General features: G+C 41.1%; 1 protein-coding gene and 1 non-coding gene across 4 annotated transcripts; both read right to left on the minus strand.

Annotated features, from left to right (window-relative positions):
• Positions 1-23,523: 23,523 nt before the first annotated feature.
• Positions 23,524-59,890, minus strand: banp (BTG3 associated nuclear protein). Of its 3 annotated transcripts, XM_070830237.1 has the most exons (14): positions 59,726-59,890; positions 58,681-58,729; positions 57,394-57,472; positions 56,938-57,047; positions 56,615-56,814; positions 56,330-56,419; positions 55,931-56,103; positions 54,346-54,585; positions 52,219-52,377; positions 49,639-49,760; positions 48,307-48,378; positions 46,215-46,259; positions 30,415-30,555; positions 23,524-24,583 (listed from the first exon to the last, which is right to left on the minus strand). In XM_070830237.1, exons 3-14 carry the CDS (start codon positions 57,461-57,463, stop codon positions 24,467-24,469), a joined length of 1,539 nt encoding a protein of 512 aa, XP_070686338.1. In that variant the 5' UTR covers positions 57,464-57,472; positions 58,681-58,729; positions 59,726-59,890; the 3' UTR covers positions 23,524-24,466. The 3 variants fall into 3 exon arrangements, with proteins under 3 accessions (XP_070686338.1, XP_070686339.1, XP_070686337.1); XM_070830238.1 differs by lacking the exon at positions 58,681-58,729 and having other exon boundaries at positions 49,639-49,754; XM_070830236.1 differs by lacking the exon at positions 58,681-58,729 and having other exon boundaries at positions 59,726-59,889.
• A 405-nt stretch (positions 59,891-60,295) lies between these two features.
• Positions 60,296-60,368, minus strand: trnar-acg (transfer RNA arginine (anticodon ACG)). Its single transcript has one exon. It is a non-coding gene; the product is annotated as a tRNA-Arg (tRNA).
• Between the last annotated feature and the right edge of the window lie 580 nt (positions 60,369-60,948).

Here is a 60,948-nt window from a genome sequence, read left to right on the forward strand (position 1 = left end):
TTGTGTTTCAGCATCTTCTTTAATCAGGGGCAGACAAATTCCAATCACTGGCCTGTAAAACCCTCCCTCAGGACGGATTTGTGTTAATTTGTAATTTCAGTGTATGCAACAGTGTAGATAAATGCAACAGTCATTGCATAAGTGTCAAAACAAGCAAAAAATAAAACAGACAATAGACAAAAAAAATGGATAAATAAAACTAAATATCTTCTGTGGCCAGGCCTTAAGATCAAATATCATTCCACTGATAATTATTAGCAACTTTAGCCAAATAAAAATGTGAGTGTAGCTACAGTGAAATGCAAAGTAGACATCATTAATAAATCATAAGATTCTTGACAACCGTTGAGAGAAACCAGTACGGATGGATAAAACAACATTTGTGTGAGCCCTCAAGTGTGTGTCTGTGTATCTGCATCTGTGTAATAATGACAGTATGTATACCTGTTATCCAGTGCCAGTGCTGTGATGGGGTTTTGATGGCGCCCCAGGGGAACTGGCCCCCGCCAGAACTCACAAAGCAAAACACATAAATAACAACAAGAATAATTACCATCAGTATCCCCAGTTTGCTGCAAATCAGCAACCACACCAAGCACAGCGGGGAGACGTGGGATCTGGAGATCTTGGAGCAAATCAAATCAACACTGTCTTTCCTTGGAAGGTCCCAGGGCTTTTGTTATCTGCCTTCAAACCAGCATGACTCATCATGTGTGTGTTATGGATGTTATTGTTGGCTGAGGGGAAGGTTCTTCACATGCTCCAGAAGTACAGTGGAGACAAATGCTTTTTATATCATTGTATCCCCATCCATCTTACATTTATGAGCAGCATTTGTGTTGATCATTTCATAATAGCTTGAGAAGGTGGAGCCCTCTCATTCCCCCTACTCAAGGCGCTTTACGTCCGCCATAAAGGGATGAAGCCACTGCTCGAGATCCTTTACTCCTTCCCGCCTACCAAACACACACAAAGAATGCCACTAGCTGTCAATCATTTTAACTGACCTGGCCTCTCATATCCCATAAACTCAAGCATCAGTGATTGTCAGTCGCCAGGTCTATAAAGCCTGGTGTTTACCCCGTCTAGACAGACTGGGGGACTGGCAGCCATGGGCATCTGAGTAGTATATTGCACCCAGTTTAACCACAGATGAGAGCTCCACTGTCATTTAACACCATAAATCAGCCCCGTGCACATAAACAGCCTATAAGGTTTGGGGTGTTGAGAAACCAATTTGAGGAGTAATCTGAAAACAAAGTATAAGAAGCTCTGCGGAGGAATTCCCTTTTGATCAAACACATTAGCGCACTTGATTCCTCAGGCAAAACTGTGCAATGCAATAAATCATCGAGCTGAAGCTGCAGTATAGTTTCTGCAGTTCCCATACTATGTGAGTTGATATGTTGGGTTGTTTTTCCAGCTTTATGGATAACATGAGACCAGGCAGAATGGTCTTGGAGCTGAAGGTGAACTGAAACACTGGATTTATTCTGTGCCGCTCCACACTAACAAACACCACACTAAGGTGAACACAGCTACATTTTCACGCAGTTATCTAGGCAAATAATAATAGTTCTTGCTGTGGGTAAAGCGCTCTCCTCTCCGAAAAAAACAAATATTATTTCCCCCCTTTAACTGGCCAAGCACTGACAGAGACATACTGTACTAGGCCTCTCCTCAGTGTTTCCAGCTGAAACCTCACTCAGACCTCAATTTAACATGGCTTGCAGTGATGCCTGGAAAGAATTATGCCACCACACATATTATCATATTAATTACCACAGTGTATTTTCGCTCACCAGGAGGAGAAAAAGAATCACAAAATAAAGAATTACAAAAATGAAAATGCTGTCTAACCAGAGGAATTTGTTTGTGTAGAAGTTAAGAGGCAAAAAAAAAGTAAGGAAACAGTCTTAAACAGTGAGAAAATATTTTTCAAAACGCCACATTTTGCTTTAGAAAAAAAAAAAAACTAATTACAGCATCAAGATTGAACATCTGCTAGATGATGGATTAACACGCTGAGCTAAGTTGGTGCTTTTCAAGAACACCAGACTTGTCATACTAAATATAGGGCTGTGACTGTATATTTGGGATTCTGCAAATGTAGATAAAGGCACCGGGAGGGGGATTAACCCTCTACACAGCTGTGACAAGTCCACTAAACAGCGTGGCTGCTGTTGCTGTGATGTGGACCGATAGCGTCTATCCCGACTACAGCCGCTGCCATATCACTGGAAGGAAGTGGACCTGTTATTGTTATGACCTCAAAGGCTTTGGGTGGTCCACATCCAGACACACAAACACACACATATGAAGAGCGAGAGACAAGAGACAGCAGGCGTACGCAAATATAACTGAAACACTTTGAACACAAGCTCTCCGAATGCATGCCATTTTCTATGCGAGCACACACACATCGCTGCTTGCATTGACCTAGATGGGAAAGCAGAGCATTCACCCACGCTTTCATATACAAGTTTAACTTCTGGAATGCATTTTCTCACGTAACCAATGCAAACTATTGACAATAAAAGCATCTGCACGGGCAAACATATCCAATGATGTCTCTTGTTGTCATAGACACTACATACACTTAACAGCACGTCTGTAAACACATGCACACACATGCACGTGGACAGAGATATGCATCCACAGTAGTCTGTCAGTGGATGATGTGAGCTGATGCTGGCAGAGATTCATCATGACTGGAGTACAACACAGACCTGTCCAAACAACAACATGTTCCTCCTCGCCCAAGATAAGCAGGATGGAGCTAATCTCCAGACAAAAGACAGAAAGCCGAGCCCATTAGCGCAACAAACCTGAGACAACACCTAGGTGCTGCCCATAGAAAGTCTTTCTTCAGCCTTTGGTTACTTTTCCCTTCAAGATCTTAGCTCTAAGTGAGACCTATTAGTAGCTTGGCAAAGTGTGGGTGGTAGCATTTCACTGATACTATCAAAGCTGTTTGGTTATAGAGTTCACATTGCTCCATTTAAAATACAATCCATCAGCAACCAGCTGAGTGAAACATTACTGTATCCAGTTACCAGGAGTGAAACTCTGGTCGAGAGAGTACACAGGTCGCACACATGCAGACGGGAAAACACTCCCCCACCCTCAGACAGACTGAAGGAAACAGCTCATATTGGCTTTAACAAACCTTTACAGCAGTCCCGCTCCCATTTTATCATGCCCATGCACACATGTAACACACACAAATACGCATACACATAGACAAATAGTGGCAATCAGTGAGTGGATGTCAGCCCCCAGACAGGAACTGCTCCCAGCATTCATAACGTAGCTCATAAATCACTGAATACATTGGGGTAATGATCCATTGAGAAAGAGAGGAGAAACGTGCCGCCACAATAAGGCGCCCCTTTTAAAAACCACACCGCAGTGCTCAAAACGCCTCCTGTCAGGCAGTGCTATCATTAACACAATCATCATTGTGCACAGCTTTGACAAAACCAAAAACCAACACACAGAAGCAACACACAGAGATACCAGACTGGACAAAGTTTGTAATACTTGCAGTGACTCAGTGGACCTCTGTGTGTCATAGCATGACACCTTTAACTGTCTTGTTGCCATTTGTAGCTTGGTTATCAAGATATCGACTGAAAATCTAAGAAAAAGTTTGGCCTCCTTCTTCTCAGATTTTCAGGAGGAAGATACATTTCTGTTATTAGATAGTATGCCAAAGGAAACATATATTTTTTCAATATAAATATGACCTGAAAGTGTGGTTAAAATAACGAAGTAATAGATGGTTGGAGACTGGAGTTAAATTATCCATACGATCTTCCTTCTCTCAAACTCAGTGAAAAAACTCTGCCATCTGTTTAGCCTGATAAAGCTCACCATTAAAGGGCCTTTAACTGTTTCCCTTAGTTTATCGTTAAGGATATTTCCACAGTGAACAACAGACTCCAAAAAGTTCCAAAATGCATCAAAATTCATTTCAGGGGAAAAACTTACTTTTAGACTATTTCTTCAGGACTTGGCTTGACATTACTGCACAACTTCTGTTTTCTAGGGAAACCTAGGGAAATCTAGGGAAAATAATTGCTTAAAATGCTTTACATTCAGCTGGGTACTGTTAATACTGTGTTCTGAGACCTCGAGGCCCGAAGGAAGCAGGTTACAAAACTGATCTGAAACCTGGTGTTCATATTCTGTGGATTTCCTCCATGTTAATTTCATCAATTATGTATTTACCTGCAATCTGCGGGCTATCTGTTTTTCTCAGGATAAGCGGCGCACATCCTACCTGGTAGCAATTTAGAGATTCAGACTGATTAGCATGCACACAGTTATTTGAGGGGTTAATCATAAAATCAGATTCAAGGGTGAAGTTCAACAAGGGATCAGTTACCCATAGAGCAAACATTGATTGTGTCCAGATACTTAATACAGCGGCAATACATCACAGCTTTGCAAACATGTATGCCAGCCAAAAATATACAATATTACCTGTAAGTTGAGCATCAGTCTGTTTATATAAACAATTTCACATCACCATTACTATACCACTGCCCCCTAGTGGCTGGCCCTGGCAGCACAGACCACCACTGTTGATTATCCTGTACTGCTTTCCTCCAGTGGCTCCTCAGCTTAACAGTTTCTACTGTATAGAGCGCTCAGGAGAGCTGTGGGGCTGCGCTAACACTGTGTGAAGCTGCCTGCTGGTAAAATCCAGCAAGAGCTTCACAAAAACCTCCAAGGCTCATTCTGGGCAACATGAAGTCCAACAGCAGAGTAAAAATGGAGTTCGCTTGCATTCTTTAACCAAAATTATCAGCATTAAAGAGTAAGTGGAGAAAGATTCGCAGGTATGGTGCTTTGACAGTATTCCCATTGAGGGGGCATGACTGGTGACGGTACTGTGAGAAACATTATGTTCCCATCATAGGGTGAAAATTCATCTTTCCAATTAGGCTCAAGTCAGCTTCTGTTCAACAAAACTTATAGTCTCTGCTCGTTCTAAGCTCTCTCAAAATGTGTCCTCTCTCCTTAGCTTCAGGTGTGATGATTTGTAATAAACTGTGGTGATCATATACACCATGTAATACAACATAATGTAGACTAGATATATACATTTTCTAACATTTTACCCTTAAACTGATATGTTTTGGATTTGAAAATGCTTCCAATGCATACATTGAGACATAAACTTTGTGCATTCATTGACAATTTAGAGAAACTTTGAGTGTAGTTACAGCCTTGTGACATCACAAATGCATGAGGTTGGTCCAAAGGTTCAACCTCTGAATATTCAGAACATTCAGGTGAAATTTCAAAAATGAGTATGTGTCTCTACATGCAGTAGCGAGCAAAACGTGCTGTGAACTAGCCAAGGGCATTAAATGTCTTATTGCTCTTACAGTACATAAGCAGCAAGGGACTCTATAACGTTCAGCCTACTATTTAAAGCGACAGACGTTCGAGTTGGAAGTCAACCAAACGTCTCATGACTCGATCTGATGATAGAATCTGGCACTTATTAGCTACAAAGCTAGACAGCCTCAAGTCAATGTTACTGTTCTTCTTAGTCACCCTTTGTGAGCATTATTTTACCAATTTTAGGGGAATTTTAAGTGGATTGTACTGGCTTGACAGCTCAAGGCTTTGAAGACAGCCAAGGGTAATTTGAACTGCATGTATTCAGCCACAAGGCAGTCAACAGAATTTAAATGATCACTGGCATCAGTGGACTTTGAGAAGTTTCTATTGACATTTTAAAATGTTTTGGCATAGTTTCCGATGTGACTCATCCCTCATTACTGAGACTTATTTCTCCCCATACAGTTATTATTGCCATGCAATAATTACTGGTCATATCTACATGCTTAAATAATTCTGCACTTACTGTTTGAGTTTCTGTAGGAGTTGTATCGCTTTCTGCAGCTGCTCTCTGCCGACTGGTCACACTCTCCTATTAGGGACAAGAGTAGAAAGAAAACAGCCATTTGCTACATCGTTTATGAAAGATTTACACCTCAATGGCTCAGTAGAGCACTTAATGCGTTTGATACATAAAAAAGACAAGAGTGCAGCACAAGGGCAGAGGGAGGATACACACATACATCTGGATAAAAGAAACGCACACAACTGGAGGGCATCAAGGAAATTACCAATAAATAATCACTTAAAAGATCCTGACAAAGCCAATCTCCCAATCCCCATGTCCCTTCCCACTCCATGAGAGAGCTGGCCATAAAACAGAAAGATTGCTTCAGAGCAAGTGCCTCTTGGACACATTTCAAAAGTCAAATGAAAACCCTCAATATCTCTGGCAAGACAAACAATGCACCAGTGCAAAATAATACTAATCAATCAGGAAAATGACAACAGAACAGCCCGGCCCATCCATTGCAGCGGTAAGAAAGACTGGGCTCACTGTTAAGTCACTAAAAGGCTCATGTGTGGACATATTAGATGCACAGAAACAGCTAATGAATACAATTTCAATATCAAGTCAAAAGATCTGAATATTTTGGAGTGATCCATAGAGCAATGACAAAGACACTGTGTCAATCAAACCGAAGAGCTCCGCGAAGTGTGATGGAGCCACACAGTGGCTGAAACTGATGACTGTCACTGTTTGTTCTGAATCAACGCCCTCTATTAATTGAGGGGGGGGGCCTTCTTAAGAATGCTGTTTTCATTATACACGCATTTACTTCAAGACAATAACATATTCAATAGAGCAATAAAAAGCAATATGATAACAGATGCCAGTGTTTTATAGCGCCCTAAAACAGCGAAATATTTGGGGAATAAAAGACATCAGAATTCTGAGATTTGGATCATATCAATCCAGCTGTCAACACGGGTACACTAAGGTACTTGTGAGAGCATGCAACGTCCTTTGAATCTAGCTCGAGTTGAGGAACATAAAAATATGCCGTCCTCCTCGCCTCCAGCCAGGAGTGACGTATTAATGGAAATGATGTTACAGAACAGCTAGGAACCCCATGTTAATTCCAACTGAACTCAGCCCAGCTGGAGAGTGATAATCTGTGATTTATCTCCGGCTGCCTTTGACAAAAGAGTCAAAAACAAGAAGAAATTAAACCAAGTCTTGAAAGGAAAGTTCAAAACTTTTACAAAAATGTTCAATGGTAAACCTCAATCTCAATCACGTGATGTGGCTTGTGGTAATTAGTGTGCTGTTTTTTTATTTTATTTTGGGGACTTCATTAAAATGGATTCACCACTGGCTCAACATGCAGCATGATTCTGAGCTGCATCATGTTTTAGTCAAAAAGCAAATTAAGCTTAAGGTTAAAAAGTCAAGGCCAGCATGTCTATACAGCCCAACTGAGAATAGCAAACACATCACTTCTTCCTAAAGAATATCATCTGCTTGCACTTTTCTTACATATGGTGACTGGTTTTCTAGGAGAGGGATCCCCTCTGTGGACTGAGTAATTTTGAAATATCTGTGCAGTGAAAACGAGGACACTACCCAGACAGACGATGCTCATGTTTATGGGAGGACTCTAGGACATCTCCGTTTCTCAAGCTCTCTGACAAAGAGAGCTGCGATTTTAGAATACAACAGCCACATATGGAAGACATTGTGGGCAATTACAGTACAGTAGTTGAGACACTTATACAAGCTATGCAATATGTACACAGGAAAAGCCACAGCGTGCATCTAGGCCTATAAGAAGGCAGGGGGGGGAATGAATACTGGCAAACATGGGTTAGGGTAAAACATGCCTCTCTGTGCCAATAGCCAGAACTGATTACAGAGACACAGGAGACACATAAAATAGATCACTAACAGGTGCAGATGAGGACACAGTAAAGATGTTACAAACTTGTTGCAAAGGACTACATGGCTGATACGAGTTTCACTGATGAGTGTGGTGGATGGAAAGTGTCACAGGTGAGTGGTTAATTACTGGTTAATTAGCTTCGTAGACACACGGTCATGTATGATCTTTAGTCCACAGCATGTTTGTGCATTGAAACAAACAGGCTCTGTTTGTTTATAACCCCTGCGGTCTTGCCGTCTAAATATTCAAAGAGGCAAATGGGTCCCCCTCCACAAAATGAGAGCTTTCCAGTCAGACCCTCGAGCCACACTGATTGAAACTAAATTCATAATGACAAGACAACTGCATATGCCACAGTACAAAACACTATCCTTTATAGACTGTGTTCTGAAAAAGCATTATCTTGTTTCATGCACATGGTTTGAATCAAGGTGGATTGGCTGTGCTCAGTCTATAGTAGTGGAAAGCTGTTATTTTCAAAGGCCCAAGGGCCTCCCTTTTTCAGGGTCCATGTACTGCACAATGCAACGTTCCCTGACCAAACATAGGGATGTATCTCTGGAACAGAGAGAATAGATTAGGTTCAGTACAAACACTGGCTGCACATGAGGATGCACTGCTGCTCTGTAGCACCATGCCAGTGCAGAAAAGTGACGCTCAAGCCAAAGAACAGCTGCCAAAGCCTGTGTAACACTTGGTTCTTATCAAACCTTTGCGAGCATCATTCTCAGGTTACCATGAACTGTGGAGGCAGAAAAATGTAGTCCTGAAAGTTTTTCACACCAAAGAAACCAAATATCTTTAGCCTCCTTCAGTCAGTTTGGGTGATGGTGTTCACACGCTTGTCTTGGCTGGCTGGGTAATTGCTAAGAATTGTTATCTGAGAATGGAGCTGTTCACTGAGCGGAAAGTTCTCTGAGCAATTTCTTCTGCAATCAAACATATATGTGATATTCTCAAGGTTAACTATGTAACCCAACAAAATAGTAACAGGCAAAACAAAAACGCTGGGCCAACAAATGTTTTGAATTATGAGAGAGAAAATGATTACAACAAAGGAGAGTACTGATTGTGGATTATAGCTTGGGCATGCAAAGTTTCTTTGCACCTCTCTGATACTTACCATCAACCCATGTAGAATTACCCATGTACACATGATAAACAAGAAGAAAATGTCCAACTTGCTCAAGGATCTGATTCAAAACAGTCAGCAACGTCTTGGGGAAAAGAAAAACAAAACAAAAAAACATACTCCTCTATCCAAATAAAAAGGATGCTACAAATCAAAATATGGCGATTCAAATTGATCTCCCTTGTAGGCCTCTCCTTGTCCTCCAAAGTTTAGGGGCTCCTTCACCACTGACGCCTCTGGCTTCCCACCACCACCAGGACAGCTAGCCAGAAAGACGAGCCGAATAAATTGCCAAACAGTTCGTCTGTCATTTAATCATACTGCGAGCCGTCGTCAGTGGAAAATGGTGGTGAGGCTGTTTTTGTGTGTTCAAGAACGCCCGCAGCTGTTTTCCCCATCTTCCCCGTGCTTTTCCCGACACAGATCATTTGGGCAGATGTTCACTCCACCTGGGGTAGAACTGACAACCAAAGCTCCACTGAGCTCATTATGGATACACTGTATGAAACACATCCTGTCTTTAAGACCTATCAGGTGAAGGGCTTTTCTGAATCCACTTGAAAAACATCATACCATCAAACGCGTCCTAATCGCAGGGTAATCCAGCTCTCCCAGAGGCTAAACAGAAATATACACACTGCTAAATGGAAACACACATACTTACAATACCTCTAGTATGTATGCGGTGGATGTTTACATATGCATGTGGTGATCTAGCTGGAGGCATCTGTTCCATGCATCACCATGATCCAAAATTCTTTCATCAGTACCAACGGAGCCCAAGGACGTGTCTGGCCAAATCCCCTTCTTTCCTAAGTCTGCCCTGCATGCCCCTCGATCCTCAGCTAACAATCCTGGTATTATCCTACCACCCACCCACCTCTTCATCAGTGGGCTTCTGTGTCCCTTCCACTGATGCGTCCAGGGGGACTCTATGACCGTCTAAGCCCATTATGGGGGCTCCTGAACCCTCCACACACACCCACAGATACTACAGCCCTGTGTGGGCCTGTGGAGCCTGGGGTCTGACATGTGGAAACAATCACAGCAGAGAGAGATGAAATGATATATAGAACTAATAGAGAGATGGATCAGTAATGACCGAGATCTAATGTCTAATCAAAATACATTCAAACAGCATAAGCAATGACTTCATAGGTCTGGGTGCATGTCTCAGAGCGGAGGCCCTGGTCAGTAATGACCTGGATCAGATATCTTACCATAATACATAGAAGAGTTTCTCCATTATAAAAATTTGACTACTGAAACTACTGTTCACACAGAAACTTCAAACACTAAAATTATATATATATATATATATATATATATATATATATATATATATATATATACACACATATACATACATATACATACATATATATATACATACATATATATATACATATATATACACACACACACACACACACACACACATATATATATATACATACACATATATATATATATATATATATATATATATATATATATATATATATATATATATATATATATATATATACACATACATACACATATATATATATGTGTGTGTGTGTGTGTGTGTGTGTGTGTGTGTGTGTGTGTGTGTGTGTGTGCGTGTGTGTGCGTGTACATAAAACAAAATAAAGCATGTGAAATGGGCTGAATAGGAAAATGGAATAAGATGCCTAAATATCAAATGTGTCCTTTTTCTAGCCACTAAACCATTTGTACCACCTGAGCTCCTCTCAGTAAAATCACAATGTGTGAACAAGGCCAACAGGCCCACTCTCATGTCTGGCCTACTCTTCACAATGACTCTTTGGTAGGAGTCGTTTTCAGCTGAGTCAAATGCTCAAATTACAGATCATTATACTGAAGTACACAGGGTTGGGTTGTGATGGCTGGGTACATTTCTTCTTTGATTCCAGTTGGAAAATACCCAAAGTTTTTAAGCTCTTTGTTTTCTTCTCATTCTTCTCATTCCTCTTCACAGTAATATTGTTATTAAATAATAATATATTATTAATATATTATTATGAAAAATTAGTGATAATTTTTGCTGCTTGAAATTGTCAAAGGTTAAAGGGAAACGTTACATTTTCAGAAATAAACTTTTGCTATCTTGCCAAGAGTTGAACGAGAAAATCCATACTAGGCTTGTGTCTGTAGGACAAATAGGGCACTACACTCAGCAGGTGATTAGGCCAAGAAATAGTCCAGTGCACAAACTAAACTAAGCTAAGTTAAGTTAAACTAATCTAACCCACCACGAGCTGTAGCTTCATATTTAAGGGGCAGACATGAAAGTGTTGGTCTTCCCATTTAACTCTTGGCAAGACAGCAAATAAGCTTATTTCACAAAATATTGAACTATTCCTTTAAACATAAACAGACTGATATGAGATTGATTCAGGTGAATCTGCATTGAACAAGCAGATTTGCAGACCTAGATAGATAGTGCATGATGTCTGTCAAGCTTTAAAGCCCTCAGAGATCTTTTACAGTTGCCTCTACTACGACCAATCTCTCAGTTACTGATATCCATTCATTCAATAAATAATTGAATAAAAATGACTGTATTTTGCTTTACTTCTACGCCATGTCTGCAGTTCATAGAGTAATAAGCCATGGAATCTCTGTGCTAAGATCAGAAATCCATAAACCCACAATAGAAGAAACAAAAATGGATGTGCAGCAGAAAACCAAAAAGTTGGTCGTATTTCAGATAAATCATTTTCATTATTATTATGAAAATCATCCTTCTGGCCAAGAACCAAGGCCGATGCACAGTTTGAGAGAATACTTAATCCTAGTGATTTACACTGTAGTCAATGCGCATTTGGAAAATTACTCGGTAATGAATCGTTCAATATCCACTTTCCTTCAGTCTGCCTAACATATTTCTTCTTTAGTGATTTTTTACATTTCCCACATGGCAAACCACAGAGGGGGTGTGAACTTGTTAACTTGCATATGCGTGGGTGAAGAAAGGCATTCGGGATAGCATAGTAACAGTGACAGAGTGAGTCATTTCAACTGAGAGATAAAGCAGATATTGTGAACACAAAGGAGAGCAGAGAACATTATTAAATCTGAGAATTTCAGGTTTTGAACAGCCTCTAATCTCAACACTATTACTACAGGTGAAAATATATCTTGAAACAATGCCTTCTGTTTTTAGATTACTTATTTAGATTAGTTATTTCTCTCAAACCACACTGGCAACATGATGTGTACTAACTGATTTTCTTAAGCGTTCTTACTCAAACTTTGCAGTCTTTGGCGAAAAGGTATCTGCATACAAGCTTGTGCTTAACTGCACATCAATGTCTCCATCAGAGCAGTGGGGGCTCCTGGCACATTGAGTACACTGAGAATATCTATTATTTATACAATGTGTTTAATATTCATAAATAATAGATAAGTGGTTGTTTTATCTAGTGACAGAGGAAACTCTGTACGTGCTTTTACATCATACATCCTTAGTTTTCATTGTGAAAGACCCCCAAGTTATCCACAACCACAGTCTGCATATTGTCTCACTGAGTTAATCTGAGAGACACTTTGAGGTCAAAACGGTTGTTTACGGTATATATTTTGTATATTTCCCCATAATAATGTTTCTAAAGTACACCACTCTTCCTTATCTGTGCATTAGCACTGTAATGACATCCTTCCTTTTGACACTTTGTTTCCATCTGCTTATAGTATGCACCACTCCCTCATGAGCAGCCCAACACTATGAATAGCTGCAAACAGCTGTGAAAACACAACATCTTTTAGTTCAGCAGAAACTTCCGTGGAAACACCTTGACATCACATCATATAATCTGCGCTTTGCCATTTATGCACAGGGTTCAGAAATAATACACCAGATCAGACAACAGAATGTGTGATTACCAGTGGTCAATTTGTGTACAGTTTTAAAAAGGTGCTCCGAGGTGGACAAAGTATTGAGCTTTGTTTATATTCACACACAACACTGTAGCGTGGGCCTACAGCCTACAGCTCCTCAATGCAGAGGATGCATTGATCTAAAAAAATTAGCATGCTAATATTTACAGTAGAAATAACAGACAGACACAAACATTGTGAATAGCAAAACTAAATATTGTCTACAAATACCGTAAATCGTTTGAAATAAAAACAGAACTATATACAAAAAAGCAGCTGTCCCTGTGGTTACCCAATGAAACGTCAAAAAAGGTGTTTGTAGAGACTAACTTGTTTGACTAGTCTACTTCAAATGCTTGCATCTTGAAATGAAAAGCGCAGCGTGTGCTTACTTATGAAAAATTTTGAGGTGCACAAACAAGAGCCACCAGCTTACTGAGCCTTCATGGTCAATGCAAGACAGGCGATGACGTCAATTTTGGAGCGTGCACCCCCACAGGGATCATTGCATTGGGAATGTATCTGGCTGCATTCTGTATATAAACAACTGGCTTTTTGTTAAATCCTGCCCACAAAGGTAAATTATCCAATCGTAGCTTAGCAACTCTAGCTGGGAGCAGCAGGCCTCCTACACATAAAAGCAGTGTGTATTGGTCTATAGTAAGAGCAACACTCCAGACAAAGAGTTTAATGGGCGTATGGTCATTTTAAAATCCAAAACACATTTGCTCTTCCATTAGCAGTAAATGTTAAAATGTCTATCTATCAATCTTATTAAGCAAAGTATGTATTGTATTCCCCTAAATCAAGGGGAATACATACAACATAAACTACATCATGCTGTGGGATTACAGGTTACATTACACACACACAGAAATCCTTATATCAGAGTAATGTTAGCGACTCTGTCCTACTTTTTTGTTCAAACGCATTAGTTGGTAGTTAGTCCTCATCCTCAAAACCCTTTCTCTTGTAAAAGTGAGAAACACAGTTTGAATATACGAATAATATAGTATAACTCTAACGTCTGAATTTAATGACTTATTTATTTATGGCACTGTACTGTAAGTAGGTCCACTCTGCAATACAAGCTGCTCTTCTTTACATGTCGTGTACTTGGCTCATGGACTGGGAGGATGTGGCTTCAGCCTCAGTCATTCAGCATGATATCATGTGTGTGGAAATCAGGAGCATATTTAAGACACATTTACAGAGATCTTGTTTTAAAAACGGTCAGATGGATACATTAAAAAGTTGAAGTTGTTAACCAACTCAAATAGTTAGCTAATGAGATAACTACATATCTAGCTTATTGCTACTAAATCTGCTGGTAACAATCATCATTTGTGGCTAGAAATGAGAGCCTGCTTTAGTGCACTTCTGTCCAAAATTATGGATTACTAACAATTTTGAGTGAGTGGATAAACCAAAATGAACTTTTTAAACCACTTATGTTCGAGCAGTCACATATCAATTCAACTGTAACGCTCAAATACGAAGCAGTTGTCTTTTTCTCTGCCTCCCAAATGTAAATTCAAAATGACACACAGAGGAGTAATGTAGACAGCCAATACTTCCAACACACACACACACACACACACACTCACTCCAGTGCACATACACACATTCTCAGGAATCCAATGTCATGTTTCTGTCAATGTATCTTCAGGTAGCACTCTCCGCATAACAAACTAGGAATGTTTCTGAGCCAAAAGACAAAGAGCGAGCCAGCTCAGTAATCTTCGCCCCTCATTCATCTCCCGTACACATTTGCTGCCATCTCTTTGACAACAATCGATCCGTACACAACATCAATAACAGCTTTGTGACCCACTTTTTATAAATTACTTCGGCAATTACAGCCTGATAAAATAATTTACCACCTTCTGATTCCACCTCGGGTTATATCCATCTAACTCTTATGGCAGGTTGTTAATCACTGTTAATCACGGCGTTGTTCAGGAGCAGAGAAGAAGAGGAGACGATAAGTGATGAGGGATAGACCGTGCTCTATATGGTACCACATATGGAAATATGGGTTGATAAGGATATTGGTCTTATATATGAGGTTCAACTGACAGGATTTTTGGTAATTCTATTATAACTAAAGCTTCAGCTCCAGTGCGGGTAGAAATAAATATTGTTGAAAATCTCTGACATGATAAATCAACATGATTCAAAATAAATCTGGCTTGTGTTGTTAGAAGATTAAATTCAAAGCATTTTAATGTAGTTTTGCAGGTTAACGACATCCCGCCAGTAAGTGGAAACAAGAATGGTAGTAAAATATTTATGGAGGGGATATTTTAGAGGTTTGTCATGTCAAGAAAGGAGAAAGTGCTTGAACCCATATTTCTACAAAGAGATTAAATAAAGTCTGGTTAGCTTGCTCTCCATCTTGGTTAGAAAATAACACACACAAAAACAGGAAATCTTAAATGTGACCTTTAAGAATGTGTGTGTGTGTGTGTGTGTGTGTGTGTGTGTGTGTGTGTGTGTTTGTGTCTCCTCCTCTACCCACTGATCATGTGATCGAGTCGAGCTGAACCAGATGGTGGAGAATTAGTCTAAAAAATTAAAGCTCTCTCTTGAGTCACACACACACACACACACACACACACAACAGTATCACTTTTTGCCATTTACTGCAGAGCTTTAACACTGCAATAATACTCTACATTGCCAGACTAATCTTTGAAAATTAAAATTGTATTATCTTTATAGTTCACAAATATACAATCCAATCAGGGCCGGGCTTGCACTCTGTTTCTACTGGAGCTCATAAACCTCTCTCCCTAATCCTACGCTGACTTTTGCCATCACAACAAACTGGCTGATTTTGAGGAGTCTGTGTTAGGTTTTGTGAGGTCACTCGGTGCTCCTTCTGGATTTTTTACTAATCCTTCAAGTTTACATGTGATTTCTCCTTAGGCCTTCAGAGGGCCACTGCCAGCCACACTCACTTCATCATGTTACTCAGCAGTGACAACACGGCCTTTGGGTGTTTCCTGATCTTGTCTCTTACTCTCCAATTGCACTAAACTATTGCTGAGCCAAGACACAGCTGGGTACAACAACATTCACCTCATTTTCCTGGGCTGAGTATACTGTTGGGCTGTGCAGTGCAGGCAGGGCGGATCCTAGAAATGAAAAGGTTCTTGTTCAGCGCTGATTGCAGAGATAATTGTCAGAGCTGGAAGGCAATGAAGCCCCCTTCCCTCCACTCTATTGCTCCACTCTCCTTTCTTCACTTGCATCATAACCATGGCACAACACTGACCCACTGTCCATCTTAGAGGACTGGACCCTGATTGGACCTGAGCACCGACAGCTCAGCCAAAAAGACAGCCTGAGCTGAGAGGTTCACATCACATCCTCCTCCCTGTGTTTCCTGTGGTTTCAAGCTAAAACAGTGCATGTGATTTGTTTCAGTGTGAAAAGATTTAATGAGGATCTGCTTCTAGTTTTCTGTTCTCTCAGTTTGTTCCAATTTCTGGAGGTCATTAAGGAAAACAAAGAAAACGACATGACATGCCGGTCTGCAGAAGAGGCAAGAAGGTGGTGAAAGGCGGATGGTATGTGTTGACCCTGACCCATAAGTCAAAGAAACCCACTTCTGTGACTGACTACAACTTTAAAGTAATCACGCTGAGCAAATCTCCATATTGCTACATGCCACCAACTGACATTAACCCACACAAAACCGTTACCTTGTTACCAAAGCTGTCACATTTGATGTTTAAACATCCTATGACAAGTACATGAGCACTGTACTCCAGGACAGATCACGTGGGTGTGGAGACGGGATTTTTTTTCAAATGTACAGGAAAAGATGAACATAGTAATTAGCATGAGCAATGAGAGTCACTACAGCCAAGCTGACCAAAACCCCCATCAACAGAAAATCAGAGGGAAAAAAAAAATTGCTGGTGTTGACTGAAGTGATCTCTGTGTAAAACACAAAAGCAGTCGATGCTGTTTATCAAACATTTTGTTAAAGCATAAAAAGCAGGATTTCAAATTATCTTAAATGATTCTTATAATGGTGCTTTAGACGGCACTTAAATCAATATATCATCTCTAACCATCCACAGGTGCAAAGAAAGCTGAAAAGCCTCCGTTAAACAATAGCTCCCATGAGCCTTTTTTTCCAACACGGCAGTCATCATAACAGTTTTTCCTTTAGGATGGTGTCAGACAGCAGGTTATTACTGCAGCAGGCAGGAGTCCCGGATCTACAGCCACAATTTGCATCCAATCCACCCCAACCACCTGTGCCATACACTACAGTTAGCAATGTGGTAGCTTTTAAATAAGGCACCATCCCTTCCTTCCTGAATGAAGTAACCTGCATGACATACTACGGGTGTTTTACACAGCAGACATGTTGGCACACTAAATCAGGAACAGGACAGGTGTAACTGATAATGTTAAAAACAACTGCATTCATTTTAAGTGAGCCAAGTTCAAGGGTCCTGGTATTGTGCGTGCTGGCTCACTGTCACGGTAAACTGGGACACTTGATGAAACTGAGCCATCGTTAATGAAATTTGTTCCACCTGTGCTTTTCCTTCTGTGACAAGTCAAAATGTGTGCCATGTAAAAGGTCATTTGAGCAGGTTATGTTCTGAGGATGTCTTGTCAGTATGACTTTGAACAAGGGTTTTAATGTCACTTGTGCTTTTTAAAAATAAGAAATATACTCACACACTCCTGTTAGAGGCAGGTGGATTTGGGTTTTCAGCCTTCTAACTAAAGTATCCCCTGGTTACTTTACTGAAGACTCTGTCCAACCTATTTCTGCGGTAAAGATGCAACCATTCTTTGGTAATTTGTTTCCTCTGTGGCAGCAAATCACTTCACACAAGCACATCATTTCACTAGGTTAAACTGGCCTCACTGGAGACCCCACTGTAGATAGACAGAAAGGGAAATGTGCTAGCTTAGCAACTTTAAGGCTACAAACAACCCACAATGCAACACTTTCTTAAAGACATATGATCCCTCTTTAACACAAAAGCCAGTACTCGCGCCTTTAAAATGAACATCTGGTGTTGGGAAAGACAAAAGCCTGCACCTTATAATATATAGTATGACCCCACTTTTTCACACATAATTTTCAGACAGACACGCTGTATCAGGCCAATGCAGTACATGAACAATATAACCAGGATTCCCTCTTGTGAGATTCCTCCAATTAATCTTTTTTTTTTCTCTCGTTCTTCCTCCCATCTCCTCTCTCACTTTCCACTCCATATTTTCACATGGGATAAAATACAGTTGGCTTAAAAGGTCCACAGATTTGTGTAAATATGTGAAAATTAATTACAATATCAATTGATTATATTTATGATGAACCAAGGAAAATGACCTTCTGATTGAGGGACGACCCACTCTACCACTGAGCCACAGCCGCAAGGACTATCTCATTCATTTAGCAGAGAATAATCATCGTCAATTGGCTGTTCTGAAAGCTTGTCTGAGCTAAACATCTGTTGATTGTTATGGGAACATCTGTTGTCACTGGTATACATGCAGGTTTTGCAATGGCTGGTGGGCCTTCGGTAATTCTTTAGTCCCGCTGAAACTTGAAATCCTGTTATAGATCATTAGCTGTCCTCCTCCTCTTCCCTATCTCCTAGTGTAACTCTTTCACCCCATTAAAATCGGTCTTAATCCATCTTTCCACCCAAAGATCCTATTGCTCACTCACCCGCCCACTGCAATGTCAGAAAAAAAGTATTTATCTCTTCCTAACATTTAGCTTGAGTCATACATACTGAATCAGTCCAATGATCACATTGATCTCTTTATATCTTGGCTTTCTCTGAATATGAAAACTTATTATCCTTCTATGCTGCTGTCATTTATCCAGCCTGTCTAGCCAGAGACATGTTGAAAGACAGAACAGGGATTTTCTGTCTCTTGTCCTCTTATGACTTTGGTGGTGGACTGTCTCTCGTGCAGACTGGGATTAGGTGAGCCAGCAAATGGCTTTGCCTGAGACTTTGACTGCGACTTTGACTGCGCTTATAGTACAGGGCACAACCCCAGAATCAGACAAGGAGACTTTCTACTGGCGTTGAATTCAAGGAGCTCACTTAATGAAGCCTCATAAACACTCAAAAAACGCAGTGCAACACATGCGCCTCTCCTCTGCATACACACAAACACACTGTAAGTTAATATGAGTCAGCCAGTCAGCCCCAGAGTGACAGACTAATGCATGAATATAACCAGAGATGGTGGGATGCAGTGTCAGACACTGGTGTTCAACACATCCAGAAACCTCAGAGTCCCTGTTTTCCTGGGCTGACTTCCTGGTATGCTCCGAGATATCAACCATTTTTGGCTCCAGATAAAGCCTTGTACCCTATGCCACATCTAGCAAAATCATTTTCATAACCATAACAGAGATAAGAGGAGGTAAATCAAACACAGCCTCTTTCAGAGCACTTACATTTCTGCTCAATGAAAAGAAAATTGCCGTTTCTTTTCATCACGTTAGGGCTTTCTGGCGTTAATAAACGAGCAGTCGTTCTCCCATGGACCCAAATCCGGCCTGGGTCCAAACTAGACGACCTCTCTAAGTCCCTAATGTCTGTGAAAACAAAGGACCATTCTGGCATGTTAAAACTCACAGAGTGTGAACAAAAATACAGTGCAGGATGCAGTCATTTCCATCTCTGACCTATATTGTATGTCTCTCAAACTGAAATTATCTTTGCCCTGATGCATATTTCCACAGACGTTATCAAACTGGATTTTTCAGCAAGTTGCCATTTACCAAACGCATTCCGTGAGAAGAAAAGAGAAATAACTGAGGCAGTGGATGCACAGTGTCAGGTACTGTGCGCCAGGTATTGACAACAAGGTTGGCGTACCTGCTGCAAATGCAGCTTACTGTTCATTATTAACCAGAAAGGTATTGTACTGTCTGAAAAGTCTTCCAAGGAATCTGACTATAAGAGGCAGTGCTGATCCTAATAAGGTTCCCACATCTTACAGCAAACAGTACACTCTCAGTAACTTGTAATGAAATTTGCTCATGATGGGATTAAAATGTGTCACAGTGTCTTTCTCAAACAGACCACAGTGCTCATTGCATAAATACCTCTGGTTGAGACATTTCTGCCAGTAAGATCTTATGGTATGGCACTGTGACTCATGAAACAAGCATGGCCTCCAAGTTATCCAAGACATCATTTCTTGTAAACCTCCCATATTAGCACACACACCAAACAGTGATAATAACTCCTTTGAATGAATCATATCATGTCCAGTTTAGTTTATACCTCATAACCCAAAAGGAGGACTACCATCAATGAGACCGCATGGGTTGTAGACCAAAATAGGAGACTATTATGGTTCAAAGTCTAATTTTTCTGCCCATAGCGTATTGCTTATTTGATATAACGTGTAATTTTATGGACTAAATACCCTTTTTTGAATAAATGCTTCCTCTATGTGGTTAAAGGTCTTTTGCATGCTTCACCTGCTTCTTTCTTCACAATAAGACGCTTGGTAAGCAGTCAGCTGAGGCACAAGTGAGCCACAGTGCTGCGAAAAGCCCACCATAACATTTGGCCTGAGCTGCTTTGGCTTTAAACATGCATACCAGCGGTCAAGTGCAAGCAGACGTCACAAAGTGAGCCGCAGAGGAACGGACCAGAAAGCTCCGCGTGAGCCCGTCAAAAGCGGTTACCGCCTCACGTCATCACGTCTTTAAGTTCACCGACGTACAGCGTATTTCTACTAACAACAGAGGCTGATAGAAAATGTCCAACCTACCTTCGACGCCGAAATTACAAGTATTCAATCGGAGGTCCGAGCCGTGAACACATGCAGTTTGTTTTTAACAACCTTGTTGACCAGGAAGCATTTAGTGGCCGTTGTCTGGATGAGTTTGTACCCCTCCTCCTTCTCACATCTGCTCCCCAAACCGAAGGAGTATCTTTGTACCTCCCATCTCCGCAGCTTCACTTGTTTGCTCCGCTCACCCACTTCTCACAGTTTTTACTGCCTTGCATGAAGGCATTCCCTGCTGGATCCCACTTAGTTATCAGATTTTTGAGAAAAAAAAAAACAAAAGCATGGAGGATTTCCTGTGTTCAGGCCCGCTGTTTCCAGGTGACACTCCTCAGCATCCAGCGCCAGTTGATGCAGGTTAATATATAAGACACCAGACTAATACTAACATGTATTTGTCATTGCCAACCAAGAGTGAAATAATGTGACAAGACACAATTCAGAGAAATCACAACAGCACTTACATGTAATGTTTTCAATGAGAAAGTCCTGCAAATAAGTCGAGCTTGATAAACTTGTGTTGTCTGCATTATTAATTAAATGAATGTAACTGTGATCACCTTTAACGAAGAGGACTAGTTGATGCGTTCAGGGGATAACAAGTTGTGAGTACCAGTTCTTTTGCTTTGCTAGTAGTAGTAGCCTACTGTCATTTTCTATTATTTAGCAATTAAAAGTTATAATACTGCAATATATTTACATCTGTGTACTCCTCGACTACAGTACACAGTATTTACATCTATGCACTTCTACCACTGGTAACAAAGAATTGACATGTTTAGTTTTCTGTTTTCATTTTTGTGGAGTTAGCACATTGACAACTGACACGTAAAAATCACAAATAAAAACAGATGTAACCACAAAAATAGCAGGTGTGTTCGGTTAAGCTGCACAGTAAAAAGAGATCTTTAGTCAAATTCCCCAAATCAGTATCCTCTAGACTTCTTTAAATAATAAATCCTGATTCAAGATGAAACTTTGCATCTTTATTGAAATATTGATATCTGTAGTTTTCATTTCAGTGGATTTGTTCCTCCTTCCATTCTTAAGAGGGCTTCTTGGACGACCCTCCTTTAGCATCTTTGTATTATTTGTACTAGAAAAATTAGTTTACTCTGGCTGTGGAAACTTACAAAATAATACTAATACATCAGCAAAGCAAAACAATTAAATAATGATGGAGATCTTTTTCACAACTTCCTTTTGAGTAATTAAAATGGAAGTTAAATCATGTTGCCATTTGATTTTAGAACAGAACCACACATACATCCAGAAACCCCATAATTTAATGTCTTTAAAGCTAAATACTAGATGGCACTAAATGCTAGATGGTTCTATAGGCAAAGTTTGCATGTCTTGCCTTTGACCTTTTGGAATATTCAGTAAGTGAAAAATGTGTATACACTGTAAACTGTGACACCGCTGCTCTGGTGTAATCTGTCCACTGGCGTGGGACAGACAAATCGTGGCTGTCAGGAGCTTTGTTTCCCCAAGATTAGTAATTGGTGATTTATGATCCTTGAGACACGTTGTGTTTGGACATTTACACATCCTGAGATAACTCCTCCAGTCTTGTAAATACTTCGAACAGGGGAAGATGTGCAGCCAAAGCAAAAGCCGTGAGAGTAGTCGAGGTTGGTACGTCTCTGATGTTGTAGATGCCAGCAGAGCCGCCATCACTGCTGGAGAACACAGAGCTGCTGAGAGAAGGTAGGCAAAGATACAACGCCTGGTCTCTGTCCGTCACTCCACTCCTTCTCCCCAAACATGCACTCTGCTTCCAAACAATCTCATCTCTCCATCTATCATTCATTTCTGTTTTCAGCAGGTTATCTTAGGGGCAGCCTGAGAGTGGGACCGTCGCCATGGTAACCAGTCCAGCTCCTGGATGGAGCCCAGGGTCGTAAAAGTGAAGAGAAAAAGGCTGCTAGGAGCAAGGTCTGTTCCCTTCCAAGTTCAAGATTTAATGGAGGGTTCACCGGGGGGAGACAGTTATCCAGGCCAGCGTTTGAACTCAGCTACGTCAAGGAGAGATGGTCCCACCAGTCTATCCCCCTACATCTTAACGCAGCGTAGGGTAGAAAAGAATATATCGACTTTAACACGGCTTCCAAACGGAGGAGGAGGAAAACACAAGCTGAGTTGGAAGAGAGCAATATGTAGGAGAGCCGCTGGGGGGGGGGGGAGAACAGGATGAAGAGACAGGGTAAAGGGGGTCAGAGACAGCTACAACAGACTAAAAGGAAACAAAAGGAAGCAGCCAAGACCATGAATGTTGTTTTATCAAGTTCATTTTGTCGCCTGGTTCTTTCCCCGACTCCAAAGTACACGATTACATCACACCGAGCATGAGAAACTTCCCCAACTGAGCACACAGCCTCAGAGTGTCCTGCTTATCTCTTTTATTGCTGAATGCAGAGATGTTCATCATGAGTATGGCATCACTCCAACACAGCACAACAACGCATTCCTTCTCCGTGTCTGCACTGACAGAAAAACATAACCATGAAATGTAATTGCAGCTCAGAAGCTGTTATAATGAGGCCAACATATTAATTACAGCCTTTTCACAAAATCCCTGCTGTGACCAAGTAAGAGCTTATTTTTTTCAGTTTTTCTCAGGATTGCTGACAATACAGTAGCCAAATCCTATGGTTATTGAAGTTGACATGACATATTTACTTCACAAAAAGTAAATAAATGAGCTCAACATGAAACAAGACCTCAAAACCAAACTATCATTTCACGCTCTCTTCAATTGTCTATTCTGTAGTATATGAAGGCAAAGCCATGTCTTGGAAATCTTTGAAGCCATTTCGATGACCACGGCTGATGGAAATAAAGACACAAAAAAAAAAGAAAGAAATCAAAATAAAAACACATTTTTATGGCAACCACAAGCATGTTTTATTCACATAAATGTATCTTTCACAAAGACAAAACTGAGGGAAATAAACAACTTACATGTTTCCTTGGTTTTCTACAAGAAACTTGCACTGTCTACCACTGGCATCATCTCTTCTATTTCATGGTCTTCTACCTCCAAAATCAAACCTCCCCAAAAGTTTAGGCAAGTTACAATTAGATAAATCAAACAAACAAAGAAAGCTGTGCGACTGTAGCAATATGAAAACAAGCTGACCGAAGTAAAGGAAGGCAGGGCACACAGCCGGGAGACATGGTATGGACTGAATCATTGAGAGTGACGGGAAACCAAATTAATCACAACCGAGGGTAGCCGTCCTCGGCTAAATCTACTTTCCACTGCAGTCCACCGTGACAAGAAATGACGAGTAAAGGAGCACAGCACTGGTTGTTTGAGGTGGGATTCAGGGATTTTACAAACCCTCATGGGGGTTTTCAGGGTTAGCCAAGCAGCTTAACTCCAAATAACTCCACTATTTTCCAAAGTTGATGTAAACAAAGCGTGTGTGCTGATGAAGTGGCAGGATGATGGTCTGCACAAGCAGCATCGTCGCTGGATAGACAATAATCCCACTGTGTATTCTGCGGTGGGCCAGGTCCTTCTGGTGATGAAAACACCAGAAAGACCACAGTTGATTTTTGGAGTATCATGATCTTTTCAAGTGCTATGTGAACATTTCCACACTGAGACATCTGGTTGGCAATGAATGGAGCAGTTTGCAGGGGAAAACAAGAAAACTGCAAAACGGTTCTTCCCTGTGTTTCATCAGTGACCTTCAGTGTTTGTGAAAAAGGCTTTTCTGACTTGATCGCCTGTCAGACTGCGTTCATTTGTTGCCCTCTGATTTTGCACTGGGACTCCGGCCATGCTATAGAGCAGAGTTCTGGGCTGCGTTGAACCAGACAGGGGGTCTCAGGTGGCCACAGAGGTGACAATCTGCACCACCTCGCCGTTCTCTCCCTGGATGGCACCCTGGATGGCCTCTTTCACCTCCATGTCCGCCTGCAGGGCTGGGGCCAACTCAGCAGCCTGGAACACATGAAAGAGAGGAGAGGGAAGACGGGACGAATGGGAAGACGGTGAGATTCTTACACATGAGACATGCGGTAATTGTGTAGCATCCTGCTTGAGCTAATCAGTGTTATGTTGAAAAAGCTGTAACACAGGTCAAGTGTCTTTCCTGTGAAGTAACAGATGGAGACCAAGCCATACTGCAGCCCCCACCCCTGTGTCATTTTAGGAGAGAACCACAGGGAACGGAGTGAAGACAGAGTGAGCGGAGGAATGACGAGAGAGATTAGAGAAGAGATATATCAGAGGGAAGAAAGAGGAAGACAGATGGTAGAAGGACTGAGAAAAGACGCAGAGTGACAGGTGGAGCGAGACTTGACAGGAGATGAGCCATTTGTATTTTAATGCTCTCTGACTGTCTATATGGTCGCTGTCAGACATAGTGAGGTATTGTGAGGATAAAAACCCCTTAAAAGATGAGAGGTTCATGACTCAGTCCTGGATGATGACCATGAAGAGTGACTCACTCCTTCCTCCAGTGCACGCCAAAGGTTCCCTCAAACACACCTGCAGCATTTAATCCTCCCTCCAGCCCAGCATGCTGTCACTAGACAGCAGCATTGAATGGAGCACAGCTGCACCCCAGCAGCACACACAACGCAACAACACATGAGGCTGACGCACTGCCAAGTAAAACTCATATGGATCATCGCATGTTTTTCACTGAGCATTTGAAACACTGGACATGTTGAAGTGTCATATTGCGGGCCTCGCTCTCCATATGGAGAACTGATGCATATTGGATCCATTGCTTTAAACTGAATGTATCAGAAAAGAGAGTTAGAAGTGTCCTCAAAGCAGGCTGTTGGCGCTCTGTAGTCCCGTCTTTAGACCCGAGCTGGAGATAAACAGTGTTGCATCAAAATCCAGCCACACATTATCACCAATTTGCAGAAATGGCCGTTGGAATGCAAAAATATCACTGTGTGTTGCCCCCTACTTCATCTAGTTTGTGTAATGGAAACTATTAAATAAAGCGAGGGGAAATATGCAGAGATAAATAAATACAAAAGCCTAAGTAATTTTTCAAGAACTTGTATAAATGCTACCATATGTCTGGAAACAGATGAAAGCAATTCACTCGATTCAACGCTTTTCAGAAAGGGGGAAAGAGAACAGCACTAACCTTCCTCTGAACTTTGAACTCAAAGTCAGCAATGTTTACACTTTAGGACATCAAAACCCAACTGTGATAATAAGCCACCCTGTACCCGACAGGCCCAGCCAAGTATCTATGCTGCTACATGGGCGAATTGGCACAATAATTCTTTGCAAAAATGTAGCTTCAGTTTTTATTTGCAGTTGCAATGCTTCTCTGTGTCTGTTGCTTTCTTTCCTATGTATGCATTACATGTTTTGTCTTGTGATTGATTATTGCTTAGATGGTTCTAGGTACTTACTCTGTAAAGTCCTTTAAGTGCTTAAAAAATGGAAAATTAAAAGAAAAGTCTACTTGAACATACTGGCTGTTTGTTAGCACCAAACTTTTTTCTTACACCTTACTTTACCATGGGACTGAGGCCTAATGAAAATCTGCTTTTGACAAGTTCAAATATTGTTTGATCAATAGACGCCACATTGTTAACAAACTGTTTCGTTCCGTCCTTGACCATGTCCATGTGCTGTTACTGAACAGAGAGCTGATGACTGATCAGACCTCTGCCAACTTTGTTGATTTATGTCAAGATCTGTATACAATCAAACTTTCGAAAGAAATCTGCTCTTTTAAGACCTAAAAATCCATTCAAAAGAATCACTTGAGTAAACAAACAGTTTGATTGCTCGCTGTGCCAAGCAACATGGAGCACAGACCTTGGAATACAGTACATGAGGTGGCAATCATTTTGTAAGCTTGTGAACACACAAATAAATAGCGTTTCAGAGTTGTGTTTGATCCACACCCAAAAAAACGTGTCACTATAGGATGCTTTAATCACCTTTACACTCACAGGGGGAAGAAACCAATTGCCTAGACAACTTCAGACAACAAAAGGACAACAAGGCAGGGTCTTGCTGAGAGGGCAAAGTTTTAACTCGGATATCCCAAACCCTGATGCGTGGCTGGTCGTCACATTTGCTCTCCGGATGTACTGCAGGGAGGCAAATATGATCCATCACGCACTACAAAGTCTACAGGGAGATGTATATTAGGACAGAACTGGTCATTTCCAAAGCCACAAATCATTTGAAGTTCTGTCTGTTTATACAATAACAACACAACAAAGGCTCACACCAAGACTAAAGGGTACTCATTCTAGCGTGGCGCTTGAGGGAAAGAAGAAATAAGTAGTAAATGTGATATTCAACAGATTTGGGGAAAATAAAAAGCAGAGAGAACAATGGAAAAGTGCTGCACTTTCACATTCCTCGCACACTTAAAATGACCACTTCAAAGGCCACTGTGCCGTGTGCCTGTGCAGCATCCTGATTCCACATGTGGCTCTTGCTCAACACGCTCAATCATCAGGGGGTTTTAGGCACATCTACTAATTACTACTCTTCTCCTTGTAACACTCCCTCCTCTCCAGTTTATTATGTTAAACTCGTGATGGTCAAAACACCTGCCATAATGACTGAGAGCTAAGTGTATTTTATTTAAGCAAAATGATGACAATATGGGGGGGAAAGCACTGCCATTTTAGCCAAATTACAGAAATTACAGTCATATTTCTATTTCAACATTACAGTAATTATGAATGAAATATTACAGGATATATTCTGGCTCATTGTGAAGCTGATCAAACCATTACAGCACAAAAGAAAACAGGTGTCAGCACCAACAGCAGGAAACTGGCTGCTAGTCAGCACCTAATTTCTCAAAAGAAGGACAACAAAATTACACAAAGGAGGAAAACATGTATGGACCCCTAAAATTGGCAAATACATATCAAGGGCTGAAAAGAGGAGTTCTGTTTTAATTCTTAGGTGGATGGAGATAAATTATTCAGCATAGAAACTATCAACTGTTGGCCACTCCTTTAAAAGAGCATGCATTTTCAGCTTTAGAGGAAATGTATCTTTCACTTAATCACCAATTTTATGTCATTATTTGTTTATTCTTTTAGATGAAACTCTTCACACATATTTTCCTAACAGACTGCAGCCCTTTTTTCTTAAGTAGAAAAAACGGGGTTTTGAGGCCTTAACGCAAGCATTGCTCCAATTTGATGTCTGTATTGATGAAATACAGGCAACAGGCAATGTGACTGGCCATCGAAGTGCTTCCAATACTGGCATGGGCATGATATTCTCCTGGTTGAGTTGGATCAATACAAAACAATTAGTGACTCCGAGAAGATTACAGTCCGGTTAAAAAAGAAACAAAAGGCACAAGATTGTGTTTGCAACCTCAGGGGATAATTATGAGTTCCAATCAGCTTTGCAGAATAGTTTCAGCTTCAAGCTGCATCAAATTCCTTTTGGATTTGTATCAGTTGTTTATGGCTTGAGGTGGTGTGGTGTGTTTTGTTGTTCGCTTGGACCGACAAAGTGTTTCGAATTAGCTGTAATTTTGTTGCTCTGACTGGCATCTTCACTAGAAACAGCTGAAGAGGTTCATTTGTATTCCATTTGACATATCAGACTAAAAAAAAGTGACCAAGGAGGAACGAAGCTGATTTATTTATAACTGATGGGTAATAGCATAAACCTCTCAAGTCTTAAGAAATTATCTAAAGACTCACGTATTATGACATATTTCACTCACAAGTACAGCTGAAACAGTCAAATCCAAATATACATACAGTTGGGCAAAAAAGTATTTAGTCAGCCACCAATTGTCCAAGTTCTCCCACTTAAAACGATGAGAGAGGCCTGTAATTTTCATCATAGGTACACTTCAACTATGAGAGACAGAATGGGGGGAAATAATCCAGGAAATCACATTGTAGGATTTTTAATGAATGAATTGGTAAATTCCTCGGTAAAATAAGTATTTGGTCACCTACAAACAAGCAAGATTTCTGGCTCTCACAGACCTGTAACTTCTTCTTTAAGAGGCTCCTCTGTCCTCCACTCTTTACCTGTATTAATGGCACCTGTTTGAACTCGTTATCAGTATAAAAGACACCTGTCCACAACCTCAAACAGTCACACTCCAAACTCCACTATGGCCAAGACCAAAGAGCTGTCAAAGGACACCAGAAACAAAATTGTAGACCTGCACCAGGCTGGGAAGACTGAATCTGCAATAGGTAAGTAGCTTGGTGTGAAGAAATCAACTGTGGGAGCAATTATTAGAAAATGGAAGACATACAAGACCACTGATAATCTCCCTCCATCTGGGGCTCCACGCAAGATCTCACCCCGTGGGGTCAAAATGATCACAAGAACGGTGAGCAAAAATCCCAGAACCACACGGGGGGACCTAGTGAATGACCTGCAGAGAGCTGGGACCAAAGTAACAAAGGCTACCATCAGTAACACACTACGCCGCCAGGGACTCAAATCCTGCAGTGCCAGACGTGTCCCCCTGCTTAAGCCAGTACATGTCCAGGCCCGTCTGAAGTTTGCTAGAGAGCATTTGGATGATCCAGAAGAGGATTGGGAGAATGTCATATGGTCAGATGAAACCAAAATAGAACTTTTTGGTAAAAACTCAACTTGTCGTGTTTGGAGGAGAAAGAATGCTGAGTTGCATCCAAAGAACACCATACCTACTGTGAAGCATGGGGGTGGAAACATCATGCTTTGGGGCTGTTTTTCTGCAAAGGGACCAGGACGACTGATCCGTGTAAAGGAAAGAATGAATGGGGCCATGTATCGTGAAAACCTCCTTCCATCAGCAAGGGCATTGAAGATGAAACGTGGCTGGGTCTTTCAGCATGACAATGATCCCAAACACACCGCCCGGGCAACGAAGGAGTGGCTTCGTAAGAAGCATTTCAAGGTCCTGGAGTGGCCTAGCCAGTCTCCAGATCTCAACCCCATAGAAAATCTTTGGAGGGAGTTGAAAGTCCGTGTTGCCCAGCGACAGCCCCAAAACATCACTGCTCTAGAGGAGATCTGCATGGAGGAATGGGCCAAAATACCAGCAACAGTGTGTGAAAACCTTGTGAAGACTTACAGAAAACGTTTGACCTCTGTCATTGCCAACAAAGGGTATATAACTAAGTATTGAGATGAACTTTTGTTATTGACCAAATACTTATTTTCCACCATAATTTGCAAATAAATTCAAATAAAATCAGACAGTGATTTTCTGGATTTTTCTTTCTCATTTTGTCTCTCATAGTTGAGGTATACCTATGATGAAAATTACAGGCCTCTCTCATCTTTTTAAGTGGGAGAACTTGCACAATTGGTGGCTGACTAAATACTTTTTTGCCCCACTGTACATACAGAAAAAGACACTTCCAAAATTAACAGCTCCTCCAACTTCCTGGCACCTTTTCTGGCCACTTTTACGCAGAGTGTAGAATCTTTCCATCCCTATTACTTCTACATGTCAGAGTAGAAAAGTCTAAATCATGGGAATCCTGTATCTTTCACTGAGTACTGAGTATACAGCAGAGATTAATGGCATCGCTGATGTACTGATTACTGATCTATGTACTCCAGATTGAAGAGAAGAGGTGGGGAACACAGTTATTTATAATACATTGTTTAAAAAACAAACATGTGTAGTGGGACTGATTTAGATTAGTGTTAGGGTCTGTTTTACCTCAAACGATAGCTGCATACTCCAGCACTTGGAATGCTACCCAGTTACAAACAATCCTTTTCTATGTATACGTGTACAAGTGCCTAGAAGAGTTTGTGTTTTTTTGTGTGCGTGTGTGTTGTTTTACCTGTACAGCAGCTGTGTGATCTGCGACGGGGGCTAGTTGGACGTACTGCACTTGGATGTCAGGGGGGAGGGAGGAGCCTTCGACTGCTGTGGCCCCACCATCAGCTGACGCCACCGCTATGAGCTGAGCCCCACGCAGCACCTAGGACAGACAAGGAGAGAAAGGACAGTCAACCATAACTGACATTTTCTGTCCATTCTTAATATTATCATCAGTCAATCAATCAATCAATCTGCTCTCATTTCCACATAAAAGTGTAACTGATCTGAATGAAATTCCCCTCATCAGCGTTATCCAATGTCCAGAGTTTAAAAGAGCAACAATCTGGCTGGCTCTGGCTGCAATGATCTACAACACACACCACTGGAAACAAGAACCAAATAAAAACAAACCGCAGAAAGCCTCATTTATGTCCTATCTGATGTGTTTATGTTCTTTTATTGATTACAGCCATCGGGGTGTACAAGCGAGATGTCACACAAACACACTAAGTAACTTTGCAACAAGGAAAGAGTCCATGCGGCAGTATCTGAGTGACGCAAATAAACATTTCAGTCCTGCTTGTCTCACTCCTTCTCATCCTGCCCTCTGTTTATACATCGAGCTGGAGAGGAACTTTATGATCCATTCAGGTCAATTTTGTTTTCCTGGGCTCTATAACGTGATATGCAAGTTAGGATTGATTTTTACTCGGGTAAATTTCCTTTATGTCATACTTAGATGGAGAAATAAAAGAAATTGGCAGAGAAAAGAGAGCGAGACATCACAGGGGGACCTAATCTCCCACAGCACTGAAAGCCAGCCAGGCGACATTGGAGCTCTGTGGTTTCTTCGCACTAATTACAGAGAAGTGCAGCACAGCTGGAGTGTTGTTGGGTATTCCTATAGTTTGTTGTGGCTATTCCTATAGATAGACTGCAACCACAAACACACAGAGGATAGCGTGTGTGCATACACTTGTATGAAGTCTCTCTCACACACACACACACACACACACACACACACACACACACACACACACACTCTGGGATTAGCAGAGCACTGCTGTTAATTTGGAAAGCATAACTCCCATGTGACAACAGACATGCAAATTAACATACAATCATACTGTCACCACATACAGAATGATGGATGGAGGGAAACATTCACTAAGCCTTGTGCCTGTTTGTTTTAATCAGACAGAGGTCATAGACCACACTATTACACCAGGGACACACAGGAGGTGGAAGCGCCACAAAGTGTCGTGATGTAATGACTCTCGGGCAAGCAGCAGCCTGGTTGTTCACACCAGAAGCAGATTTCTCTGTGCCGTTTAACAAGCGATTCTGCTCCTCTGCTCTTTTCTAGTCACACATTGAGCAGATCTTCATCAATGACCTCATGATAATAACATAAAGCACCCATCCCCATCTCTCTCTGTCTCTGTGTGTCTGCTCATCTCTCTCACTCTCTGTTTAGACACAACTGACAAATACACGGAATAATACACAATCACATACAGCAGTGAGATGATTTCAGTGAATGTGCAGACTTTGAAATTTCATCATTTTGGGGGCGAACTCAAAAGGACTGGCAAGCATGGGATCATATTTCATCATATTATCAGAATCAGATCATTTATATCACACACATCATTTATATTGTTTATAGAAGATTATCAGTGTGTTTTCTGGCCAGATGTGTTTAAAGCGAGCGAAAAAATAGAACGTACACTGAAACCATCACTGTAGATCACGAGCGGGCCAGAGAGCTCCACGCCACGGTGCCTCCTGTGTGAACTGCCCAACTGGTTAACATGGGCGCCAAAAGAAAGGGCGTTGGGTAGCTATGTGGTGCTTCCGTCTCCTGTGTGTCCCTGGCGTTACCCTCGAGTGTGTCCCAGAGATTTCCAGCAATGAGTTTCTTAGAGGGGGGCTACTGGTTGGAAATAAAAGACATTCCTAGATGAACTGACAGCGTGGGCTCATTTATTTTTTTCCCACTTCCATGGTCTTGGACTGAACACAGGCCTCATTCAGTGTCTCCTGTCTTGAAGGTTTCGTATGTATGTTGTCTTTGTGTGCTTTCTCTGCAATGTTATGTGAGGTCTCCGTCTCCAGCTCAGTCGTCTTCCAGCTGCACTTGGTGCTGGGACTGGCTGGGACATGTTCAACAGACATTAAAAATTTAGGGGAGAATATGCAAGCCAGCAGAAAAACCCAAACCTCACAAACCTCAATTACAGATGATGTTTGTTGCCCCCTAACCCTTCCAATCCCAGAGTCCCACACTGCCTCCCAACCCCCAGTCCAACCTTTGCTTTGAAGTCCTCAGTTTGTGACGGGCCCCAAAGGTTCAGTTAACCCCCTTATCCGCTGGCTTGCCTCGTCATCTTAGAGAGTTTGCCAGTTTCACCACAAAATGTGCCGCCTCATCACCATAATGCGCCGGGCCCGGCCGGCCCGATGGAAGCTATTAGTGTAAAGAGTCAGCCTGACTCAACCGATTAGACAACTAGACTGAGGGAACTAAACTATTCATATGGCAAAAGACTGTTAGAGCTGGGTCAAATGAATCACTGTGTTTGATGACCCATTAAAAATTCCTGATCAACTAGAGCATTAGACTGCAGGGGTTGGTATAAACAGTAGTCAGGCAGTAAAAGGAATAGTCCAACATGTTGGAATATATGCTTATTACCTTTATTACAGAGAGTTAGAAGAGAAGATCGACACTATTATGTCTGTGCGCTAAATATGAAAGTGGAGCCAGTAGCCAGTTAGTTTAGCTTAGCATAAAAACTAGGAGCAGGCAGACACAGCTAGCTTGGTTTTGCCTAAGCTAAGCTAATGTCTCCTGGCACTTGTGAATGATCATGTTTCTATGTCTTTAAGGCGCAAATTCAATCTTGAAGTAGGCATCACCCCACAGACTCTAAATCCATGCCAACAATGTTTGATCAGTCAGCTGAATGAGAATGGTGAGAAACCAAACACACAACCAGCTGTGTTTCTTCATGGAAGACCCCTATGGAGATCCATCCTTATCCCCACACTTCATCATACTGTTCTCCTATTAGGACTCAAACCAGCTTCTGCCAAGTGCTCATCTGTCTGTAATCCTATGTATATGTACACATGTGTATGCGTTTGTGTAAATTCAAGCATGATGATGTGTCTGTACTGTCCAACTGGTGTATCTAAATGTATAATTACCGGAGTTCAAGCGTTGCTACGGCTGATATTTGAGATTGTAAACCCTTGTCTCATTCAATTAGATTCTCAACCTCCATTTGAGAGTAGTTTGCATTCTCAGCTGTGAGGAGCAGCACACAGAGGCTCATAAAAGCATTTACAGAGTTGGAACAGTGTGTGAGATCTCTGCAGCGATTACACAGGAACTTCTCGGGTCCACATCCTGTCCCACGACTCACTTTGTTAGAACAATTCGTCTCCACTATTTGGGTGTAATACGATCATGCATGGCTTTTAAGTTATGACTCAGTTGAAAACAATCAAAAAGCTAAATCTAGGCTCAAAAGATGTACATCCGCTTCATCGAGGATCCCCAGAAAGTGTATTCAGAGGATCCATTTCAGTCTTGTAGTGTAATATTTTCCCCCTATTAGCATAAATCATTGGCTCGTTTATAATTACCACAAGGATGGAAGTTCATATAGAACACCACTGAGCACCATTAAGTTATTTTGTGAATGCTGATGATAATAAATTCTCAGTCAGCTAATTGGACATAATCACCATTAAGCTGCTTAGCAAAGATGCAAAACAAAAATAATTACAGACTTGTATCGAGGAAAAGGTAGAAAGAGGTAGGGTAAGGTAGAAGAGGTAGAAAATGAGTGTTCTTATAGATTAGTTTGAATCAACACATTGTTAGTAGAACTAACACATTACCCAATAAGGTGAAAAACATTTGAGGGGGCTTTGTTGGAGGAGACAAGTAGCCTTATACAGGGTAAACTTTACAGTCTTATCTTGATTGTCTAACTGCAACAGTTTTCAACTAACATCTGAGGATGACTCACTTAAAAATGCGGCCCAGTATATTAGATTTGACATAGAGAGCTCAGTTTGTCAAGCGCAGGGGCCATCAGCAGATCTTAAATGTATTAGTTACTGTTGACCTCAAAGTTGCAGGGACCCTTATTTAAGGCCAGCACTGATTATTTAAGGGACCCTTAAATAATCAGTGCTGGCTGGCCACCCCCATGGTGCAGATCCAAGGAACAGAGTAGACAAGAAGGATTAAAAGGCTATCATACTGCTGCACATGACTGGAGAGAAGAGCACTGAACAATCAAGAACATCTTCTCGGCAGGCTTTGCTTGCTACCATGGCCTTTGAAAAAAGGGAAAGAAACAAATAAATCTTTTACTGGTGCTGTAATGGTCTCAGTAATGGATCCAGGACACTAAGGAAATACAGCAATGAGAGGAAAGACAAAAAAAAAATTAACAACAACAGCAGCTTAATGCAAAAAACGTTCATAATTCCAACGCTGAAAGACAATAACCAACTGGATAAACAAGGCTTTGTTACTCAGCCCTCATCTCTGCTTGTCAGAGGATTTTAAAATGTACTTTCTCTCCTTTCACTTCATATGAAACCAGTTAAACTTGAATAAAGACAGCTTTGACAGCATGTGAGTTGTTCAGAAATGCAACAATGCCTCTGAATTTCCATCTCTATCCTTGCTAACAGTCTCAGAGTCATACATCAATCAGAAAATCTGCTTCCACTATGCACACAGCCTACTCGGTGCAGGCTGGCATCAATTCCCAGGCTCACAGGAGGTCTCAGTTTAACTCAGCTGTGCATCGGATGGTGCTACGAGTCACCCGCTTAGTGTGCATCTGTGTGTTTGTGTCTGGGTATGTTTTGTAAGATTTTGCTTCACCCACACTGTAATCAAAGTACACTGGAATCCCCCGTAACACAAGATCCTGCTTCGGGAGGAAACTCAAATCCATTCGCATAAGAAAGCTTTTTTCTGTGTCTCTGAGAAAAAAGGGACACACAAAGCTGGTTTCTATCATTCCCATAGGAAAACCTCCGCTTCTTTCAGATCTGAAAAAAACAAAAACAACCCATAACAGGGAAATGAAAAAAGAAACATTTGGACTTTGGAGTGGCTGGAACTTCCTCTCAGCTTCGCAGCCGTCAACAACATCTGCAACTGCCAACCCTGGACAGATGTCCGAGCAGAAACACTATCTCCGGGTGGGTAGGTGGGGTGGAGGGGCCTGGCTGCGACTTGGCTGTAAAGATGCCCATAGCCACAGAGGTGCTCGGAGTGCTTGCTTAGTGTATTACTTGGAAAATGGAAAATGAAAAGACTTGCCTAATATGTCTCTCTGCAGTCATTATCTCGAATATACCTTGGATTTTACCTCTGAGTCTGAGCACTAATCTGATTTCAGCGAGGAATCAGTTCATGATATGATTGAGTAGACAAGAATGGGCTTTTGATACAAAAAAAAAAGAATGTCAGAAGATGAAATATACGCCAAACAGTATCATACTTTGTTCATCTATAATTTTTGAATTCTCGCTTATTTGCAGTTACGCATATGTTTAGACTTTTGTCAAGTGATATGACCATACATCACTGATATGATAATCTCCTGTTTACCCTTAATTCTTTGAAATAGATCTGTGTTATAAACCATGATGTCTGGCAAGACCCCTGACCTTGTAACCTGGCCCAGTACTTCCCATCTCCACCCACACCCTGACACTGTTTCTACACCAGAGCTCAACACCTGCATCCAATCAAACCCTCCCTTGCATCCTTTGCTCCGAAACTCCCACCAGCAGACAGGGAGTCAGATTCAGACAGAGCTCAGAGAGGATTTATGACCAAAATAAAACAGACTTGAGTTCTGATCCAGAACCAGCAAATCAAAGGGGACTGATGAACAAAAATAACAGTGGTAATTAAAAGTCAGTCCCCTTAAAAAACAAAAAGCAAGACAATTCCACTGAAGGTTCTCTCTGTTCTCTAACGTAAATCCAAATTTGGCCTGCCTAATTGATGAGGGCATTTTTACAACGTCTGTAAATTTTATGATTTAAAATGACGATTGTATCATGTTTCCAATTACCCTGTTTAATTCAAAGGAGCCAGAGGAGATGATATACAAAGGTTGTAAAATTCAACAAACGAACTATCGCAATGCACAAATTACACATCTTGACAAGTCATTTAATCTAGTATTGAGTCAGAAACTAGAAATGTACATTGATGAGGTTTAAATGAGATGTCACTTTTCTGACAAAACTGAAGTGATACAAGTTACAGGCCTGAATTAGTGGTCAGTGTATTGAGAAACAGTATTGAGTTTTATTAAAAAGTACACTGAATGTTTGAAAAAAAATGCAAACAATTCATTACAATAACCGTGGTCATATCTGATTATACAATAAAGTCTATTAATGACTATAAAGGGTAATTAAAATTAATCTGAACAAATTTCAACACCCATGCCACTCCTAAAATCATAGGAGCAGTCACAAAAACACTTTTTTTTTACATATTTAACATTAAACACACTCAGAGAGACTAGGATGACAGCTACCGACCACTTAATAGCAGACTGACTCTCCTGACCTGTTCCTTATGTAGCAGATTAACAGAATCAGCGTGGATCGAGCCATTTGATAAAATGGAAGTATATTTGTTGCGTCAGACATGCGGGTGACACACAAAAAATGCTTCTGACGTAGACTGCCCACGATTCAGAGGAATCCTCACCCTATTCTGATCTGCCGGGAGTTACTTTAGCTTAGCAGTTAGCGATGACTTCTCGCTCTCCCTCTCCCACTCTCTTTTGCTTGGTGTGTCTTAGATTTAGCTATTCCTCTGCCTCCTGTAAAGATAATGGTACAGACTGTGACTTAGAGGAGGCTCCTCTCCATGAAAACCCAGTTGTTATAGCTGCTGTAGTTAGCCAGCCCCTGGTACTGATACAAGCCGACCCAGTGCAGATCTGACTAACTTAGCAGTTAGCAATGGCTTTTCTCTCACCACCTAAGTTTAATTATATGGGACAGTCGTTAAATTTGTGTTGAGATCATTATTGTTATCAATTTATCGCCAAGCCCCAAGCAATACCAATAAGACATAAGTGTAATAATACTTACACTGTGCAGTGCTTAGCTGCTAGTGCTTATTATATATCTATTTTGTTAGCTAGCTGGTTAGTTGTGTCAGAGTGACAGAAATCTAGTGCTTCTGATGATGTCGAGCATGATGACAGAGATACTGGGAAACATGACTTTGACTGTTCTTCAGAAGAGGCATTACAGCCACACTCCAGGGTAGCCACGGCACTGGCCGTTTGGCCGTGGTATAAATCCTGCTTTCAGTTCTGGCAAGATCCAAAACAAATCAAAACGTTTTGGAAGCTAGATTTAAAGACTATACACGTCCACATGACCGAAAAGTGACCTTTTAAGCGGGACACCCAAACCTCTAAACAGTCTGTCTTGAGAAGGACTAAATGGGTCCCAAACGCAATCACACTCAGCACCTTTGACTCACAGCAGCCAAAAAATCCAAGACAGAGTCAGATTATCCCGAAGGACTGATGAGTAACCTAGTTTGATTAATCAACTTATGCTCATTCTGGCTCCATTGTCAAATACCCATTAATGGGTCTATTGACAGAGGGATTAACTTGGTTATTACTAACCTAAAGTCCATGTAGACTCACTAAGTATTGCTGCAGTTCCTGCCAGGATCCAGTTGATACTGATGGATGCTGAGCACTGTAGTCCTGGGACTGGTGAGGCAGGGCTGCATCAGTCCTCTCCTGATGGTGAGTCATACTGAAATGCAACTAAAACATCTGGTCCCTCTTACTCACACAGACAGCGACCCTGGGCTGCCCACAAAGACAAACGAAAACACCACTGGAGGTACCCTCCCTGCACTGCTCAGAAATGCTGACACACAAACACCCCCCCACACACACACACACACACACGCACATTTCAGAACTAAGGATTCCCTGATCTGTGGCTACTTATCTCCAGGCCATGATGCCACAAGGACACAAAGCAGACCACTACTCCTTTGAAACAGGATCCACCACGAGACTTCTACATCCTTGACTGCTTACGTACATCCTGCTTATACTAAACATTGGTCATAAAACATCTTGTTTGTATCTTTTCATCTCATTTTTACCCTCCCCTCATGCTGTGAATCAGAGGAATCTCAACAACCCCTTACACACTAGAAACAAAATTCTTGAGCGGAGGGAAAAAAAGACAACTGAGTAACGCAGGCCACGGGCCAGCAGTTTGTTTCCAGCATAAATCACACCCTGATTCTGTGAGGTTTACCTTACAGATTGTTAGAACCTCTGCTTTGTGTGTCAAAATGACAAATCAAGATACAATGGCTTAGAACGCCAGACCTTAACCGAAACAAAACAAGCATCGAAGGAGGACAAATACACACAACTGTGAGAACAACAATATTTGCAATACAACATGAGTTCAGAGGAGTTGAGGTCAAAACACATCGAATTGTTAGCTTCTCATCTCTTCTTCTAGCAGACTTCATTCTCTCCCTTTCCTTTGTTTGACCCTCTTTTTCTCATCCTCTCCTTCCTCAACTCCTCTACACATCCTTCTCCATCTCTGCACCGTCACTCTGACACAATATGTACTGCCTGCATTCTTCCTGGTTTAAGACTTGGTTCTGTGTTTACAGGTCCTGGAAACACAGACAGTGGGACCAGTGCCGAGCTGGACGCTCTGGATTGTGACCCAGTTCCCACAATGACCGTGAACAATGCTGCTTGGGAGGGTCCAACAGATGCATCGCAACATGTGCTGACAGGGAGGGATGGCAGAGATTCAGCTAAGGGGAGGACTGCTTTCAAACTTTTAACAGTCACGTCAAAAGCCCCAAATGGGCGGAATTCAGGTCCACCATCGCATCATCGGTTAATGACACAGGCAGATGACAGGAACAGTAAATTTGGTAAAGCTTTATAGTGGTCTCTTAAGATGTGCTGGATTTTTAAGCCTGACACGGCATGGTTTTACAGCTATGTGACAGGGAGAGTCCTCTAAAAACTGTGAGGGGCATCCGAGGGCATTACGTGCCCCTTGGATTTGCCTAAGCCATTTGTACTACCAGCCTCTTCAATTTTTTTTTAAGTGCAATGTATTTGTTTGACAAAGTGAGTTTTTGCCCAATTTACAACTCAACTGGTCTCAGTTTTCAATCATGAACGAGACAAAACAACTCTTCCAGATGCTCTCCCTTTTGGCTTTCCTCTCCCCATCTTTATCCCCCCCCCCCCTCCTCCTCCTCACCAGGCGCTCCTTTCATCTTACAATCCTCCATTTGGTCTGCATCAGTGCAGGGTAAGATCACAGCACAGAGAAAGAAGGGCACCAGATAAGAGGCCATGACAGACAGGGAGCTCAGTAAAAGGCCGGTTATTTTATAGTTTCACGGGTCTGCCTGCTCCTCCGTCTGCATGAGAGGGGTTTTTTTTATAGGCCAGCAGAGAATTTTGGATCCAGTCTGGTTCTGGACTTTCAGCTGGCACAGTGGAGTTCAGGGCTAAGTTGGCATAAAATGGCATGAACGCGGATACGCGGACACTCAAACCTCTGCAGCCAAACTATGTAGATTTGATGTGTGCATGTGCAGTTACCAAAAGAAGCTAAGTCAATACTGTGATGTGTGTGCTGCTAAACGTATGCAGTAAATATCCAGTACCAATATAGAGCATGATGGATGGACAGAGGGCAGACAGAAGGGTCAGTCTTCAGCCCTCTCAAGGTTTTAACACAGCCTGGCTCCTCAACTACAAAGACAACTCAAGTTATTTTGTCAGTAAAGCTAAAGCAAGGGTTTGACCCCTTCTACTTTAACAAGGCCCCAAATCTCCTCACTTATTTTTTACTGACGAAATCTTGTTTAAGTTTGTTCTGGGCTATTGTGCAACAGTAAGCAAAGCCAACAGTAAGCAAAGCATGCTTAGTACAAGTTAATTGACAGGACAGCGTAATTTACTCAAACACATTGACACAATGAAGATTAAAAGGGATCATTTTCATTTTTTCTCCTCACAGAATGACTGCGAAGGGCACTGATTTCCAGATAAAATAATCACACTATAATCATATTGAAAATGCATGTCAACACTCACTTTTTTCCATTTCTTCATTTCCAATTCTCAAGCCAGATATGTGATTCATGAGAAAATTATCACGTTTCTGACAACAGAAAAGTGCATCGCAGCCCCATAAACAGAACTAAAACAAGTCACCAAACAGAGTGGCAAACCAGGTTCTATTTTCCTTTTGCTATAAAAGTCGTCATACCCATAGCATATCTGTTGACAATATGATAACAGCTTTGAGGGGAGAACTCACAATATGTTATTTGTTTAAAAAAAAATGGTCCATACGGAAAAAAAGATTGATTTAGAGATTTGGAAAGTACACAAGTAATTAAACGATCCATTACCCAAACGCATCCCTAGTGGATGAGGAAAACAGCTGAGGGAATTACTAAACTGACTTCATAATGAAGCTTTTAAGGCCAGCTTTAGACTCATCTTCTAAATGTAATTTGACACCTCAGTTTTAAATTTTGTCCAGTGAAGGACTGATGCCTCTTGCATTCACATGAAACCTGATACAACTTGCATGGATCTGACAGTAAAATGTGAGCCAGACATAAAATATTAAAAGGAGCAGACAGCCATAGAAAATGCACACATAAATTAAGAGATCCTAATGGAGTGCAAAAATATCTGTGTGAAGCTGTTAAAAGTCACAGTGTGTAAACATCTGACAGTTAATGACACCTAGAGTGACTGGATACAGCAGGCGGTCCTTAAAAGACAAGTGCAGCCGCAACTACAACAACAGCACGGGGAAGATGAAAAAAAGAGAGTGCGATTGAGATGGGGAGGAGAGGAAGAGAAAAAAAAAAAAGAGAGGGAGCTCTTGTGTGATGAATTGCATATGCTAGGTTACACTAACACGGCCTCAGCACTATTCTGCCAGATTACAAAAACAGTGACATCATAAACAGCCTATTTGATGTAGGCCTCCCTGTAAACACACAAATTAGACATTAGGAAAGCACACATCAGGATTAAGTCTGATCTGTATTGTCTTTGTCTGAGATTCTTGACCATTTTTGGTCCAAGATACACCAAACCAATCATGATAAAGACTTAATATGTCATTTGTATGCAACCATATCTGGTCAAAGTGATTTATCTCTGTGAATAAGTGCTATCACTGATATCATACTTGTTTGGGCCGATTCCCTTGAGTGTCTTTACGGTCTTTCTGGGATACATCAGATTTAAGAGCTGACCTAAGAGTTGCCCGCCCTCTGCTCCATGAGAATATGAGAATATACGAGTGAGGAGACGCTGCCACTGTAGTGTACCACTGCATGTGTGTGAAAAGCTCGACCTGCAACACGAGGTTTAAAGAGTAAGTCAATGTCTGTTTGTTTTGGCACTGCACTCATATCATTTAACTGACCCAATCAAAGCATGAACTAAGAAGAAAGGGAAAATAAAAGAGCTTTATATTGGACTAGGCTCCTAGACACTGCCAAGGGAATAGAGGCCTAGTCTTTTGTTCTCACATCCTGGGACACTTTGTTGTCTTTCTGCGAGGAACTAATGTCTGTACATATCCCACACTGCAGCACACATAATGCTTTTAGTGATGCATGTTGTGTATGGCATGACATATATCCTATAGAACAGCTAGACACGATAAAGTTGATAGAAAGCTGCAAAAACAGTTCATGTACTCTGTGAACTGATATGAATAACTGCTGGAAATGTGTGTTGTCGTGCAAAATCTAAACCAAACTCAAGCCAAAACTCTTTCCAAGTTCCTAGAGAAAGACAAGGGGAGATGCTGCTGTCAGGCTGCGCTAGCAGGTCATTTGAGGACACAAGCATGTGTGTTTATGAGTGTGTGAGAGAGAAGGAGCACGAGGATGTGTGGTGACTACCTCAGTCAATTCAAAACATACACGGAGCCAAACGCTCAATAAAACAACACAAACAACAAAAAAAGTTACCTCATATAAAGCAGATGCATTCACACATCACAAATATGTGCACATACTATAGCCAATGGCGCCTTGAATCAATGAGCGAATTGGATGATTGAGATCTCAATCGGACAATAAAATGGAGAAATAGAGAGCTGAAAGCACATAGTTCCAGATGGTGGTTGGCTTGTAATTCCTTCACCCCAAATTTTGACAGATTACATAGAGAGGGCATTGGGAATCCAGTAATTCCTTATTGTAATCACATTACTACTTACTGCAATGGAACAAAGTGAGCCATTACCTTACTGAGTGAACAAATAGATTATTACTTGCATTACATTCTTAAGCCTCTTAAGTCTCTTCATTGGCATAATAACTATGGAAAAAATATCCTTTGTCTAAATCTGCCTTCAGTTCATGCCAGAAATTTCTGAATTATGAGCAGAGTGCATATGACTGAGCCAACAAAGTGGCAAATACAAGTCACAAAGTCTGAATTTAATGCTGTTAGGCTCTATTTTTGACTATTTTTACAACAAACCTGGGGCTGTGTTGGTGGAGACGTGTTGTTAAAGGTACTGGAGAGACAATGAAATAGGATCCAATGAGCATGGTTTGGTAGTTTGATAGTTCCATGAGTTTGGAAGCTTATCAGATGGCAAAGTCTGCACACTGGTTTATAATACTATAAGGAAGAATTTTACAACCATGGAAAGGTATCATGGCGACAATCATTTTATGCTCCTTGGCGACAACCGCCAGTTAAACAGTAGAATGATGGTGTTCGTGTCACCTGCCAGGAATGTGAACTTGCACGTATTCGATTGGCCAACGTGACGCCCTGCCTGCTGGTGATGCTGCATTGTGTTGCAGTGGATGTCGAGCTACATTCAACCTTTTTGCAGACAACCCTGCAATTTTTGCCGGAGCTCTCGTGTTGACAAACTCAGCGTGCCAATCGGTCTGCATGGCACCAGGTGCAGCACAAAATGTTGGGGAGTATGGGTTCATGCTGCTTGTGTCTGTTTGAACACAGCCTTCGTCCCAAAACATTTGGTGACGCAATTAATGAACGTTTTAAGGCATAGTGCATAGTGTAATGTAATGAGTGCTGTAGCTACATTTCAAAGAGGACCATGTGGTATTCATTGCCTTTAAAAAAGTAAACAAGAATGCGTAATTTTCTAGTAATGACCCCAACAGTGAATATGCACTTCCATTCATGTTTTAGCAGGAAAAAACCTCTATTGGCTGCAACAAAAAAAACACCTGTCGTAACAAAATAATACAAAACAGTTCAACCACCAGACGGGCAGCGTGATAAAGAACTTCCTTCCCCAAAGCCTTGCTTCTAGACAAACATGATGAAATCATGAATGTGAAATTATGTGTTGGTCTTCAAGCGTCCATATGTGGCCTGCAATGATCGCACTCAGGGCGGCTCTGCTTTGATCGAGACTGGCTTGATCTCAGAGGAAAGAACAGAGAAACAGGAAGGGCCCTCCGTCCAAAACATCCAACACGGGGTTGGAGGAAGGGAGAGGGATGAACAAAGACATAGAAACTGGGAGGACCCAAAAAAATCTCTGTCTGTATATTACTAGGGCTGTGTGGATGTATGTTTCTAATTACTATATCATTGTTCTATCCAACTGTGTGGTAGACTGTGACATTTTTGAATGGCACAAAACATTTTTACTGTCTGCTACTGTAATGCTCTACATGCTCTGCTATAAAGAGATTTATTGTGCTTGATTACATGAAATATAGAAAATAGAAAAATATGACTAATATATACACTACTCACAAAAAGTTAGGGATATTCGGCTTTCAGGTGAAATTTCAGGATGAACCTAAAATGCATTCTAAAAACTTTCCAGGTGAACTTAATGTGACCTTCTCTAAACTTTTGAATGCACATGTCCAACTGTTCAGTGTTTCAGTACCTTTTGCACAAGTTGCTGTTCTCTAACAAGAAGCTTAACAGCAAAATTCACAACAGGTTTGATCCATGAATCGACCAAAACATTTCCTGCTTCAGTTAGAATTGGTATTTAAACAGTCCTCCTCATCCTGCTGTTCACATTCTGACATCATGAGACCAAGACGACACCTAACAATCGATCAACAGCACCTCGCCATTGCGAGGCTTCAAACAGGAAGTCCTCAGACGGAGGTGTTCACTGAGCTTAGAGGGTCACAGAGTGTCATCAGGAGGTTGTAACAGTGATACAGAGTGACTGGAAGAGTCACAGAAAGGAGAGGAGTGGACGTCCTTTGGCCACATCCCAATTTATTGAGACACTGAAAATTTTTTGTTGTGGTATACCCACCACTGTTGTTAGATTTTCTTTCAATAAATTGTTTAAGATGAATAAAATTACCATTGCATGCTTCTACTCAAATGCCCTACTTTCATGATATAATATCACCATAGCATTCACTTTTTACATTTTCCATATATTTCACCTGAAAGTCGAATATCCCTAACTTTTTGTGAGTAGTGTATCAGTGTGATAATACAGAAACCATCTATGAGGAAAAATGTATTTGACATGATTTTTTAGGTTAAGGACCCATGTCCCATTCACGAAGATGGAGGGGAGGGGTTTACGACCTACATCAGAACCAGCCACGAACCAGTGATCGAAATGTTTTAGCTTCACTTTTGGGGAGATGTCATGTTGTTGTTAGCCAAAACTTATAGCAAAGCACCAGGCAGACTAGCTAGCGAACGGCTAGCATTGTTTACATATACTGTATGTTTACAAGCTAGCGTTCTAGCTTGTAAACAGATGTAAACAATGCTGGATTCAAAATACTTTCAAAAACTGACTTTGAATTTTTTTTATGAGGAAGGAAATGCAGTGCACTGGTTAGCACTGTTCCCTCACAGTAAAAAGGTTGCAGAATCGAATCTGCCAGCTGGCACGTTTGCAGTTTGCAGCCTTTCTGTGTGGGTTTTCTCCAGGTACTCCACAGTACAAAGACATGCAAGTTAGGTTAACTGTTGACTCTAAATTGCCCTTAGGTGTGAATGTGAATGTGAATGTGAATGTGAGTATGAATGGTAGTCTGTCTCCGTGTGTCAGTCCTGTGATTGACTAGTGGCCAGTCCAGGGTGTACCCCACCTCTCACACAATGTCAGCTGGGATTGGCTCCAGCCCTTTCGCGACCCTTATGGATAAGCTTGTATAGACAATGAATGGATTTTGTGAGCAACACTGAATGTGAGCTTATGTTTCTTAGAATTAAAAATATCAAACCAAAGGGGAGATGGACATACGGTGGGTCCAGTTCTTGTTTGCCATGTGAATACAGTCATCATGAATGCTACATTGGTCAAAATTGTGGAATATTCAGTACACTATTCCTAACAAACCCACATCAGTGTCGCCCATTCACAGCCGACACAGAAATCACCAAGGTTCACTACCCTTAATGGCAAAAACGCAAACATTCAGAATCTCCGGAGTGCATTCACATGGAAAAACGAACATCGGAAACACGGCTAAAATGGATAAGAGATGTTGTGCAATTACTGCACAGATAGATCCAGTGAAAAATGCATGTTTTTTCAGAAACATCACTGAAGCGGTGATGCATGAAGAGAGGCAGCATACAGTATCAGTGAGACAATTCGAACCCTGGTACTAAAACATTAACAGGTTTTATGTATTTTAATAGACCTTATGTATTATAAGTCTTATTTGGTTTATTGTGAATGTGTTCTTACCTGTCCATCCTGACCAACATGTACCTGGTGGATCTGGAGATTTCCCTGAAATTGAGAAGTGACATGTCATGTCAAAAGTCTGATGCCACAGTGCATACCCTCAATAATTTATCTATTTTAATAAAGCCATAAAAAGATGAATCTTGTCCATCTCTTTGCCCTCCTATTATTCCCTTTAATATGTCCTAAACTTGCATGAACTTTTGACTAATAAGAATTGCTCTGTCTCAAGGCAATTCGGACCATTAAGGAGTGCTAAGCCGAACTCGTATGATCAACATGAGTGCAGACACACAGTGTCAAAAACTGAGACTGATTTGAGTTTGGCAGAGCAGTGTTTATACATGATGACATAACAGTGGGGAAATTGATGCAATGTCCTTTTATATGTGTCAGTTATGTCATTTCTGGCATTGGGGCTCCTGTAAACAAAAACAGAAACCCATTCAAACAGGCACGAGCCCATCACAGTTTCATCAAGATGCAATGACCATCGCAAAGACTCTAAACACCCACAGTGATGTTAACAAGACCACATGAGAGGGGACATCATATAAGCCATATTTAGCCAACCCCAAGTTTCAGCTGTTTTCTCTCGCTAATTGTATTTCATGTATATATCAAGCACTGCCTGTGCTGCCATATGGCCAGGGAGCAGCGTAACCTCTCAAACAGCTCATTTCCTTTTCAAGCACGCTAAACCCAATGTCTTTGATGAAAGGGGCCCAGTCCTAATGAAAACATATTCCATGAGTGGCAGTTGGAAGAAGTGGGATTTTGTTGCTAAGCTTTGAACTCCAAAAAACAAACAATATCATGGAATAGGAAGGAGAGAGGAGAAAAAAAAAATCTGGGCTCCGCCACAAAGAGCAGGAAAGGCTTTAGAGCTTTTCTGCCTCCAATGCACTCCGTTTCTCTCACTCAATCGTGCGTTTCTTCCTTTGAGTGTCCTTTAGCGACACTTAATAGGAAATGAGAAAAACACTTGGTTAAGGTGTCAATTGCTTATGCATAAATGTCATGAATGTGAGATATGTATGATATACAGTATGTGATTACATGAGTATGTGTGTACACAGACTGGCGCCTTGAAATAAATCTCTCTTCCACATCCTCGAAAAGTCACTAACAATGATGCTGATGCGGAAATTCCTCTTCAGCATTCGGTGTGGTTTGGAGTTAGATTTTGATTTCAACTGGCAGGCCAATGCTGTGTGTGCATGCAGAGTGCATGTCTGGTGGGGGGACATGAGACATCTGGGTATTAGGAGGAAACAAAAGTCAGAACCCCATGTATAAGCAGGCGGCTATATAAACATTGAGATGCTCTATACAGAACATCTGTTTTTGCTAAAATTCACTAATGACTTAAATGTTGTCAGGTAATACTCGGGTGCATTATGCTTCACTAGGAAGCCTGTTTGCATGGGCAAACAGAAACATACAGGGCTCAAAGGAAACATAAATGTTTTAAGATTCAAACCAAACTTATTTGACAGATGGAAAATAATGCTGCCCTATTAAATGGCTCTTCCATTCTCTTTCTCCTAGAAGTAGGCTATCTTATAGTCTCCAAAAGGAGAGTTGTGCAATCACAAATTTGATCAATCATTGGGAAGAGGGTGTAGCTAAAAATTTCATCAAATTATACTGTAGCCTAGTAGAGTAATGCACTGGACAGCAGTTCTCATTACTGACCTAAATGATGTATAAGAAACTTGTAGTTGTTTATATATTCTCTTATGTCCAAGGACCATCAAAGGTTTATCTACATGCTCACACAAATAGATCAGATTATTTCAAACAGCCAGTCAAATAATGGAAGTCATTAACTAGCCAGAAGTCGACCAAATTACATGCCAGATTTCCAACACAACACACCGACATTCCCTCACATAAGTAGAAAACAGTTTTCTTCCCAGAAACCCATTTTCTCAAGCACGTGTTCACTGGAACAGCTACATTCTGTTTGGAGACAAATTCTCCTGACTCCTGTGTTTGCTAAAAAATTTAATATACCAGGAAAAGTAACTCAAGGAAAGGAGTGGCTGATTGTTTCTCTTTTCTCAAACACACGCACACACACACTTGCCTCACTGTCCTGTGTGATCTGCACCTCCTCTCCTTGTGGCACCTGGGCAATGTGCAACTGACCCGGTGGAATCTGAGAGACACAGATGGAAGATGAGAGTGAGCTGAAGCTAAAACAATTACACAAATCTAATAAAAAAAATCAAGGCATTTACAAAGGCATGCTTCCAAACATTATTTTCTACTACAATGAAATCTGCATATAATCATCTAATTAATATGTAATCAACAATTGCCTAATGCACTTGTAACGTAAGTAATGGAGAATATGTGTTTCCATGTTCCCTGCAGTAGAGGTATAGTAACGTGAAGAGGGAAGTTTGGACTAAAAAGAATGTAACCTTGAAAAACATCTCTTTGATTTCAAGCCTGAACGCAGACTGATGAAACCTCATATTAGCTTCAGATAAATTTTACAGCACACCTGTTTCAATGTTCATATAAACATGAGAAAAACAGACTTGAAAAATTGTGGACCTATCCTTTAAGCATAATTTCAGCTGCAACACACAGAATGTGCTGAAAAATAATTAACTGAGCAGCCCTAGTGTGGTACGTGTCATCTGGCAACAACACAATACAAATTTTGTTCTGTAATTATCAGACAACGCTTGCAGTGCTGAATCACAGCCAGTAAGTATACTTGATTTCCTCTGCTGTATTAACAGCACTCATAAATTTCAGGCTCAGCTGCACCCTTTAATAGTCTGTTGAGTGTTGGGAGGCTAATAACTGCACAGTGGTCTTCTGACAATCATTCTCTCCCACTATTCCACGAGCTCCCTAACTTCTTTTCCCGCCTGTCCGCCCTCTATCTTTTATGCCGGTTCCTTCCTTTCTCAGACAAGTCACCTGTCATCAGTACCTCCAAGCCCATGCATCATGTAGCAACCTATTAACTGCAGATATATTCAACACTGTAAATTATGAGGTAGCTTTTTAGCACTGTCATTACATAAAATGGGTGTATTAATGTGTAGAGGTGTAGCCTCACAGGAGAAGGAATATTACTTCTCTAACGTCCACTTAGTATAATCAGATCATAATCATGAGAGGTCTAGTTACTTCCTCTTTGTCATCCCTCCCCCCCATACTATATATCTGCAGAATGCTGTATGTCACTGTGCTGTCGTGATCTGTCCCCCTGCACTACCAATCCTGCTCTATGAGACCCTCATATGACAGCAAGATAGAAATCAAACAGGGAAAAAGAAAACTGAAAGTTAATTGTAAGATACACATCTGATAAATATTGTGAGACATGATGATAAATATTCTTACTGTCAGAGAATGTTATGTTGTGTGTTTGCCTATGAACGTGTCTAACACTCACCACTTGAACTTGTCCATCCTCGCCAATACGGTGGAACTGGACCTGTTGATTGGCCAGTGTGTAGTGCAAGGTCTGCTGGGTGGCAGTCTCTATCTGGGCTGCCTCTTCTGTCATGCCTCCCTCTGGTTAGGAGCACAAGTAGTATGGTCATTGGTGCGCTCATGTGTACAGTGGAAGTAGGTCAGGAATACAGTGCAAATGATTCCAGCACACATGAGAAATAAAAATTAGGTCTCTAAGACACAAGACACACAAGCCGACACACGCCCACACATGATCATGCGAAGGGCCTTAGCAACCTCTTGTAAAAACCTGGCTAATGATCAAGCCATCTGCTGGATGATGGCATGTTTATACTTTATCAAACGCCTAAATACACAACAAGGACTCTCCAGCTCACCATCCAAACACACTCATGATCTTGCAGCCAAACACAAACTTCAGGCCTCGGCTATCACACCAGCAGTCTGAAAACCCTGCATGGACCCATCGCATCACACCCCGCAGCTCCGAAGCAACCAAACCATTTGATTATGTTAATGCGTTTGCCTATAAACATGTCTAACACCATACAGCAAAGCACTTGGTGACAGTAAAGTCTACATCATGGGCCACAAAATAAACAAAGTCACACCTTCTCTTGTAAGAAGAAGAAGATAAAATGTGCACCAATAAAAAGCCCCTTTGGGAGAATTGAGGGCTGACAGGATTTGAGGTAATTTCTTGAAACAGACCCTGGAGTAGTTCAAAATGTTGAGAAAGGCAGTCTTGCTAATTTTTTTAGCATAAGGAAAGATCAGTTTTAAATGACATAAAACATACAGCACATATCACTTACACCTGAAAGGTTCTGCTTTGTCTTATGTTGCTTTGAAAAGTAAGGCTGTCTCCCATCTTTCATTATTACTGCTACGTACTGTATGATGTAAATAATCCTCAGTACTCTTGTTTGCCAGAGGAAGCAAAAGCCAGCTGGCTTGTGGAAACTACAGTTTTGGTTTACTTGCTGGTTCACTGATTAATAATGGTTTTAAAGCAGAAGAATTGCCTCTTTCTGGTCCATTAACATGTAATCTGGCAAAGGAAGGAATGATTGTTTGGTGTGTGTCTTTGCATGTTTTTTGATTGGACCGTCTGAACTAGCATTTGTGTTGTACACTCTGGGGTGTGTGTGGCCTGAAAAGGCAGGGCCTGACAATCCACCCCTAGAGTGTGTTCACAGGATATTTGGGTTTCCCCCACAGTCTAACTTTTCCCTGGTCAGAGGTGAGAGGTGATGGCTCACAGGGAGGGAAGGACAGCAGGCATTGTGTGCAGATTACAACCATCTGAAGCAATACACACTACATCCGCATTTGGGTTCAGGTCCTAAAATAGCTTTCATATAGCTGATTAAATAAGATCTGCCTAAGTTTACTGTGTGTGACTGTGAAAGCAGTAAAATAAAAACCGATAAAGGAAACGTTTGCTGCACAGCTGCACATCAGTGAGAAAAAAGCAACATGTAAATTTAGTAACTCACCAACTCTGGTCATACCAAAACTGACCAGTTGAAAATTTTCACCAAATCTTTTTGCATCAGCATACAGTAATAACAACAGAAAGCCTTTAAACCAGAAACATTTAGAGAATTGACTATTCATTGGTCGCTATCCATAGAAAACTTTGGTCACAACCATAACAAAGCTTTGGCTATCAAGATGATAAAGATAACTAAGAACTTCCCTCAAGTTTGTAGAGAGAAAACACTTCCATCCAGTCCTTTCAAATTGGCCGAGCACCAGTTCAAACCACAGCTCAAAAAGAAAATCTTGCTGACAAAATAAAGTTAATGAGTTCAATGACTAAGGGCCGACGCGCCGATGGAACCAATACAAACTGAAAACTGGCGGTGATGGCACTGGCCTGTAAGCCAGAGAAACAGCAGCAAAAGCATTTTGATTCTCGAAACTGTGCACCCAGTTTGTTTAGAAAACAATCAAAGAAACGTAGCAACGTTATCAGCTGATAGAGTCTTATGAGAGTGGAGCCAGGTAAGTATTCATTTTTTCAGACCATAGAGATAAATGTTAATGTGCTCACTCCCAAAGCATTTCAGTTCCTGGGTTTTCTTGGATACAAAAATTCACAAGCTTAAGAGGTTGACTTGAATGTGATTTTTAAAATGTGATCTAGTGTTTAACTTATATACTCATGTGAAGTTTCCGTATTGTTTTGTATGCTGTGATTTGCCATACTTCCTTATGCTGGCTTGTTCTCTTGTAATTTTTTTTTCTCACATGTTTGGATAAAGAGTGATACACTAAATATCAGCTTGGACCTAATATAAATGCACTAGAAACTGGGGTGTAAGTATTAAGGTGCTATTGTGTATTTTTCTTGCGTAATTGTGTTCACAGCAATGTCTGTACACATAGACAGCTACACATACACCCCTTGATAGCATGTGCCATTGTCATGATACACAGAAAGCTAAAAAGATACAGTATGGTAGCTTATCCTTTACTTTGTAGTTTTTTTTTCTCTGCGACACAGACAAATACATGCTTTACAGCCTCCTGATATTAATCTGTACTTTACCTGAGCCTGTGCTGCGAGGTGTGCGTTTGGAGAAGCTCTTGACTGCCAGGCTCTGGCCTCGCTGCTTACGTCTCCAGGCGGTGCGGCACTTTGAGTCGATGCTTTGCTTGATGCGGTACCAATCTGACTCACTGATGCCAAATTTGTGAAACAAGTGGCCTGTGGGGACACAGAGAGGTCAAAGGTCATCATATACTGTATATACGATGAAATATTGGTGGCTTGGTCATGAAGCCATGTATCATATCTCAAATTTGATCTGGTCTTATTTTCAGTGTTTCGATATGCCAGTTTGCCGTGGAAATGTTCCTTCCTCTCTGTTTAAGTAGTGCAGGAAATGCCATGGTCTGCTTTGAGCTTTAGGGGACAAAACAAGCAAGAACTGCGTACTTTTCACATGCCCCTGTCCTCAGCTAAACTTGAGGGTAACATCATTAGCAATATAAGACGGGATGATAGCAAGAATATCCCACACTGACAATGTCAGTTACACAATTTATGGGTGAAGTATTGTTTTACTATGGAATCTGAAGGTTGTGTCTTGGCATAAAAATATGTATGTAGTAGGCTTGCTGGCACACTTAATCCTAAACTCTTAACAAGTCAACATATAGTTCTATATCCTACACAGAGTCTTTGCAATAATACTTGAAGGATAGAAAATTTAGAGGAAATCCAACTATCACAGCAACTGAAAGCGAAAGACCACTGCACCAGAACAGCTTTGGGCTGAACAGAATTAAGCTGTCTGCTTGGCTACAGGACAAGGTGCTTGTGGCAGGGCCACTTTATCTGCAATCGATGTACACTTTTATGAATGCTGAAGGAACCGACTGTCCTGATTCTGTTTACTTCTACTCCACAGCCTTTGACGTGCAGTGTTAACACAGAACTGTGCCTCATCGCTGCCTCAGCGGTCACATGTGCAGGTGAGACTGGATGCAGCTGTATCTAGAGGCCATCTAGAGCTCGTTTCTACATGAATTAACAATGCAGCTACAGCCTGAGGGTAGAAAATGAGACAGACAGGGGAGCTGAGGGGTATCTGGGAATAGTGGTATGGCAACGTATGGCAGCCCATTTGCACCTCATGGGTCCTGTACAGGCAGGCAGGGCAGATGCTCCTTCATTCCTTTTCCTTTTTTTTTTTCTTTCTCAGGCAGGCAGAATGAGTCACCCAAAAGTCATCTGGCCCTGCTTCAGCCTCTGCATACCTCTATGTCAAATCTACACACACCCATACTGCTGAGAGGAAATACAGCTAACCAAGTACACAAACAGTTATGTACGCCATAGGGGTTTATTTACTAAAACATCCTGCAGGGGGCACAAGCTGCACTCTGACGGAAAATCTCAAGCTAACTGAGCCCCTCTTAACACTGTAATATAAACCATACTAATATAGTATATTGCCACAGGACTTTCATAAATATCCGTCTGTCTACCATCATAACCCTGACTCTGCTTAATCAGGAATCAAAGAGTTCACTGAATTGAGAGTGACTCCATTAGGATCTTTCTACCAGACATGTGCTTGTCATTTAGAGTCTGGTATGTTATAAAATGTGTTGCACATTTATGCGTGTGTGCAATGATGAATGCATGTTGTTGTAACCCGCCTTGGGAATACAGACTGCAGTCTATTTCTGTGTTCAATTCAGTGCCGCTTTGTAATGGAACAGAGATGATATGTGGGAAGGTCTCAGAGAGTTCACTTATTGCTGCAAGGGGGCAAGGAATTTAACATGGCTGAGTGAAATTTATTAGTATAATTTTAACTATGCAGAAATCATGTAATAAACATGGGATAAACACTGGTTACTAGATACTGCCTTGGCAGTTAAAAGTGGGTAATTTTGCCAACTGAGTTATCATAAACTGGCAAGTTTAAACAGCTCAGAAACACTTGACAAGAAGATATGTTGGATTCACTTCCAACGCATGACAGGGTTTGTCAGTGCTAGGAACTGGTACATAAAAAAACGCTCCTTTTTTTAAACTTATTTGTCATGGAATAACACCAGGTCTACCTCCACTTTGTCAAAACCCATAAAGTGAAGCAGGTGGCGTGAACTTGATACACTGGTCAAGACCAGATGATTATGATGTCAACCCAGCAGGACTCACAGCGAATGCCATAGATCATGAGGGGGTCCAGCTGCTTCTTGCCATGTTTGCCCTGTCCAGAGAGGTTTGACATGGCCTGGACCTCCCGGTGGAACAGGTAGTCCAACAGTGTTAGTGCCATTTTCTCTGCTGTGCGGCAGTTTGTCGTGATATGGAGCATGTCAGCTGGAGACACTGGACAACGAACTCGCATTTCTGGGTTGTTCTCATCTCCCAACCAGGTGCCCCCTGGGTAATCATCTAGAGGAAGCAGAGGAAGGAACGGTTAGTCAAACACTTACACACAGCTCACCTTCAACAAATTCTACCTAGCCTCCTTTTACTAAAGAAAAGCAAAATGTATCCACACAATAACATTTATTGATTCTCAGGTGATTAATACGACATTGGTGCAGAGCCACTGTGATACTTCATGTTATACAACAGCACACCCATGTGGTGGTAAAGGAGAAGTGGCTGAATTGTGGGCAAAACTGGGATACTATTAAAAACTATTAAAATATGTTTGTGTATTAAAAATGTGGTTTGGCTGTTTGTTCACAGTATGAGTTAGCTGTTCAGTTAACCACGCAAACAAACACACAAACACCGCATGAGACACTCTGTTCTGAACACCACATGGCACCATCTGGCTAATGCTGACAAACAGTTTTTGTTTTTTTTTTAATGGTAACCCACAACTGCAAATAAGTGAAAAATAGTTTGCCTTTGTAGATAACCAAGAACTTCCACTGAGGTCAACTGAAAATAACCAAACCAACAATCACAACAAATATACCAACAATGTGGACTTGATTTAGATTTGCACAAATAGAAATAAGCTATTATCTCTCAGGCTCAGCCAGAACCATGAGCAAAGCTACTGAAAACACGAATGACCAGTCAAATCATTTATCGATTTAGCCTGAGCCTGAACCACAGGAACATGAACATGATACATCAGCAGTTTGCTTTCCATTCAATATGGAGACCATCTGAAAGAGTCATGCTTTCCATTTTCAATCATTTCAAGTCCTTTCCTAACAGAACAATGAAAACCACTTGCTGCCTGCCACACATACATGGACTAAAGAGTGCTTAATACATGCAGTCATTATCATTTGGAGGTATAAACAAAATTCAAGGTAACTTTCCCAGGAATTTATTACAACATTGCAGAGTTGACACAGGTGACCTTGCTGCACAATATATTCATTGTCACCGCCTGTCATTAGTGAGATGGGTGACTTGACCCAGCTAGTGCTGAGAAGTCACACAGAATGAGAAGTCATGCTGAGGGCGAGAATCAAGCAAAGGAAAGTTTGTTGAAGTAACAGGCGTGTATTACCTTTGCCTCATTGGAGAAATCTGGCCCAAAGGTTAAAAAAAAACATTAAGGGTATGAAACCTGTAAAACTGTAGTTTTCCTTTCTCCTCATCCTGTGATATTTAAGATTTGTATAAGTGATTGGCTTCCAAGTACATGCAGAGATAAGTGCAACAGCATTTATACACAACTTTTCTTTGCAAAGGAATTTATTTCTATTCACTCGCAGACATGGAAACAAGAGCAATAACATGCAAGTGCAACAGTGTGAAGTCATACCTTCTGAATTAAGTGTGATGAGTGTGACATTTTGGCCATTTTGCGCATTGCTGGGAAGGCCACCATTAGAAACAGAGTCACTGGCCTCTGAGCCGCTGTCTTGTTCTTCCTGACTCTCCTCAGGGCCCGGCACCTTTACCAGGATGGTGTTCTGCCGCCTTCTGGCCACCGTGCTGTGAAAAAATAAATAAACAAACCCAAATTTGTAATTAGTATGTCTAACATACAAACATACAGATCAGTGGCTACTTTGTATAAGGAATTCAAACATTCAATCTGCTCAGTCATATATTGCCTGGGCTGAAAACTGGGGGAAGATGAAGTAGATTACTTATTTCAATTAAGAAGGACTTCAGTCCACACTCTGCATTCAGTACGGTGTAAATGTGAGCCACTCACTTGCTGAGCAGGTTCTCCAGAGGGGTGTCTTCTTGGGGAGTGCCTTTCGGGTTTTCACTGCTCACTATCACATTTGTTTGTGGGACAACACTGAAGGAGATGTTCAAAACACATTGTTTTAACTTCTAAAACATGTTTAAGTAATGTGGTTCTGCTGGCTCTTGAAATCACACTACCGCTTTGTAAAATGACTGAAAAAAGAATGCAAGTTTTGCTGGAATTTATATTTATCTCTAATGTTCAATTGGTACAAAATGTGCTGGTGGGCAAACTCTGATACTTTACCATCGCACTTTGTTCCAAGTTTGAGTGGCCCCCTGAGGAGACCCTGCAACCATAGGAACCTGGATAGGACTCTTTGCACAGGGCACCATGTTGTCCAGTTTGCGTCCAAGGGCTTTGCATGTGGCATCGAGAGCCTGTAACTTTGATTCAATTCCCTCAAGTCGTTGGCTGATTGATGCAGTGAAAGAGACCAAGAGATTCTGGAAACACAAATAATTTATCCCCAAACAGAGAAAGATCATTAATCATATTATAATGTTTTTAGACAAAAATATATTAAAATACATGAGTTTTGGACAGTATCTATTACACAGAGCTGGTACCTTAATAAAAGATATGTCTTGGTTATTGTTGTTACTCTCCTGGCTATTGCTTAATTTCCTCTTTTTCCTCTGAGGCCTTTCTTCGTTATCGTCATGGTTGTCCAGCATGTCTGCCATGAATCAAACAAAGAAACACATTTAAAACAACACAACACGGGCTTCTTGTTGGATTTCACGATGAGTTGCCCAGATTGAGGCTGGGCTCCTGCTCTAATCCTAACAATAGTACTGAGCATCTGCTGACAATGAGTCCCCATCCCATATACAGTGCTTATTATACACGTTATAAACAATATAGTTGCACAGAACACACTTATACTAAAGTGAGCTAATATTAAAACTTCAGCTACATGAATCATATCTGGTTAAAATAGCACAAAATGTCACCATCCAGCAATTCACTATACACTGATTGGAATAGATAGAAAAATAATAAGTTCTCAGAGGAATCCTTACCTGTACGGTCATCCTGGCTAAAGTCCTCCACTGTTATTTGCACAATTTCCTCCAAATCTTGTTCAGACATTGTTCACAACTGAAACAATAAGAAGACTTAGTTAACTTAACAAGGTGGTGACATAGTCCTTTACTAATATGCTACGATAAGGCAGAATATCTCCCTGCTAAGTCTGTTGGTGACTCTGCACTACTGCAGATTACCCACGAAACATTTAACTTTCGGGTGCCAAACAACTGAAATCATCTCAGTCTTTACAAACAGTAATCTTTCGCTTGTTTCTACAATTCAGGGAAGTTTTAAGAAAGAGCATCGTACAGAAAGTTACTTCTGACCAAGAGCACACTTCATTAAGAAAAAAAAGGCCTGTCAAATGTATCATCCGTTTCAAAAAAACATATTTAGCAACTATGGTATAACCTATTCCCGTTGAATGACACAGGACAGTGATTGTACATTGAACTCTGAGCACTGCCAAAATGTGGGTGACCACAGAGCAGCACTCAGGCTGAACGCATCATGTGCAGACAATGATGGGGGACTGAAGCTGCAGCTGTTGCATTGCTGACGGGCTGCATTCACTACACTGCCTGTCAAGACAGGTGTGAAGAACGGTTTAACTACAGAAGCAGAAAACTGTTTGGCCGAATCCTTGAGCCTATTGAGATGGTATACAACAAGACTTGAAGGTCTTTGACAAAAGGTTGAACTGTCAACATCACCCTTGTGTTTTTAATGCACAGGATTTTTTAAGTTGAGTTATGTAGATGAGCTCTTGTGAGGGGATTTGTGAAAGAGAGCAGAAGGTACACAGAGGTTGCTACTACGTTTTAGTCTGTATGTTGCTTTTCATTGGTTTCAGTGCTTTGATTTGTTTAATCCTACTATACATATACCTTTTCTATTTACTTGTAACACTAGAGTTAGTTATGTTTGGTCATGTCTGTTTATGTACAGCCATGACTGTCATATGTTCTATAAAGTGTTGTTTTTGTTTTTCCAAATTGGTTAGAGGGAGTAATTCAAATGATTTGGTTGGTGAAGCGTACAGATATTTGACAAAGAAAACCCAAACAGGAGTAATCATTCATTACTATGTATCACTCCATCAAAGTTATTTTTTATTTTTTTATTTATGTATTTAACTAATCCGTCATACTTTCGGACCTTTTATTTGCATGTTATAATATAAAATGTTAAAAGGAATGAATGTGGTAAATAGAATCCCACAGCTGCTAAAAAATGAGCGGGTAACATTCAAGTGCTATGTAAAAAAAAACATTCACCATTCATTGCTGAGCTTTATTAATATGTTTGATTGCACGGACAGTCACCCTATGAGATAATGACAAAAGCATTACTTTATGAAATGAACATAAGACTGTATTTTTAACTCTATTAATCGCTTAAATCAGTCAAACAGGAGTGTGTTTATTGCTTGTGTACAGGTGCATGGCTCATCTGAATGGGAACTACGATGCAGACAGTATGTTGACAGTAACGGTGAATGTGTGTGTGAGAGAGAGAGAAAGCGAAGACATATCAAGAGAGATGATGTCTCCATCTGCCTTCTCCTGTGTCAAGTCTTAATTTTACATTAATGGGTGAATTTCAGACCACACACGGACAGTGTAGTGATGACAGCTGATTTGTAACTGCAAAACCTGCTAGCATTTTATTAGCACCGAGTTAGCTCTGGTAGTGTGGGGGAAACGGTGTATGCTAACTTGCAGCTACTTTTGGCAAAAAAAAAAACACCGCTTCTCTGTAAATTTAGCAAACATTACGCCCTAAACTAGTATGACTATGAACACATTACAAAGCACATTTAGCTTAATTACGGACTAAGGAGCTAGCGTAACGGCTAACGACTAACGGCTAACGTTAGCTAGCTAGCTAGCTAGCTGGGCGGGGGTCTCTATGAGCAAAATGAAACAAACTGAGGAAACTGTCAAACTTGGCATGCTAGCTGGCTAGGCATTAGTGTCATTTAATTTAATGCATCCAAGCAATCATAATACTACTGCGTTTTAGCATTAATGCTACCTCACTAGTCCGGACAGAAATGCATAATTAGCTAATGTTAGCCGGGACTACAAAATCGGATTTGCAAGATTGCGTGCTACTGTTAAAGCTGAAGCAGCGCAAACGAGTCGCCGTTTAAGCTAGCGTGGTGGTTAGCCTGCTAGTTGGGCCTAAAGGCCGCCGAAATGTAACGCAAGAATCGAAAACTGTTGGCATAAAGAACAATAAAACATGACATTTGGCTCGGCTTCTTCCCCCTGCTGCTGGCACACAACACATGTACTGTGTAAGATTGGGTTATATTACCGTGTGAATGATGAATTCTCGTGTTGTTTGTAGAGATTCCGATAACGGCGTCGTTCCTCGCGAGAGATGAGCCCCTGGCTTGGTGTGTTCCTCACATGGAGGCTTCACCTCACTCACTCACTCATTCAGCGGGGACCCGGGCTGCCGCCGCCGGACAGTACAGTACGGCCAAGCACGAAAAGTCATCAGCACATTAAACATTAGCTGCTGCACGCCTCCGTTTATTCAAACAACAGGAAAATGTAATACCATAGAGGTGGTTTAAGGTAATTGTTTCATATTAGACGACCTAAAATGGCTCCGACAGAAATCATCGTGCTGATTTGAAAAGCGGGAGCTAAACTCAAATCGCATATTGTATCACCACTGAAGAGACGTGGATATTTAGTGCGTAGGGATACTGAATGTACAGGAAAGAAAATGATGAAGTTTTAATCTGGTCCCCGGTTGTCGCAGCAACTTGGATTGTGTACGACAAAAATAAATTCGTAAAGTTATCAAGAGGTTAATATTCGCATGTGCACTAGCCGAGTTTACTACTTTCGTAGATAACCACACAGGAAAAGCTAACGAGCCAGCCAGGAGTCGAACCTAGAATCTTCTGATCCGTAGTCAGACGCGTTATCCATTGCGCCACTGGCCCGTACCGGTCAATTACAGAATAGCATGCAGATTTAAAGGGTCAGTCCCAAAAAAGAAAAAAAAGACCCCCGAGTACACTTTAAAATTTGTACAAATCCAAACTTGCGTTGATTATTGAGCATTGTGAGAAAGTAGGCAAATGCTAGACACCCAGATGGTCAAAAGAAAGCTGGCGACTTCCCCCCTTAATAACCCAAGATTAAGTTACTGATTTAAATCATTGACAAAGCGTTAAGGCATTACACTATAACTTATATTACATCATCACCATCAAACAGTCAAACGACGTCATGCTACAAAGTTTAAAATAAACATGTCCGAAGTGGTGATTTAAAGAGTATGGATAAACCCCGTTAATCTATCACAGCATCAAATCGAATCCCCCTCGTTCCCAACTCGTCATGATGTTTATACTGCAAACCAGCTCTTCTCCTGAAACGAGGTAACATTTACATGTTGAAAGATGAAAATATATAGAAAACAGAAGAACCTATAGAGGAAGCTGTGTATATTATATTACTACCATTTAACTTCACCTTGTAAAGTTGATTTTCTATTATGCTCTGACTGTCACAATTAAA

The sequence above is a fragment of the Pempheris klunzingeri genome, chromosome 5 (assembly GCF_042242105.1).
Source record: "Pempheris klunzingeri isolate RE-2024b chromosome 5, fPemKlu1.hap1, whole genome shotgun sequence".
Lineage (NCBI taxonomy): Eukaryota > Metazoa > Chordata > Actinopteri > Acropomatiformes > Pempheridae > Pempheris > Pempheris klunzingeri.

Bases quoted from the DNA above. Each gene is read 5' to 3' on its own strand.
- banp (XM_070830237.1), bottom strand. From the start codon at position 57,463: ATGTCTGAACAAGATTTGGAGGAAATTGTGCAAATAACAGTGGAGGAC. The intron at 56,815-56,937 runs GTACCAGCTCTG...TTGTGTTTCCAG, and splicing joins AAGACATATCTTTTATTAAG to AATCTCTTGGTCTCTTTCAC. The intron at 30,556-46,214 runs GTAAGAACACAT...TGTCTGTCCTAG, and splicing joins ATGTTGGTCAGGATGGACAG to GTGCTGCGTGGGGCTCAGCT.